General features: G+C 33.1%; 2 protein-coding genes across 3 annotated transcripts; one reads left to right on the top strand and one right to left on the bottom strand.

Moving 5' to 3' along the window:
- Positions 1-28,328: 28,328 nt before the first annotated feature.
- Positions 28,329-29,528, bottom strand: LOC119633968 (transmembrane protein 230). Its single transcript, XM_038027826.1, has 3 exons — positions 29,167-29,528; positions 28,913-29,075; positions 28,329-28,849 (listed from the first exon to the last, which is right to left on the bottom strand). The coding sequence occupies exons 1-3, from the start codon at positions 29,344-29,346 to the stop codon at positions 28,827-28,829; spliced, it is 366 nt and encodes a 121-aa protein (XP_037883754.1). The 5' UTR covers positions 29,347-29,528; the 3' UTR covers positions 28,329-28,826.
- A 15,954-nt stretch (positions 29,529-45,482) lies between these two features.
- On the top strand, positions 45,483-70,259 carry LOC119633074. Of its 2 annotated transcripts, XM_038026289.1 has the most exons (5): positions 45,483-45,522; positions 57,217-57,320; positions 69,018-69,134; positions 69,214-69,689; positions 69,807-70,161. In XM_038026289.1, the coding sequence occupies exons 2-5, from the start codon at positions 57,219-57,221 to the stop codon at positions 70,159-70,161; spliced, it is 1,050 nt and encodes a 349-aa protein (XP_037882217.1). In that variant the 5' UTR covers positions 45,483-45,522; positions 57,217-57,218. The 2 variants fall into 2 exon arrangements, with proteins under 2 accessions (XP_037882217.1, XP_037882218.1); XM_038026290.1 differs by lacking the exon at positions 45,483-45,522 and having other exon boundaries at positions 57,219-57,320; positions 69,807-70,259.
- Positions 70,260-72,089: the final 1,830 nt, after the last annotated feature.

The raw sequence follows: 72,089 nt of genomic DNA, 5'->3' as shown, positions 1-72,089 counted from the left end.
ACTCGTTACGGGCTATATTCACTACCGTTCCAACGGCCACAAAAATGCCAATGAAAACTCTTAAATCGTTTCAGAAAATGAATTTGTATCAGATTCGTAATTGGAAAATGATTCTGATGAATCGGTTCGTATGAGAAAAGGTGAATCGAGTACTCTTGATGATTGCATACTATTGCACGAACCACTTACCGCAGGTGGTGTAATGTACAAAAAATTTCAAAGAGAATGTACTTTAAAATAGTTAACAATGCAAACAATTGAGAAACTCAACATGTCTCCCGTAATGCTTTACAAAATGGAATTCAATTATTGAAATTTCGTGAAAAGTGAATCTCTTGCATTAGTTAAAAAACTTCCATTTTCGTTGTAACTGTTTTGCTTATAATCGAAACAAGCCAAAGAAAGACATCACCGTTTATTTAAACTATAACCTCTCACATATTCAAACACAATTTGTATGTAACAACATGTTTATAACCTATTCATTAAGGTCCCTAATTAAGCCGTATTTACCCGGATAAACTTAGCGCCCGCACATACACAGAAGACCATTACTTACACATATATATATATATATACACACACACACACACACAGACAGACAGACAAACACATACACACGCCCACTAAACATTATTGTACATATGCCTGTACTTTCGGTTTCCTTAAGCTTTCATTGCTTTCATATATACGTATATGCATAAATAGATACATATCCATATATAAACACACACACACACACACACACACACATATATATATATATATATATATATTTGAAAGTTTAGTGTGTTTATTTACTAACAAAACACTCACTCTCGCTCGCTCGCTCGCTCACTCACTTGTACACTCCCTGGGGCTATTTAATGCATTCGAACCATTAGCGATTTTGTAGCACTACAGTGCTTACATATACATAACATTTGTTTTCGGTGTATTCGTTATCTTAATGCTGCGGTCAAAGGTCTTTGCATTCTGTAATTTAATGCCGCGCGTGGTTTAAATAATAGAATAAATTTCATTGTATTTTACCGAATGGGGGAATTTTTTCTCTTTATTTCAACGTTTTACGTGAATGTTGTGGTTTTTGGAGATTTTTTCCCAATTTTTTCTTTATCGAATTTGTTGACATTTTGCACTACGACTACAAGAAATATATGATTATTTCTATGTGCATACAATGTAATCATGTTCGAATTGTCTTTTATCTAAATGTAAATTTTAACGAAATAATTAATCAAAAATTCATTAATACGCCGACTAATGGCAATTAATATTCCAATCTTCATAGCAAAAATTCAAAGGCAGAGACTATATGTGTTACATAAATGCATATTGCACGAGAATACTATATATATAGAAGATCATGAATTGCGACCTTTTTCTGCAATAGCTCAACTGTTATATGTTATATGTTAGCAAGGTTAGGTTATAGTTGCAGTCCACTTATCATCAGGATTCATTTACCACGCCATCATCTACTTAATCTTCTTTTTGTGAGTTTTCTGATGCTTGTAAAATGAATAGCGAAAAGTCCCTTTAAATCATCAAGCTGCTCCAAGAAGCCTACATCATCGCACCGTAAAAGCAAAACAATGATATACTAATCATCAAATTTTGAAAGTCTTATTAGATATTTGAGTATAGTCTGCCATCATAATAAATGAGAGACAGCGACTATCATCTAAAATAAAAAAATTGTATATACGAAAGCGTACTATGCTATCCAAATGCGCTAATTGAAGCGACTGCGCAGCAAGGTGTGTACTACGAAAACTAATTGTGCGGATTAGTCTTGTTACAGGATTTTATGCTTCAAACGAAACTTATTATGAGTATCATTAAGATTTCTTAGATGATAGCAAAGACAACGTTGGCGTTTTTGAGGACGTTCACACCACCAACGCAATGCAATGTTCATTAACAGGCTGCTAACTGTGAGATCTTATCTGATGCTAAGCTCGCAAACTCATTCCCCCTCGTTCATCTCAAAACCTTTATGTAATTCACTAAGTATCGAGCAACATCGTATGCAGTTTGTCTGCTGGGAAACCTATTGCAACAAACAGACACGCTTATGGTTCTTTTTCTTAAATTATATCATATCACTGTATGTATGATTTAGCAACGACATAATGCGATTGGCTCTCTTGGGAGCAATAAAATATCTATGTGTATGTGTATGAGTCACCCGCGCCTGCGTATTGTGTTGCAATATCCAGAATACCATTTAGACGGTAATCAGTTAGTAATTCGTTTAAATATTTATTTAACGACTAATGGACGTGATGTTAGAACACTTCACTCTTCTTCTCTATGGTAACTGTTGGCTTTTTGGTCACTTCTTCTAAGGAAATATTTCTTCTACGCAAAAGACTTTAGTAGACCCGATCGAGTATTTATCAAACTTCTGTCATTACGTTTTAAAGAAGAATTTTGTTCTGTGCAAAAATTCTTTTCATTGAAGAAGTCCTATGCCGAAACTGAACGTAAAAAAATATTTTGTTGTAGTTAAAGTCAAGTTAAAGTCACACGTTCTTCATAGAGAAAGATGAGTTTTCAATTACTGGACAGAAGCTCTAAACAAAAATGAGGAACCTTTACACGTACGGTCATGTGCTTGAGAGACTCCTGCTTCATCTAAGCCGAAGAAAAATAGAAAAAACGAAAAAAACGAAACTATTTTTCATATGAAAGTGATATGCTTTACGCGTGCAGCACGTTTCTCCGAAAAGTGAGGCAGCACAAATGCCGCCAATACGTGTAAAACATAGATAGTCAGAAAGTACTCGGTACAGAGAAGAAGAGACAGATAGTGACCACAACTTAGTATATGCATGTCCAATGTGTAAGTGATTAAACATTCAGTATACTCAGCTACAACCAACTATGCTTTACCGTACATTTGCCTACAAGTTCTTTACTGATCAATTCTATCTTGTTTGGATATAAATATATTTTTCCAGATTGCTTTGTTACTTTCTGAACTGGTAAGGCTGACAGCAAAGATTTTCTAATTAAGTCATAATACTCTTGAGCGGTGTCCACAAAAATAAATAATAGAATATTAAATTATGATCTTTATAATAAATAAAAGTAATTAATATATACGCTTGTATTATTGATTAATGTCCATGCATTATAAATGAACCATAGCGAGTATTATTTTTGTAAAAAAGAAAAAAACAAACCGAAAGGAAAAAAACCAAAAAAAAAACCTTTGTTCAGAAAAAAACAACTATCAAATATATCAATATCTGTCAATATAAATATAAATTTTATTAAAAAATAAATTAAAAAAATAAATAAATAAATAAAAAAAAAAAAAAACAATATTTACATGACATTCATCTATATACACGTACACATGATACCTACATTTATAATAATATTTAATATACAATAGTTGAAAACAAAGGCCATTAAAACAACAGGTGGGATCAAATATAATTAAAATAGCTACAAAAGCATCTACAATAAAAATGAAATTTATAATATCCTGCCTGCGTGCAGTTGTCTGTCTGGCTGGCTGACTGCCTGACTGCCTGTCTGGCAGGCAGGCAATGTAAAGCGGGGCGAAATCTCTTTGAGTATATTAAATTGAAACACACTTCATAATGAAAACTGAAAATGACAACTCGCGTTAAATGAAACTGAAAAAAAAGGGGTTTTCAAGATAGACGTGCGCGATAAGAGTACCTATGAGGGTTAGTCCAATAAAAGATACATGTGTATGGTGCTGAAAAACATATGTATCCGCGTATTTATCTTTGCCTTTACATTATACATAGATAAATTCATTTTTGTATGTATGTACATACATACATACATACATGTACATATATATATATATATATATATATATATATGAATGTTTGTATTTTAAATTTTTTCATCTTACAAATATTTTCATAAAAAATAAGAGTGGAAGTTATTTACGAGTTTTTATAATTAAAATTTTAACTTAAGGTTTAACATCTAAATATTTACAGGTATTTTTTTTTTTCTGATATACTTAAGCTGTTTAAAAAAAGTTAATAAAAATTGTTTAACAAATTTATGAACATAAAAAACCTTTAAAAATATTTTCCATAAAACTGAGAGCTAATATTAAAAAGCTTATTACTTACTTTACTTACTAAAAGCAAAAAATTTACTTTTGAAACACACTTAAAATTTCAAAAAAATAACCAAAAGAAAAGTGTTTTCAAACATTTTGAAACTCAAGCGTCGTAGAAGACAATTTAATAATCGGCTTAACCTGCCTGGGTGCCAGAAATACAGAGCTAATCTTAAAAAGTGAAAACTTTAATGTATGGGCAAGAAAGTTTAATAACTTACAGCTGTAGCTCTCGGCGACATCAATCCACCAGGAAAAATTCATCAAGAGTATCAGGAGTCTTCTACTTGCAAGTTTCTCTACTAGGCAATCAGCTGCTATGATGGGTGCTCTTGATTTATGATAGGTTTACAAGGAGGTTGACAAGGGGTTTCCGAAAAGCACTAGTATGATTGATTGCTTGGCAATACTGAGTTCTATGTATGAGAGAAAAATTGGACGAAAAGAAAGATAATGGCACCTCATATAGTGCAAACAACCCAGGAGCGTTGTAGTCCAAACTATGGAGATCATACGGGCCAGGATGACCATCACGTCATATTCACATACAACAAAGCAAGCCTTAGGATTTTTTTAAAGCGTAGGGAAATTCAACGTGGGAACGATAGCTGGGTGCACCCTTTGTGGATGGTAACACTAGCTGCGATTGTAGTGGGATACAAAGGCCTTAAATACTTAGAAATGAAGGTAAGCTTTCTCAGAAGCGAAGATTTGGACCATTCTTCAAACTTCTATACCTGCTACTTTAGCTTCGTATCGGCCCTCTAAGTGTCAGAATTGTATCGATATTCCAATCAAAGTGATGGAATGACTCTTCGATACCCATGTATCTACCTGAAATAATGCACTTTTTCTTAATTATGGATTTTGGTCGAAATGCTTTACATGTCAAATAAGTTATATATTTTTGGCACTTCATCACATATCCCCTAAACGGCTAAGTGGTTTGACATATGTTAAAACGTGTGAGACCCCTCCACTTCAAATACTTGTATTAAATACGTAATAAGGGCTTGCAAGTAAATTGATACCCAATAATAAGACGGCTTTGCATTTAATCGATCGATGAGACTTGGATCAATGTCTTCCTGGAAATTGGTATTGAGCATATTGTCTGAATTACAAGCGAATTCGTGTATATGGATATTATGAAGATACAATTGGCCAAAATACGTTTAAGCAAGCGAAGCTATTATTAATTTCTGTATTAAAAAAAAAAAAAAAAAACCTCAACAAAGCAAAGTCTTTTTATGCTGATCCAAGCACTTGTTATCCAATCTACATCATAAGTTTCTCATTTCATATCATTTTTAGACCTTATAACCAAACTGCTGTTGTGGACAAACTCTTACTATAAAGCACATTCTCTGCGACTGCCTCAACTTTGCCTTGGCTAGAAGTATTGCATTTGGAACGATCAACCCTTTGAACATTCTACAATCAACTTCAGAACAGAATATCAATTCAATATATTACTTTATTAATACTACTAAGCTCATTACCTAATGTACATTTATTTAAATTAAAGCCGATAGCCTGCTTTGCTAGTGCTCAATGTATTTTTTTAGTCTAAGAATTTATTTCATTAGCCTAAAATTAAAATAATAATAATAATAATAATAATAATAATAATAGACCTTATAAACAGTGGCTTTTAGCAAAAAAACTCAAGAGAATGCGGCTTATTATCAGCGTGAAAGCAGCCCACTGCAGTGCACTGCTTAAATTTCTATCTATGCTGAAGAAGATTCATTCACTCGCATCTTTGCTAAGTTAATTGATGATTGAGAGGCATTGAAAAATGAATGCATAAGTTGAACAGAAATGGAAAATGTAGCCATAAATAAAAACAAGGTCGTGCGTTGTGCTTAGAAAAAAATCATTGTTTTACTGTTTGCCATAAAGTTTGTTTGTATATTATTTGAATAAGAAAATTACAATAAAAATAAAGAATGTGAATAGAAATTTAAAGAAAATAAGCACTCAATGCATAAACTGTGCCTGTTGTGTAGAAACTCAAGCCGGATTGCGTTACCTATCTAAGGATCTAATAAAATGCATCAAGCAAATCATTTTTGAATGGAATGCAAAGGGAAAGTAGTATTTGAAATTGTTGAGTTTTTGGTTTAGTTTTATTTAAGATTACATTTAAATATCATTGCATATAGTTGTAGGTAGTAGACCTTTGCTCTTTTCAAAATAAATCTTTACATAGAATATACATAAGTTGAAGTCTTGCTATTTGTTTTTGAAATGCATTGTAACAAATCATTTAATTATGCATTTATCAATGCATGGATGCGTGCATGCGTACATACATATGTACATATTGACTTTTCAAGAATCTACAAAAACTTTGCATAAGTTCTACGAAAAAAAAAAAAAAAAAAAACGTTAATGTTTTGCAAACTTCAAAGGTTAAGTGCATTAGCTAATGAAATTTGACAAGTTCTTTTATTCGCTCTCTTGCAGAGTCCTAAAAATAAATTTCATAAGTAAATAAATTTGAAATTCGAAAAATTAGAAATTCCCTAAAACTGTTTCCAGTTTCCTACTATGCGCTACGAGTGCTTCGGCGAGAGTATTCAAATTAACTCTGTCATGATTTTAACTTAAACTTGTGAGCATTTGCTTTTTGCTTAGTTACTTTACCGTTATAATGCGATTTTCCTAAGATAAATTCGTTTCCTTTATTCCTTTATAATTAATTATCCATAATTAGAGTTAATTTGAATTTTAAATGAAAGCAAGAGAAGACTTATGTTTACTTACGGATCGAAGACAAAACAAACAAAAAAAAAAACGGTTTTGATAAGCAAAGTTTAAATCCGTCAAAGAGGCGCCAAGGAGAACGAAAATAATGTTACTCTATTTATCACTATTATTTAGAACATTAACTATTGTCATCGTTTTTATATAAGAAATACAGAGACAGATAAGATATAGGCATGATGTGTATGAAATGCGCTAACATATTATACTATATTGCGTTATTGCAAGACTGTGAACGATATGCACGGTGACGATGCCGCTTATGATGATGATGATGATGATGATAATGATGATGATAATGATGATAATGATAATAGAATAACATCTTATAACAGAATCATTTTAGGAACATGAACAATGATTACTTTAAATATCTACATGCATGCTTGCATAAGTGCATTTATAATGATATGAGATGTGTACATATATATTCATAATCATAATCATTGTTATAGGATAATATGTAGACTGTACATACACTGTACACACACATATATATATAGATAGCGTAGTTAGATGTGTACATCTTATGCACTTGTTCGTAGATTTGTTCAGATAAAAAGTTTACAAACTGTTGCTTACGGTACAGTATATTATTAAAAGAATATCCGCATATATACATATGTGTATATGTGCGGCTGTTTAATTTAGATATGTTTAGATATGCGTGTAAAATTCTAGTTAAGGTTTTATTTAATATTTACATATAGTATGCATTTCTTCTTCTTCTTGGTACTAGGAAATGCTTGCATTTCATCATTTATGCGAGTGATATGTTGCAGAGAGACATAGCTCTGCCCGTGCATATGCATATGTGCGTATGTCTGTACGTTGGCAGTGATATTTATGTAATTGTTGTAGCTTTTTTTCCCATATTTACGCCTACGGAAAGGATATATTAAGTTTTACATTAGATTCATAATATTTAGCTGCACTTATAAGATACCATGCGTTGAAGTTTGCCGCAATTCAGAATTGCAAATTGAGCTGGAAAGCCAACTGATTTATTTAGAAAGGATAGCTTAGGCTAAACTCATTCACACACCCTCTCGACATCTAAGTTTAGCACTAATGCTTCGTAGACGGATTGTTGTCATATTGAAAAACTGATTTATTTTATCTTTAATATGATATTATGTTGGCTTTGTTTTGATGGCTTTGTGCGATGGAAATTTCATCAAATAAAGAGCATATACTGGGCATCATAAACATTCGGACATGACATTTAAGTCATCGGTTCTTTTATTAAAAACGAAGCGTTTATATCACGAAAATAGTTTAAGGCATTATTACGGAAGCATTGTGCTTCACTTGAAGCGGCCTCTCTCATGTTTCATGCGGTGCATGAATTCCTTGCAAAAGAACGACTCGCCTTTTAAGGCTTTTCACTAGAGCTCTCTTTTTCGTCTTTTCGCCATCGCCATAAAAACAGAAGCGACGATCAGAAGGACAATAAGTACTCACTTGAAACGATTGTTAATCAAACCGACTAATGAGTAGTGAATAAATCAAGAAGACCGAAAGTCTCTCGGACGTGTTACATAATAAGTGACCGGAAGCCGTAACACTGAGAAATCATTATAGCATATTGCTTCCGTTTTTTAGTTCGATTGTATCAGTTGTCGTGGGTAGCGTTTACTAGCAATGATTTCAATTGATTTTCACCACAACAAGCAAATTCCTCCGGGATAGTTGCGCGTGCCATCGATGTTAATCGTTTTCGTGACTCGAGCGCCCCATCACATTGTGCCGGGCAACGAGAAAAGTAACGCTCCGCTTACTCAAGACCTTAAGAGAGATATTTTGTGCATATGTCGGCGAGACGAATATTTTGAAATAAAGAAGTCACACCTAGGAAACCGTAGTATTAGATGCAAAACTCCATTCAAAATGGCTCAAAATTTTATTTTAAACTTCATATAATGTAACACATTTTTTCTTACGGACAGACAAGACAGTCTTAAACTAAAAGCAACCAAAACCAGCACAGTCGAATAACGTCGCCTGTAAAGTACGCCACATCACGTTCCCTAAACACTTCTTTCAATCAGAAACTTCACACACACACTTCGTTACCATGTAAATGCTTACTTTTCATATGGAAAGAGAGCCGAAATCAGAACAAAAATGATCCCAATTTCGATAAAGTTCAACTTTTTCTCAAGAAGTTTTCGTTTTCAAACTTTTTTCGTCATGGACTACACAGAATTCAATTTTGCTACCAAAAAAATGCTTACCTCTCAGAAGGCCTTTGCATGGGAAGTGGTCCCGGAAACAGGTCTACATACTTAAGATATACAACAGTAAGTTTTAATACCAATTTCCATCATAAAATTCTAAAAACGCATTTCTGTCGTCATATAAAGGAGCGTTTATATGGAAGGGAGGCTAGAAAATAGTCCCATCCGATCCAAACGTTTTAGATGCAATTTGCATGCAGAAATACTATTTTCTACCAGTCTCTGTCACGAAATCTTACAAATTGCAATTGGTTTTCAAGTAAAAGACTTTTTTGAAGGGAGTGTTATATGGGGTAGGATCTAGAAATATTAAAGACGATTTCTCCAAAACGAACGTTATAACGGGGAAGGCTCAAGAAATATGAAAACTTGGAGTGTTTTTAACATAACCGCCTAACGCAATGTTTTTCATATAACGAGTTTTTTAAAGCAAGGCATCATGAAATACATGGGGATCAGTTGTAAAAATGATTTTCACGGACCTTCTTCAAAAGACGTCAGTGCATCATCTGCTTTTTTAAATTACGGCATGTAGATGAGGGCCAAAAATATGTAGACAGACATCAGACAGGCACACAAACCTAAATTCAGAACTTTTTCCTGAATCATTATAAAGAAGAAGCCGTTCCATCATGAGTCATTCCGGATATTACTAACTTAATGTATCCTGTACAATAACAATAGGGTGTAGTTTATGTGTATGCCTATTTATCTCCATATCGAATTTGTTGTTTTATTTCGTTGCATTTGCGTATAAGTTAAGTTTTTGTTGGAAACTTGACGTTGCGTTCGTATTTGTTGAAACTCACCTCAATCTTATTTTTTAGACACGCTACACTTAAGCTTTTTTGGAAATAATTTTACTTGTAGTTTCTGATAATACATTTTCGTATTCATCAAATTGATTTCGTTTCAAATTAAACCAAAAATAATTTTCAAGGTATCATAAAAGTGTTTACTGTAATGCTTTACATCGCTATGACAAGAGTATATTTAATATTCGCTTGAAAGTTTCTACAATGTATTTCTGTTGTTTTTTGCTTTTTTCTCTCCTTTTTTACGCATACAGTCCCCTTGTTATCGTTTTCAATGTTTTTGTTTGTTTTATTGTTTTTGTTTATATTTCACACGCTAATACTTAACAACAACAGCTGGTACTCATCTGCATAACTCCACTGGCACTCCGCAGCAAAGCAAAGTTGAAAAGAATATATATGCTTGTGTGTATGCACCAATTTGTCATGCAGATAAAAATGCATATATATATATATGCACACGCGTGTATATATATATATATATGCGTGTTATGTTTATGTGCTCATAATATAATCGCTCTGAAATACTTAAAATGTTGGTATATCTCTCTTACTCCTCGCTTGCTGAGAATAAATGTCAATGCAATATGACCCACAGATTTATGTGACATGTGTCAATACTTGTCACATATGAATTTATATTGAATGATGATACATTCTTTTGCATATCGACGTATATTTACCAATTTTTATAGATACATAAATAAATACATACATACATAAATATAGTTTTTCGTTTAGCTCTTTACTCATCACTAATGAAAATATCGAAGCGAACGTAAAGACTGCTTCCGAATGAATGCGGACAAGCTTAATTTCGCTCATATTTTATAATAACAAGCGAAACAGTTTGTCAACTATCATAATGCACATACAAACATATCCAAAGTAAGTATGTAAGTATGATTGCAGCTATTCATGTAAAATATGTTAACTGTTTAGCTTACTCTCCTTAAGCTGTTTTTTTGTTTTTTTTTTTTTTTGTTTTTCATAAATTTCATAATTTCGCTAATAACCCTCTTAAGAGCATTTTAGGTGTCTTGTCTACTTTAAATGGAAGCGACCCTCCTTACCTGCACATTATGATTCCTTTGACATATATAATTTTTACCCTCTCCTTATACACTTATTACATAAGTTCAACTTATGCATTCGTAAAGAAAGTCACCTTCAAATTCTTTTCTTTTTTTTTTTCTTTATACATTTTTATATGTAGTTTTCCTTCAATATATACTTGCAGGGCATATCTCTTATTCAACAGCTTGACTGCCTGTTTGCCTGCTTGCCTGCTTGCATGCATGCATGTTTTGTATGCATTAAATCTATCGTCGAGCTTAAAATCATCATTTCTTGACTTGCAAGTAAAAGAAAAAAAAAAAAAAACACACACACACATCGTGATAAGAAGAAAAATTTAACGCTTAAGCATTTCTTTCATAAAATATTTTCTATTTACAAAGGATGTAATGAAATACAAAAAGAGTTGAAAATAATTAATGCAACGATATGATGGTTTAGTTTTTTTGTCCCTATGAGCGGTAGAGTAAGATTATGCAAAATCAGCTACATCTGCTTGGCTGATAGCAATAATTTAAAACAATAAAGAATTTACCCGCGCATTAAAATAAATCTTTCAATAGTCATCACTTGCTCTTTCTGCTTTTCTCTCGCTTAAAAGCTTTTTAAAACTTGAGAAAAAAATGTTTTGTTAAGAAATTCATTATAATGCACGTAAAACGTAACATATATACATTTTACTAAGTATCCTATTGCGTAATACTAAAATAAGATAGCATGGCTTGCGAATGTAGAGGAAAAGATAAGAAAAACAGCATAAGAAAGGAGAAATTTGTTGTCTTTTTTTTCCTTTTTAATATGATGTCCTCTATAGAGGTAAGTAAGACGGAGATGGTGGATGAAGGAAGAAATAGAGAACGGGATGTAATTCTCTCTCTCTCTCTCTCTCTCTCTCTATGGTCGAGGAGTCCAATTAGAGAAATAGGTGGTAATTCGGTTTATGCTAGTAAGCTGATCAAAGCTATCGCCCCGATCGAGAATATATAAAGATTAGATACTTCGGATACATTCTTCTTAAAAAAATTTTATGTCTCCATTAAGAGAAGCATAAATAATAAAAAGTAGTGATAGCAGTGATAATGATTTCCTTTATAAGGCACTAATCCTGATTGCGATTTAGAGAAATAATTGTGGAAAACTGATTGATTGACAGTTTCGAAGAGCGTTTTGAACTAGCTGAGCGTTTTTACCGACAAATTACCCGTAAGCGCCTTTAGCTGCTCCAGTTCAGTTGCACCATTAGATCTTGTATTCACTCTTTGCTTTTTATTGAAAATTTTTAAAATGTGAAATAAAGCGGAAAATCTTTAATTTTTCTAAAAAGTCATTTATTTATACCCGCTTCATATTTACGTTGCGAATGTAACGAACAATCTAATAAGTCTGTGCATTCGCGCCGTATGTATGTAAAGATTTTGTTTTATATCAACATTTATGAAATACATAAAATATATACAACAGCATTAAAGCGGATTGACTCGAGCAGAAAATTAAGCTGAAAAGCTTACACCATAGAGATTTTTCTTTATACCACAACTAAATGCAAAAAAAAAAATAAGTTTTTTTTTTTTTTTTTTTTTTTACTGCAAAATTGGGTCAAAGATCAAGCAGAGAGTCATTAGAGCAAAGGCTAGCAAGTAAACTAGCAAACAAACAAACAGACAGACAGAGCAGCAAGCAGGCAGTAGGGCTGACTGTTTGCTTGCTTTAAAGGTTTGGCGGTTAACAGTCATGATTTCAGGCTGAATGCTTTGGCTGCTTGGTTGCCAGTTGCTGTGACAACGACCAAACTATTAATGTGCACAAATCGTAGCAGAGCAAAAATAAGACAGTGACACATAGGGTATGATGTGAATCCAACTATAATAATGTAGAATAACGTACGTCATATGTACCCATTAATGCAAGTCAAAAGCTAGAATCGTCAGGCATGCATGAATATGTACGAAATTGTACACAAAAAAAAAATGTGACAAACACAGTACAGTATAGTGACTGAATGTCAGACTCTTCGTTAGGTCAGTCTCCTAACGCAGACACAAACATATTTAAATATTTAAACAGTCAAAATATTTAAACCGTTCTCCTCTGCTTATAAGCAAAGTTGGCAAAGATGAACAAACAACATTGCATATGTGTGTGCAAATTGTAGACTCATGCAAAAAAGAAGGTAAAGAAACGGAAGAAAAATGGGGGGGAAAAAAAAACAAGGACACCGCAACTTATGGATAGGAGACGGTGTAAAGTTTACCAATACGTCAGTTAAATGTTAAACGTAAAAAAGGTATAAAGCGACCGAGAGGAAGTTGGCATAAATTTTCCTCCTCTTTAGCTCAACCAACATACATTTAAATATTAGTAAATATGGCTACCACATCAAAGAAATAAACAAAAAGAAAGAGAAAAATTCAAGGCTGTTGTGGGAGCTGGGGACACCGTGTTAGTTCTTTTGTGTTCATTGTGAAAATAAGAAAACTCGAGTATAAAGAAAAATAGGTGTGAATGTCAATAGGCGGCTTGAGGCGACTTTTTTTAACCCATCGTACAATTTTCTAAAATAAAACGGAGAAGCCATACGACTCTAAGTGTCGTAATGTTGTCGAGAAGAATCTCCATATATCCCATCATCGATGCCGTTTAGTTGTCCTGACTGCTCTGGAGATATAAAAGCAGTAAATCTTTGTGCCGAATATTTCCGAGGGTACTTTTCTGCTGCTTATGTCCACGTATCAAATAATTACTCATATGAAACCATAAATTCTATTCCGAATTTGATCATTGCTGATTTTTATGTGCAAGAATCTGAAGGCATTGCATCATGTATATTGAAATCATGCTTTGAACTAGTTTTTCTAATCGCTCCTACGTGGGTATTGTGTACACAAATTTCAGTAAAGCTTTCGATTTAATTACCCATAAATTATTGAACTTTAAACTCCAGGCCAGGATAGACTCTTATCTCTAACAGGCTCTAACAGATCCTTCAGAGTTCTTCGCAACTTCATCACATCTGATGAATTTTCCGTGAAGTTAGGTGCACCTCAAGCAAACCACTTAGAGTCCTTGTGATTAAGTCCAACCGAGTGCTGACGTATGCCGATAGTGCAAAATGTGTTCCTTTACCGCACTCTCACAGCTTTGGTAGATACTGCTCGGAAAGTTCTATGAATTTATATGTAAAAAAAAAAAAATGCAAGAAACTTTCCTTCTCTGGACGCAATTAATTTTTAGCTGAGTATTTCACCAATTCATACAAGTTGGAGAAATACTTCGTTTTAACCTGCATTCAGCTATCTGTAAATAAGCCAAGTTCTGTACTCGGCTTTATTAGAAGTTAGTCTAGACAGGTTGACGACCCATTTGTCTACGTATTAGCTTGGTTGAGGCTTGAAAAAGGCTCATTTGTATGGTTTCCTTCGTATAGGTGCTCAATTGAGTCAATCCTTCTCTTCTTTATTTATACATGAATTTTGTTTTTATTTTTCTTCATCTTTTTACCGTTTTATAAGGCGAAGGCTTCATAAATAAGTGAAATTCTTTCACAAGTAGAATTCGAAAATCCAGCGACTTTTTTTAGGTTAACTTTGTCATAATAACAATTAATAAATAAATAAATAATAAGGTATGCCAAGGACCTTGTCTGACTTTGGTCATTTCTCATTACTCCCTCGCCAATTGCGAAGAGCATCTAAAGCACAGAAATCACCAGAGCAAAAGCAGCGAAACCTCTTGCGCGATCCCTACCTGAGTAGTTGAGTAATGGATAACCGTGACTACCAAGGCTGTGATCGCGGATACTAAACTCACGTGCGGCAGAGTTTTCATTGGTCGCAGCTATAGTGAGTGCTCAGAGGCGTAACACTTATCCGTATTTCTTTCTCTTTCCTCTCTCCCTTCTGACAAGAGCCTTAATACACGAACAGAGGATGTATCCTGAGTGATGATTGGTCACATAAAAGAAAAAAAAAAGGCAAGAAAACTAATGTGAGAGTGATATGAATGTTTACTACAACAGAGATTATGTGGAATAACCTTCCGTGCCGCCATATCACTCCACAAGAATATGGATTTTTCTGCGTTAACAAATGTATTTGCCGAAATTGCTGTGCTTAGCCGAAAATCTCACGCTCTCATGCTCATATAAATAATAGCCGATGTTTCATGGCCCAAAGCTAATGTGAAATCTTATGAAGTAAAATTATAAGAAGTTGGAAATTTTACTCATAATCTCGGTACAAATATGTCTGAATACTAAGTTTAAACACCGGCTATTAAATAATGTTCGGCTTGAGTTGCTGCAAAGCAAAATAGATGAAAATTGACATTTGCAATACTAACGCTAGCTAGATTTTATTACTAGGCATAGAATTTTCCATATCGAGATCACTTTTAATAGGTTTCAATTCCGCCGTGCCACCTAACTTGTACGGGCTTCTCCTTTCGGCCTTTATTTACATACGAGCTGATATAATTATTCTTTGAATATTTCCATGACTTGACAAAGAATGCTCTACAATGTAATAAGAATTTTGAAAAGACCTGATATCTCTCTCTCCTTCTCGCTCCCTTTCTCTATCCATACCGTTTCTGCGCACATATATAAATAAATGTACCACAATTCAAAACGCTGTCTTGGTTACATATTCACTTTTTTTTTTTGCATTTTCCTTTTTCATGTTTGAGATATTGATACTTTATTTAAGATTTCAAACAGCAGCTCGCTCATCAGTGAGTTTTTATGAAGATTCCAAACTTTACAATCAACTGAATATATCTCCCAACGCAATGTGCATTACATTTTGAAAATAAAACTAAACCTGATGACGATGGCACCTTTGAGATTCAACCTATAGCTAACATCAGCAGAATTACAATGAGCACACACAAGCAACCGTACAAACACAAATAAGCGCACACATTATCAAACAATAGAACTAGAAGGCGATATTTGATGGCAACCAAGAGTTTATTCTCTTCTGCTTTTCCATTTTTATAGACACATACACACAAACACACACAGTAAATATATATGTATATATAGACAGCAGAGTTAAAAGGTGGCTTAACAAAACGAATTCAAAAGCTATCGAAGTTTGAAAAACGAAATGAGAATTAAAAGTTACGAAGCAGTCAGAGCATTCAGAAGCGTTACCAGTTAAGGTATTACTTGAACCATTTAACAGCAATTATATGCACAAATACTTATAAACAGAGACATGTTTTGTGGTTTTACATATATACATAAAGTAAATAAACACACAAGTGTAGGTGAATATAAAAAAATATCTTGCAAGTATCCTTAAAAAAGAAACAAAAATAAGCATTTGACCCGATTTAAAGATAATGCCGTGGTACACCAGTAAATAAAAAATCGACAACGAAATAGAATAAAAAGTGAAATCCGTTTAAGTGATTAGTGAGGCAGATGGGCGGGCGATATTATAGGCAGACAGATAAACGAACAGTCTGTCGCATGCACACTTAATAAAGCGAAGGTGTAAAAATATGAATAGTTAAGCTGATCTACTTACTTTGCTACTTCAGATTCTTTTCAACTATATCTTGTCTTCGTCGACTAACTGCTTGACAGTTTGTCTGGTTGGTTGGCTGATTGGCTGGCTGGCTGGCTGACTGGCTGACTGGCTGACTTACTGACGACCTATCTGACTGACTGATTGGCTGACTGCTTAACTAACCGCTCTTGCAAACAACTTTGGAGATTTCTCTTTGTATGCTTGTAGCATAGTGTGACAAAGTTAAACGCTATTTAGATACTTATCGTATGCGAAATGCGAAATACGTGCTATTGGCATCATAGCGTAAGCATACGTTTGCATACATCAGATTTAACACAGATACCATGCAAATGCTTACTTTTCCACACATACATACATACAGTATTTGCATGGCTACGTGTATGCTACTAACATAATTCTCTCTTGGTTACTATGAATACATGATTTTTTTTTTTTTTTTTTTTTTTTTTTTTTTTATTTCGCTTAGTTTTTCTTTCCAATTTTCACTCTTACTACCTCTTGGTGGCTTCGCCTACATATAGTTACTGTATAAAAAATTTTGAAATTCCACCATTGAGAGGTTTGTTGCTTCCGCATGTTTGTATGTACGGGAGGTTCAGTCAGACAAGAAAAAAAAAAAAGACATACACAAAACTTAAATACAAGCCCACACAAACACGCACTCAGCTATTTCAACAAAAACAGATGTATGTACGTTATGCATACAGTTGAGCATTGTTTAACATTGTTTTATGGGGCACACACGCACACATACACATAAACACATATATATACACACACACACACACGCATACATTGCTACAAAGCTTACAGTCAATTATATATATATATATATATGTAGTTATATATTTACATATAAATGTATATATATATGAATGTGTGTTTGTATATATCTAAGTTATATATATATATATATATATATATATATATATGTGTGTTAGTTTGCAATTGTATGCTTGCATTGTAATGATGACCTAAAATGTAATATAAAGTATTTTTATTGATTGCTGACTTAGACAATTTATTTTTATGTCATTGTAGTATATTTCTAGTTATTTATTCAAACAAACATATAGACAGGCAGGCACATACATATAATAGAAACGTGCACATATTTACAAATTTATAAACCTTGTTAGACATTGATTATGTATTTATAACAATTCAGTTTTAGACAACATGATATGCTGCCTGTTGGTTAATTAACAGTGTTTTACGAGTGTTTAATAAATGGTTCGGCAAACTATTTTGTCGACATGTGAAGCGTTTTAAGGTTAACGCTGCGGTTAAGGGTAATTTCTCGACACTTTCAAACCGATGACATAAAGAATGAAAAATACTATAAATTTACCTCTTCATTTGTTACATCCAGAAAGAAACATTACAACAACCGTCACGCAAGAGCAAGAATCTATATATAGTTAATTCTGAATCATGTGAACTTTTGGCTCATCTGTCTGAATGTATCTTATTGAAATTCTACCCTATTAGAGAATTGAAATTGTCTTCTAGAGTGACAAAAATATACAATCCCTCGTATTGTATTCTTAGTGAACTTTCGAAAATGAAATATAAAAAAAAAGAAAAAAACGATTTTCCTTAGAGCAATCTACGGAAATTTTGTTACCAGCTAATAATCACTGGGGATTAGATCTCAGGAATATGGTGGATGGGGCAGTAAGTTGAACTTTAATTAATGTAATTTTGTCATTCCATAGCCATCGAATGAAGATTCCATCTTTTCGTTCCATTGTGAGGTGCGGTGGTCAACTATATGTTAAATCAATATGTCACAAGCACGCTCTTCGGACAAACTTGTTGCGCTTGCAAGGTTCTCTAACCTTAACTCGACGGCCATTCTCGGACCATTTGGCTTGAACAATATTTTTTTGTCAGTGATTATAACTGTTGGCCATCCCGTATGCTTATCTTTGCCCCAACTGGAGAAACGCCTGTCTCAGACGACATATTGTTGCGCATACCTAATGATAATAGCCCGATACCCAACTTTTTCCATTTTCACAAAAATGCTGCTCATCAACTCAAAGTCAAACGATTGTCAAAGAACAATTGCGCATCCATAATGGCTAATATTGCATTTTATCATACTTATTAAAGCATGAGAAAAGTTATGGGAAAGTGCTATCATCTTCGTGTTTGGGTCGATAACTTTTAAAAAAATTGCTTAACTTGCATGTGTTTCTATATCTTCTCTGGCGAACAAATGCTTTTAAGGTGTATCTCTGTGGACTGCACGGACTTGAACACTTTCACTTATTAATGAAATGATAATATAATCGATCTGCTTTCATAAGGAGCCCCAACAACATAACAGATTCTTTCCAATTTTCCAAGATTGAAGCAAATATCTGCATTTTTATGGAAAGGAGAATGTTTACCATAGACGTTACATGGACAGATTGACATGCTTAGATCAATTGAGAATGTGATGCTGGTTAAGAAAACTTCCATCCTTCGGTGGTGGATGTAAAGCTTGACGAAACCCACAAGAGAAATGTTTTTATATAAGCCTCAGAAGAAAATATTTGTCTAATTTATTGTGACGGGTCCGAAAGAAGTATGTGCTTGACAACACCAGTGTAAGTGTAAAGGACAACACCATAGGTAAGCTTAAGAATGAATGATGCTTCAGCTTTCTCGTATTAAGTTAAAAAAAGACAACTAGACAGCTAAGGGTATGCTTTAGGTCCGTTCTTAGCAGACTCCCCGCAATATTGAGAACTACTGCAATGCATCTTTGCCCTGAATTTCGCAGGAGACTTGAGGCATTTGGTGTGGGACGATGAATGCAATACTTTTCTGAACGGGGAGGTGAACACAAGCTTTCACGGAAAAATGTCTGCAGTTATTTGAGGAGCCTAAAGTAGATTCGTAGAGCAAGCCGATGTACACTTAGCCTACGAAAAACATTTGAATGACTAAGCCAAGCGACATCAAGTTAAGGCGACAGCACAAAATTGGATAAACAAATCCCGAATTCTCTCCCCCACAAAATATATACCCATCCACAGATAGTAACCTTTGGTTTTTGGCATATAATACCGGACAACGTAACGTAAGGAATTTACTTATTTAAAAAACAAAACTTTAACATTGGATTATATCAACAAGTCAGAAAAAGCTAATAAATAATGGGTTGCTAAGAGAAAATTCTTCATTTCTCTTTCCTTTTCCTGTCCTTACCGCCTGTCATTGACAGAAAGAAAACTTCGAATATCTATTCAGGAAAAGGCTAAAGACCAGTTACGGATATATATCTAAAAATTGACATAAAAATAATTAATGTTACATATGATAAATGTTCCAAATGGATTTAGTAAAAAATATCGTTTCGATTTCCACAAGTTCACCTATATAACTATATTCACATGTGTAAGAAATACACATTTCCTATTTATTAGGGTAAACATAATGGTATGCAAATATAATTAGATATCTATTATTAACTTTTATTCAAATTGTACACTTTTGATATACGCATATACGCATATACGCATATATGTATGTATTTGCTTTTTCGTACTTTCTACATAACTGATATGATAACTGATGTCAATGACTCTTATGAACATTCCTTACTCTTATTATCAACTTTTATTTATTATTTCGATAGAGATAAAGCACAATGCGAAGAATTCAATGGAACTGAAAGCTGTCATAAGAAAACTGAAAAGAAACAAGTGAGAAAAATTATATTCGGCTGTGGGCGAATTTTTTATACCCTCCGTCTTTACCTTAAGATGATTTACGCAAACACTTACTTACTATTATTGCAGTTTATCGGTAGCATAGTTCTTTGTTTTTGAAGGCAGAGGTGTTCTCAGTTTATGTTGCAGTGTAGCCATGTCCTTTGACCGGCTAGACTCATTTTTAATACCAAGCTATGTTAATGTACTTCCAATATTTCTGCCAAATTTGAAACCAATCCATCTCCACTTTTGAGTTCAGGAAGGCGTTTCGGATGGAACGACCGAGAAATAGATGGATTCCAATAATTTATATATTTTATGGGATCTCTCAAGCTTTACTCCGAGTTTGTTGCAAACGTTTTGATAAACTGAATATATTTTCCTTCTCCAGTGTTGGAAATGCAAACATTATTTATTCTCATTGTTAGGCGTGTGTTTTTATCTGTCCATGTCTGTATTCATTACAAGTATAAACTTACTTATTATCTGACGATTATTGTGACTCATATTTTCGTATGTAATTTTTCGTTAATATTCACCACCGTTGAATCGGGCATTTTTATTTTGTCAACCCGATTGTAACATCGAGCAGGAAACTTGAAAGATTCCATAAAGAATACGCATTCTTCGATGAGTATCAAAATTTTTACTCATTGTAAACATGTCCATCCGTCCACCTACGTAATGTATCGGATATTGGAAGTTCTTGAACGTAGGTTAGCACTCAAAATGAGTCAGTCAGTCAGTCGAACGACGCACCTGCAGCCGAATATAAACTGAGACCACTTTTGCATACTTTTGGGTCTTTGTTCGATACCCATCAAGTAGTGTCCACGAAACTTATAAAACTGGCCAGGCATATCCAATGTTAAAAATGATGGGACTTTAGCTTTTCGCTTTTGTTCTTGTAGGCGTAAACGCGGGGTCTATGAAAGACTCTTGTTATACCTGTTCTATAGGTTTTATTTTTATTGCAATAAATACTCTTGGACTTCTCTATCAATAATTGAATGCAGTTAAAATTAATTGTTATTAAGCGTTTCAATAATTTTGCTATTTCATCTGCTTTTTCGCTCTTCGAGGCAAATGAACAATTGCTTCACTCTTTTTCAGTTAATGCAATGAACTTCTCTGCTCATTGCAGATCGTCGAGTGACTAGTAATTTGTTTATCACACGCGAAATAAACAAAGCAGCAAAAAATCTTATTTAAAAATTTCGTGTATAATTTAATGATGCGACATCTATGTGTATAGAATTCTCATATTTTTGGAATTATTCTTCAATTTTTTTTTGTCTAAAGCAGTTTAAATAAAAGCATATTTTTTTTTTATTTTTTTATTTTTTTTTGATTTTTTCATAAATCTTTCAATCCCTCTTAAACTCGTTCAATTTCATTAAACTATGCTATATTTAAGTGTCAATGACAGTACGTGTGAAAAGTCGGTGCAAGTAGTATGGGTCAAAAACATTCATTTTCAAATAAATGATAGGAACGGCAGAGAAGGCAAATCAAAGGTAAAACAAAAGATGTGTTGTAAAAATTATTTTGAATAAATCCCATTGTGACTATAAAATCTCGTTCGATATGGTTTATTAAAACTACAAATTAAAAACTAAGGAAATCGGATATGTTTGCGTTAGTGTGTAGCTTGTTTATCTACATGAACAACAAGTGAATTTCGGTGAAGCAAAGTTCAATGTTAGTCTTTCAGTGTTTCCTTCACAACCGCAAACTAAATTTAGAAAATAAAAAAAACATTTTTTTTTTTTTTTTTTTTAGATTAACTTTACAAAATCAGCTTAGTTCCCTCTATATGCTGTAAAAAGAGCGGAACAAGCGCATACATACATACATATTGCTTGCTGGCAAAGTTGAAAATGTCAGTGGTCTCTGCGGTATTATGTGTTTAAATAATGCCACTGCTCTGCTCTGCTATTGCTACTATTATACGCCATCGTTGTCATTGCATTGCGTTGTTCTATCGAGTATATATATATGTATGTATATGTGCATCGAATTCTATTCGTAGCGTTATCTCTTGTATTGCTTTTTTCAGTAGGAAGCAATTAGTTAAAAATAAAATAACAAACTCATTCAAATTGATAATATTAATGATTTCGAAAACATCTTGACTTCTCTTTTTATTACTCGACTCGGTTAATGTTGCATGCATTATTCATCATCTTATCAGTATGAAGTTTTTCTTTTTCTTTTACTTTTTTTATTTATTTATTTATTTTTATTTTTTTTTTTTGTTATGTTTGCGGTAAATTTTCTGTAGGTCGCTTTTTATGGTCACAGTTTTTTACGAAATGATAAACGTAGATGCATGCACAAGCACATATACATGCGCACGCACGCGTGTAGAAAGCATTTTGAATGATCGCTTTAAAAATTATGGCTTATCTGTAAAAAACTAAAACACTTAATGGCAAATTTAAGACTCATTTCTACCGAGAACTCTCATGAGAAAAGAAGAAAAATTAATAATAGATAAAAGTTAGATGCACTCAGGCTATATCCGCGCATTCCTTACGAGACCATTAAAATAAGCATTCAGACCACACATAAAGCACTTTTAATATTTCAAATGAATTGATTTTTAATTTACGTAATTTTTTCTTTTTTTTTTTTTTTTTATTTTACATGCGCCAAAGGCGAAACATTAGACTGGTTAGATGTCCATTACGAATGCAGATAGGTACTGATGATGCCGATGGTCGGAATAGTGTTCAGGACAGTTTGACTAACAAAATCGTTTAAGATCACAAGCATTATATCAAGCCTTATCTTTCTACTGGTTTGCGGTCAAGAGGAAAACATTACCTAAATCGAACCAAGATTTCATTTAATGTTTTTCGCTTAAAAAGATGTCTACAGCGTCACCGAAAAAAATTGAACTACATAACGGGCTCTGTAAACAGCTGCATCTATCCTAATTGCTTTGTTTGCAGTAGCTGGGAAGTGAACTGCCGTTGATGCCCAAATTGCTGTCTAATAAGCGAAACAAAAGAAAAGCAGATTATGCTGAATCTACTTTCCATGAATATAGCGCCAAGGCAACTGATTTCCTAGACAGATAGTCTCCATGTTTAACGTCTGCACCTACCTTGAAAGCTTCAGGAGAAAATATTATTAAAATACACATTTTTGCCGCTGGTCTGACAAGATGTGCTCTGTAGTAAGTTAATTTCTCATCAATGCAAACGAGTGATAATCGGAAACACTTGAGTTTGGAGAGTAAGTAGCGTGGCCTCTAAGTTAGGCGCTTCTAACCACGAATCGTTTTTCCTGCATCTATGAATGGGCGGATGTCAGGCACATTACCGACGTCTTTTTTTGATATCTTTCTCGTTTTCTGAACAGTAAGCAGCTATGGGTAGTGTTTAATATTAAAAGTTTCAGCAAACATTCACAGCTAATCCACAGACCACACACTAATGGTGCGGCGAAATACGAAATATCGTCTTCTTATCAAAGCCTTTCAGACTCGCTTGCGATATGTGTCGATGTTACTGCTTATTGTAACTGGATATGTCCACACTACAAAAAATAAGTGAACACAACTTCAGATGCGTGTGTCACTTACACGTAGTTCTAGCAATTATACAGTAGGTATTTTGCTCATAAAACCGTGCAAATTGAAAATGAATATTTTTATATGGAAAACTTTGTAAATGACCAAAACCATGGACGTACTTAATCGTTTACGTATATTGCACGTTTTATAAAAAAAAAGAAATTATAAAACATTTAACGCACTATACAATAACAAGTAAAGGAATTAAATTCGGTTTTTATAACCACTTGACCCCAAAAAAATGGAACCAAAAACAGAAACAATATTCCACATTGGGTAGGTTGAGAATAATTTTACCCTTTTTTGCAGTGCACGACAGGATCGTCCGTGGAAAAATGTTGTCTGCTGTAGTTTACAAAAACAAAAAAAAATTTCTTTTAGTTTTAAAAACAAAGGAATTCTTAGTTTACGTTATACCTTAAAGAGACCTTCGATCCATTTGAACAATTTTCAACAACAACTTGTATACGAAAACTTCGGATACGTTTTAAATATATCTTCATTTTTGTGACCGGGAATATGTTTATCACAGACAGCTGCATGCTCCGACAAGAAGACGGACCGACAGACCTCCTTCAGTACACTCGTCAGGAATGTGCGCACAGTATAATATCTCTGAAGCTGCTTTCTGCGTCTTGCAAGCATTTTGAAAATATGTTTACCATCGACGTTAAATACATCTATTAACCACGATCAAGTTTATCTATACTTTATAGAATCTCTGAGTTACAAAAACGTTTTAACAAAACGAATGTAACGTAGTTACGTCAAAAGCACTCTGTACACATATAAGACATGAAATTTTGTTAGCAACATTTCCGCAATAAGATTTCAATGAAAAAAATGTATATCAAATGTACACAGAGCGACTATGCTCAGTTGGTTACTATTCAAGGAATTGAAAAAGTATTTACTTAATTTAAAGCCAAGGTCCGCCTGAGTAGCCGAAGGCGAGGAATCTCGACTAGCAAGTCAGTGGTCATGGGTTCGAATCTAAAGTGCGGTAGAGTTTTTAATAAAAGCCGATAGCCTTAGATATGCTAGTGCTTTTAAGAGTTTAGTCTTAGAATTTATTTCTCTGGCGAAATTAATAATAATAATAATAATAATAATAATAAATCCAATGTCCATAATTATTATAAGCACTTGTCCGTTTTTCACCTATGGATGATGAGCACGAGTGCACAGTCGTAGATATTTCCGCGTAAATCATCAACAATGCATATGTTCGTCCTTCGTGAAGTTTTAACGAAATTCTTGCCCAACTCAGCAGAGAGAATGATAAAGTAAACAATGAAATGCCTATTAACTCCTGACACTCCTGCAACTGTCTTTCCTTAAAAAGTCTTTATGACGTATCTTCTTAAATAATCTCTACCCTGATTCAATCAACTGATTACCTTGTATGCGTATGTTTTGTAACGTAAAATATCTTTCTTCGTTTGAAGCAGTGTTGCAAACATTTCACGGCTAGGCTTGTAACGACTGTGCTTTGTAAATTTACAATACCGTAAGCATTATTTACGAAATTATAGCAACTTATTTACAGTTAATCATGCACGGGAATCTTTTTTTTAATAACCTTTCAACGCTTCCTCTCTTTCTTTCCTCGAACATCACAATTAACTCGGCCTGAGCAAATGCTTCGCTTATAAAACTTTTTTATTGGTATTCCTGTTAAGCCTTTAAGTCTCAGTGGATTTCCCGGTGTGTTTTTGTTAATTCGTTTCCATGCTGCATTTGTCGGGAATGTTCGTTAATCTCTCCGTTAATCAGTAGCCGGATGAAACGCTTTACACAACGAGTGCATTTGCATCCTGCATCAAGTTGGTGTCAGAAGATCGTTTAGTTGTACGTGTTTACGTACAGTAATGCAAATAATTGCGAAAATTTTACTTTTTCTGCGTCCATTTGTATTCCCAAGTCAAACAGTGATGCCTTTATGGAAACAAAATGAACCTGAAAGTCACATATGAGTTTAGAATGACCCTCTGCATGTTTATGAACACAATTTCGTTATGACAACGAGAAGCAGAAAGAAAAATACAAACTCAGTCGCTATCTACTTCTATATTTGGGAAAAAAATACTAATTGAGACGGTATATAGAAAAAAAGAGACGTATGCGTCAAGCGCGCTGCTGCCTATAGGAACAAGCTACCAAGCGGAAAAGCCCGAGACGCTATATTCAAAGAAGTGTGCCTGTGTAGTAAATATAACACAAACAGGTAAGAAAATTATATTCGGTTGTGACCGACTCTTTTACAACCATCACCGATAAACTAAAAAAAGGAAAAGAACTAAATTTTCATACCCTATAATATTAGGTGGACGTGATAGATATTTTCTATTTGCAAAATAAAAGTGGAAATTTATATAGTCTACGCCTTGGATCGTTTAAGGCAGGAACTATTTGAGGACAATAGGACTGCAGAACTGAGACATTAGACTGGAAGACAAACGGTCTAACTACGGGCAGGAAAAAGTTTAGAGGAACATTCCGCTATTCTCTAGAAAGCTTCACTAATTTGGTGGCCCGCATGGTTCATTAGGATTTATGTATTTAAGTGACATACTTAGATATCCTTTAGTTCATAAGAGCGATTTAGAACTTAATAAAGGTTACGGTTTTATACAATTTTATAAACGAGATGCACACGTTTTAATAATTTCTCGGTTTAAGATAAAATCGGGGAATAAGTTATATACTAATTCAAACGAATTTCGAATGCCTGGATCGTCCGACGATTTAAACCAACAGCACACAGCAACAAGATAAAGAAAATTGCCACAACGAAAGAATTTTCAATTACACATATGACCTATAACCCAAGTTAATACGAATAAGATAAAAGTTTTATACCAATGCATTTATTTTTTAAGTGGATAAATGGAAGAAAAACATTTTTTTTTTTTTTTCTTTTAAGATGAAGCGATAACTTGTAACATTGCAGTATTAACAATAAAATTTTGCTTTAACAAAATTAATTGTTTTTGCAGGTTCGTAATAATTATTAATATAATATTGATTTGATTTGTTTTGCAACAATATTAGGACTTTTCGCAGCCATCTTTATTGCTGCATTTATGCAAAGCAATCTGTTGTCGTTTTATTTTGTTATCTAAGTGATTTCCTTTAAAATCCGTTAGGTGTCCTATAATCCGCCGAAGGAGAATTCATATAAATCATATTTTATTTTAATACCTTCTGAGTCATTCTGTGCACACATTCAAAGTAAGCTAAACTGTTATGCGTAATTGATAGAGCTGCCAAGTGCCTCTTTCTAAAAACTGTGAATCAAATATGTTTTACAAAAAAAATGTATGTAAAATTTTTAAACTTATTTGAAGAATATTGCAAATGACCATCTACGTGAAACTTAAAGCTCTTTTAACAGATTACATGAAACTTAAAGCTCTTTTAACAGATTACGTGAAACAAATGCCGACGGCAATTCGCATTTTGCAATGAATTTTAACGAATACATGAAACTTAAAGCTGGCGGCTTTGCAAATTAAACGATCTGGCAATTTAAGTTGTTAGTTGGGCATTTTTGGCAGGTTTTTAATTTATTATAAGCGACTCTGTGCCTTGCCTTTCAACAGGGAATTTAGCGAGAGCGTTGTTTAAAAATTATGACGCTTTAATTCTAAGCTAACTTGTAAAATAAAATAAATTAAGAAATTTTATAATCGCGAATTTTATCAGACTTTGTAGAATCGAAAGGCAGTTTACGTTACAATTTAATATTTTGTTTACTAGCTTATATCTAAAGTTAATCAAAATACATTTGATGAAAGTAAACTGAATTAAATGTTCGAAAGAGTTAAAACACAGAGTCATCTGAGAGTAATTAAATGAGCAAGCCTGAAATCCACTTCGATTCACAGTCATTTGAGAGTAATTCTTTCCAAAGAAAGTCTAAATGCGCTTTAGAATATTTGAGAGTTGATAAAATTTAGACCGAAGACAAATGCTCAAAAGATCTCGAACTGTACAATAGCACATATGTTAATAATATATATAATATAATAATATAATAATTATATATATATATATATACATATTTGCTCTAATCATGAAGGAAGTAAATGCGGTTTATGTGATATCAATGAATCTGTAACCAACTTCATATCAATGTAGATAAATTCTAAGAAAATCCAGCTTGTAAAGCAAAGCAAAGTGATGAGGCTATATCTAACTTCCACAGTCGTCATGTGAAGATCGAAGTCGCCTAGTCTTGATTTGATTGATTTAGATAAAGACTGTCTGCCATAGGTCGGTATCGTTTGTGACAATAATTCGCCGAGCGCTTTTGCTTACTTGGCTTATACCCTACCTTCAATAATTTTCCTTTCCAACTCAGTGACAGAAGCATTAAAACGGTCCCATGATCTCGATTAGCAATACTTCGAAATATCAGCTTTTATTTTCAAATTTTGCCGCTCTATAGCGCGACATGTAATGAAGAGGATGACAAAATATGCAGAAATATTAAATGAATCTTTCCGTTTTCACAGAACAATAGTCTTTAAACAGATGGGAGATTATTCCCAATCAATTGACTTAGTTCTATTTAATTGAATGTACAATTTCAACATTGCGTAAAAAAAATTATCCAAATAAAGCATTATTTAGCAAAGATGATATAACTCAATAACACGCCCAAATTTGATTTAGGCATTTGTTTCTTCTTAAAGCAATAATTTAAAAATGGTTAGAACGAGTTTAAGTCATGTATGTATGCTACACACATTTGGTTGATACGCATGCGTACGTACATATATTTATACATATGTTTATATATATGTATATTTATACGTATGTGTATACTATATAATTAATATATGCTTAAATATATTTCATTTATATTATGTATAAACGTATATACTACTACAGTTATAAAAAGGGAGCTTAATTATAAAGAAACGTGGCAGTCACAATATTGAATATTACAAAACGACATTAGCTTTTACAACATTGGGATGTCTTCGACTGTTGAAATGAAAAGAAAGCATTATAAATAATCCCTTTTAATACGATATTACTTCAGCTTACCCGTAAAGCCGTCACGCTTAAGGCAAATGCATAATAAAATGTACCCATAATAACCACCGGGTATAAACATAAGGATGCCCAATATTAATAACGGCCACGCCCGGTCTGCGTACTTTTTATCGACATAATCCGTAGAAACTAAAATACCGCAAGTTAAACAAGTCTAAAATAGAATAAAGAAAAATGCACAAGACACACATTTTTAGATGTTATAATGAATCTTTACAGATGTGTAAATGAGGTAAATGACTCACCGCCCCAGCTATTAAAAAGAACAATATAAACAATATTGTTTTCCAAGGAAATTTTCTTTCCGGTTTGTCAAATTGATCTTCCATAAATCCATCCGGCCGATCGTATTCGTCTTCCCCAATGTCTTCCGTGGTTAGCGGAGTATAATCTGTTCGATTTGCAATATGTCTACGCCTTGACATCTTTGTTTTCTTCTTTTCTTCTTTTTTATCTTATTGTCAAACAATGAACCTATTACGCACTCTTTTGTTATATAGCACTTAACACTAAGCAAAATATTTGAACTATTTTTTATCTTTTATTGTCCTCGGTCTATTTGAAAGCCCATTCATTACACCTTAGGAAGAGTTTAAAAATCTTATAAATAAAAGTAAACAATCGACACAGCTGTTCTTCTTGTTTGCTTGTAAAGTATTATTTGCATAATATAGTGGAGGGTTACCAAGCTTTTCCGAAAATGTAATAAAGATTGCCATTGCAAACGGCTGCATTTGTTCAATGGGAATTATGTAGGGGACTGCCATCTTCAAGTTTTAAGAAGCAAAATAATATATTAGAACGAGTCATAAATAACTTCCGATGCAGATAGGTAGAATCTATTGTTCGTATTAATCCACTATAAGTCAGCGAAACAAACGAGTTTTTGTTAAATGAGAATTCACTTAGTCGTCTGCCAACTCTTTTATGTGATGCATGTTATATTCGACTGTTTTTTTTTTAATCTCTGAAATGGAGAGTCAAAAAGTGCATATTCGACATGTAATGCAAGGCAAGGCAAGAGCGTTAAGGCGACAGCTGAAAAAATATGCAGCGTATACGGTGAAGGACTGGAAATTAGTTGATCTACATATGCGACGTTAAATGACGAGACGTCCTTCCGACTTTGATGACAATCTTCTAAAGGCAATATTGGAGCAAGATCCACGCCTATCAACAAGAGCTATTGCAAAACGGTTGAATACCTCACAACCAACTGTTAAATTAATATAATTTTGTTATGCAATGACTTATGACTCGAGCTAATATTTCTACCAACCGTCGTAAAAACAAAATGTTTTAATTTCTTCTTTTACATTATGTAAGGTCCCTAATTTTCAACCGAAAAGTATGAATATGTATACGCTTATTACCAATTTATAAAGAAATTTCTTTAAAAAAATGTTCACCCAGAGAGGAGAATTTTTTAATTGAAAGAAATCTCAGCATTACTTTGATAAAATGATCAAGATATATATTTTTAAAATGTTTTAGTAAACTCAAATAGCTCAGCAACTAAAGCGCATTCTTCGAATGGTTAAAAAAATTATCGTCAAGATGGTTTTTAAGGCGATAAAAAATTTATTCTAAAATGTGATTATCTGGGAAAATAAAAAACCCACACTACGTTAAATTTGGCGCATTGAATAGCTCCTTGACTATATTTGAGATTTTTATCAAATATCAAAATGGAAATTTTATTTAAAACCTTTTTGAAAAAACGCAACAGTGAAACTTTCAAAAACGAGACATAAATATATATTAATTTTGTTTGAAAAATATTTCTTCTACAGAAACAAACCTTACGCGTTTACTAAAACACTTTTGACAATAGTTAAATATGCAAATTCTAATCAAATTTGCTAAAAATTCTGATTATTTTCTGGCGAAGCATGTGTTTTGAAAACATCGTGCAATGAACATGCGTCACGCAATTATAAGAGAATAACACAAAAAAAAATTAGCTAAACTAATGTGTTGAAAGTTTTATCAAACAACAACAACAACAACAGTTGTTACTTTATATGTACATATATATCAAACAACAAAAAAGAAAATATATATATATTTATGTAAATGTGTTCATAATTGTCATGCGTCCAATTTCTCTTTTGTTTTCACATTAGATATAACGTTATTAGTATCCGGCAACAATTAAAATGTATAAAAAAATATAACACCATTAAAACGATGAAAGAACCTTCACATTGGAGCACATGTACGCATGTGGGGTGTGTATTACTCACTCAAGGACATAATATATGAATAACTCTAAAAAGAGATAGAGATAAGCATTATATTCGCTACCCGTCACGTTATATTGTTAATTCTAATCAACCAGTCATCAGCTTGCATATATATAGTCTGAAGAACCTTGACTTTGTATGAAAAAGAACAGAAAAGAGTCCGTTGATTGCATGTGAATTTTTCGACATATTTAATGTTATTTACACATAACATACAATCACGTAACTTATAACCTATAACCTTAGTCCTGTCGGTCTCGTCCGTTCGTTTTTAACTTACCAATCAGTCCTTCACTTACGCGGAAAATTGCTTCTACAACTACCGCCTATTAACTATTTCCGGTGACCTAAAGGCTACCGAAGAAAACTATGGAATGCGCACGGGCCAACTATGTCCTTATGAGCGACCGAGTAAGTAAGAATCGCGACTACCAAGTCAGTGTTCGCTGGGTTAAATCTCAATCCGACAGATTTACATTGGTCGTAGCTATAGTGAGTGCTCGAGTGAGTCGATGAAGGCGCTAGACTTGTCGACTGGGCACATATCTACTAGATTCCTATTTCTTTTTTTCTCTTTCCTCAATTCTTCGTGACCGTCAGCTTAATAAACTCCCTTAAGTGATTGGTCGCATCGCACAAAAAAGGGATTGGGGACTATAATGTATAAATATTGCCGATTGGCCGTCAGGTCTGTCCATTCTTCTTGTACTTCTCTCAACGGCAAGGGCCGTTGTTGTAGAGCTTATTCTTGGCCATCAGGATGTTAGCAAAGTTTGCTTGTCTCTTACTTTTTGAATTAGTTCGGTAAAGGATTTTATTCGCCCATGCATTTGCATATTAAACCTACAAAGATATTATTCTGAGTAAATTAAAAGCGAGGTGCATTAGGTTCATCAATGGGTTAAGTACTACATATTCACTTTTAGGTACAAACTACGTAAAATGGTAAAGTGAAGCTTGTGCTGAACGAAATCTTTGCATGGTGCAATCTATACAGATTGTTCAAGGCGTTATGGGTGGTAACTTGAGCTATTTCGCCCTATAGAACTTTTAACATATATCTAAATTTGTATGGTAATGTTTCAACTTTGACTTCCCTTTATCGAATTCAAAGCAATCACGCAATGTTTCACATTCAAAATCTAGCACAAAAACCAATTTGACGCCAAGGAACAAATACCAAACATGCGCCGCAGTCCACGATTAGTTTGTTATTTAGTAAGTGTTGTTTGGGTTTCGCTCATAGGATAAGACAATGTCTCATTTGCATGCTATATGTTATAGGCAAAATTTAAATATGGTATTCTTGTATCTTATAAATGTGCATTAGTCAGCCGTAATACATTTGTTTAATGCCAGAACAGTTATAATTACTTTTACACGTGCACGTACAGGTTGTTGTCAGATCAGGCTTTAGTATAGTTAGTATAGCTTTTTTTTTTTTTTTTTTTTTTTTTTTTTTTTTTTTTTTAAGAATTTTACACTTTGGCGGTCATCAGGTTTTCTATTTTGATATACGACAACTGCATAACACTTTATATTTTCATCAAAAGTTATTCGATATATATGTATGAATGTATTCAACAACTAATATTCGCACATATCCGTGTAACTAAAACAACGCCGATGTATTATTCATTTATTTAAGGTAAATATCAACTATTTACTACCAAACTACGAGACCTTGTCCTTTTTAATACGTTTGCCAATTTTCTCTTTCATAGTAATTTTATATAAAAAATATTCTTCTTCGTTTAGTAAATTCGAAAGGAAAGGTTCATTGAAAATTTAAATGTCACATGAATACAATAATTGCATTGGATTGTAGCTGCCCAGAGAGAGAGAAAGAGAGAGAGAGAGAGAGAGAGAGGAGAGAGAGATTGGCTTTGTGGTCAATGCAGCAGCACTTAAAGCATGGAAATTGGGTAAGTTTTTTACAAGGTCCGGTTTCCGGCCGTGAAAGTCTCTCTTGTGTTATTGCGGGCAAAGAAATTTCTTTCGCTTTTCCTTCTCCTTTCCCATTCAATTGCATTGACGTATCCTGCTTATGAATACACAAAAAATTGCGAAGACAGAAAACCGCAGTGAAGTCGGCCGAAAGTTGTTTTTTGCGAACCTATTGATCCTCCACTTGGGTTATCAAAATGTTGCATTGGCATGGGTAGTGCCTTCAATTACCCATCAATCACTAAGCGACGCAAGACCCGCAACATTATTAGCTATATACATTTTCCCATGGTGTTGGTTAAATAGCTGGAATTCAGAGATTTCTTATTGTATTATTAATCAGTTAAATGCTTTCAACTTGTGTACATGTCGCGTAAAGTGAAAAATTATTTTTCGATATAAAAACTCAAAATTTCATCAAAATTAATGCAAATCTCATTTATGTATGTTTCCTTTTTCTCGTCTTTGTAATACCAGTGAGTGCTATAAATAGAAAGAACGTGCAATGTATAGTAAGGAAACTGGATATAGTTGTTCACTTCAACAGGAGCAAAGTGGAAATGTTGCGTCAACCAAATACAGCCACTAAACCTAAGCATACCTTCGCAAAGTGTTTGCACTTGTAAACACCAGCTAGATTAGACCGGCGAGATCAGGCTAGCACGGCGAAACTTTTCAACCGAGGGTGCAAGCAAGGAAATGGTACAACGACGGTTCAAAATTGGGAAATGGCGAAGCTAGGTGTGGGCTATGTTTTCGTAAGGCAACTTAATTTAGTTCCAAAATTTTTTTTTAGTTTTCAGTTTTCGTCATAAAAAAGCGGAAATTAGACTTTCTTTCCATATAAGGGCTTGCTTTTCATGATAACTTCTACACATGTTGAGGCGTAAGAAATGGATCTATCTGATCAAAATTTTTTACAGCTATTTTCTTTTTGTAAATTGCTGCCATGGACCAATCTACGTCATAAAATATTAAAAATTAAACCTTTTTTAAAGGCCTTACAATTCATGAGTATTCTTAAATGGAGTAGACTTAAGGAGAAATAGACCTATGTGGTTTAAATTTGGTTCCCTTAATTTTTATGTTAAATTACCGTGAAGAACAAATTTTCATCATAAAATCTTAACAATTAAGTTTTTTTAATATACAAGGCTTCACATTTTCCGAGAATCCTTCTACGCTATGGTATCTAAAAAATAGACCCACGTTGTTCAAAAGCGGTAAAGTTGACTTCTTTGCCAATATACTATTACGAACTAATTTTCAGGATGAAAATGATTGAAAATTAGATCTTTTTCAACCGTTCGTAGGAACGGTTTCTTGAGAGGAAGTTCAAAAAATTGCCATAGCCGAACCAAATTTTTTATATCAATTTAGAATGGCAAAGCATTCTCGAATAATTTTGAAAATTGCAATTTTCTGATGGAAAAAATGTAACGATCCGACCTATTTTGAATAGCGTACTTAGGTCAAAACGCGCCGAAATATGTCTCAAATATTGCGAACTATAGTTTGAACATAAAAACACACATCAGATGGACAGATAGACAAAGGGACAGAAAACGACTCTTCATCGATCGGTATAACAGCGGGTGAGTCGGTCTAAAGTCTTTCTGGCACAAACTTAACATGCCCTGTACTACAGGCGATGTAGAGTATAAGAAAGAAAAAAAAAAACACATAAAAGGCAATGATCGCACCTATATAGATTAAATGTTGCTATAGATTAAAATGTTCCCGGACCGACGGACATCTGATTTTTTGCAAAATTGCCCATTTTATCCCGAGACAGTTTGAAGCTATTAAAATCCTCGATCTGGTGAGTAGAAAGGCGTCGCACACAACACACAAAAGGAGTCGGATTTTATAAAAACATGTTAACGGATTTTCATTAACGGAAAACAAATGTGTGTTAGATAATAAAAGAATCCTTTTACAGAATATTTACGATACGATTAATGGATATTAGAAATACGAAAATTACAAACGTAGAAATAGACAGCTGCATGAAATAACCAAGGGGCTTGTACACCATTATTCAACTATAAGAAGATTTGCTTCAATAAATATTTGCAGACATGAAACAAAAGTACGAAAATCATCGATGGTTAAGTGAACAGGCAACATAAGTAAGTTGAATGCCGATATTAATAAAATCCACATTCACATTCCTCGTACCTAATGTTGCCTGGGGGAACAGCTGTTTAGAAATCAATAGGTACCGTTACAGACATCAAGATGAAATAGTAAATTATCCAACTGAATGCTGAATTCCGGGAAACCATCACAAATTGTATTTTGCTGCTGTTAAAAGAGCCAACGAAACGGAAAATATTTTGGTCATTGTGCAAACGCAACCAAAGGACAAAACAGCAAAATTGAAAAGAAAAGGAAAAAGTACAATGAAGTTATAGCAAAATAGGTTACATCTGTTATGGTCACGTGCTGTTGGATCATGTCAACGAAATGAAGCAAGTCGACTAAAAATTATGAAATTAATAATTTCTTATAATAATAATTGAAATAAATAATCCTAGCAATAACTCAATAGATTTGCTCTTGGTATAGAAAATTAAATGTAAAATAGACTATGCGAATAGAGATGAAGTGCGTAGATATAACGAAAGTGACGGTGATAATAGCTATCACCATTCAAACGAAAAAGTGTGCAACAACTTAGCGGAAACAAGGATCACGTTTACTGAGAAATTAAGAATACCGTCCCGTAAAAGGAATCCTGTGCAAACTAAGAGGAAGATGAGGACGAACCAAAGACTGTAAGGTACAAATCAACTGAATGTGGAGCAAAGGAAGTAGAAGTAGAAAGTAGAAGTGGAAAGTAGAAGTGAAGACATTTCCACAACCCAAACGAAGAAGTGTGCGACAACGCAACAGAAACAAGGTTCACGTCTAGAAATGAATTGACGCGTAAAAGGAATTCAGTGCAAAGATGTGGGTATACGTGCGAACATCTAAGACGAATAAAAGCCTGTAAGGACCAAATTAGATTGGTATGGAGCGAAGCAAATTCAGCAAAGTCTATTGCTATAGGAAATTGAATACGAAGTAGGCCTTGGGATATATATGCGTAGGCATATATCAAATAAATTTTAATTATTATTACTGCGCCAATAGGTTATGGGCGCTATTAGTACCTAACGATGACTTGGTGGCGGATAGAATGGCCAAAATCGCTGCCATTAGAAACATCAAAAATATTGACAATTATTAATCCAATTTGGTGGGCGTGTTAGTGTAAACAATTCAAGGTAAAGTGGACTATCAAATATATTATTATATATATATATATAATAATATATATATATATATATAATAAATATTCATTGTTATTACTGCGCCAATAATTGTTGGCTTTGGTACTTTTGTATTATCATATTTTGAAGGAAATTAGTTACATACAATACCTGGCATACAACTAATTTAGAATGAATAAGATAGGGTGCCTATCATTTGCAAATAAAGAATCTCTTGAATGTGCCTTATGTACCATATTAATCTTTATTTAGTTGATCCGTGGCTGGATTGTATAGATGTTATCAAGGATGCCGTTTCCCCTTGCTGGTAACACAAGTATTCCTTTGTTCTGTTTACCGAAATATTTCTATATAGAGTGTTACAATACGGAAATCTACATTGATTCCTATTTATTTATTTATTTTTTTTTTTTTTTTTTGAGATCTGTAGCAATATGACTATGAAGTTCTCTTTGTAAGGGCTGATAATTTTTATATGTAATTAAATAAATAAAAAGTCCTTGTTATTCTAACTACACCATATATACAAATTCAGTTTGTTTCATTGCTTGCTTATTCAATTCCCTAAGTACAAGACATTTGCTAGTGTTTCTTTTATAACCTACACCACTTTTGGTACAGGCTATGTTAAGTTAGTTAATGCGGACGAATGTGCTTAGAAGGGCTTAAGGTAGACCCGATCGATTCAGAATCACTGTCGAATGCGGTCTCACAATTACAAATTATAAAACTACAACAAACGAAGATACGCCATAAGCAGAAGTAGAGATCATTGATTGCACAGAGTCCCAGAAAATAACTACCATCTACTACGGCCATGTAAATGACGCTTATATGATGATTATATATACATCTATATATTTTTTTTTTTTTCTTTTTCTGTATAGTTTATATTTCTTCCTCTTGCTCATAGAATTTACAATTATTCCTCTTGCTCATATATTTTACAATTCTTGTGGGAGGACCCTGCTAACCGGCGAACGTACGTCGGCCTGCTGCTTATTTTTCACGATAACCATAGCTTTCGTATGAGTAATTTCTCTGCCAAAGTTCTCTGATGGATCAGTTCTTATTATAATATATTAAAAATGAAATTTTTGCTAAACCGCTTACTATTCATGAGCATCGTTATATGCAAATAGGTTCGAATGGACGAATTTCCCTCATAAAATATTAAAACGTCGATATTTTTGGTATATAAGGATTTATTTCTTATGAGAGACCTTATACGAGATTGGATGCAAAATAGGCATGCATTGTCTGTTGGAAGACCAATTTAAGTCACTTATCCACGTGGAACTTATTTCGCTGGTAACACCAATAATTTTGATGAGTTAACTCATTGAGAGTTTTTGGATTATTGGAGACAGTTTAGACTCCAAAATAAATCCAAAGTAAAAAGTACAATGGAGTTACATCGGATGATCTTCGTGGCAAATTGGTGTAAGAGTTTTTGAAGATTACACACCTCATATTTGTCTATTTTCTAAAATCTAAAAGAACTAAAGTCCTTGGAAAGCTTAAGACGTTCAAACAACTGCACACTTTCAAGTAATAATGGTGGAGAATACGTCAATAAATAATTTGAGGGATATTTGCAAAGCTATAGCAACTTCAGATAATATACTACTTCCTACACTCTACAACAAAATCGTAGTGCACATCGCACTTTAGTGAAAATGATGAGACCAATAATGACTCATTTCAATATATGTAAGAGGATTTATGGGCAGAGGTTATAAGTATTGCGCCTTACTTACGAGATATATCCCTCTACTATAAGGTTTGGGATGACGGGGAATCAAATGTACATCATTTGAATTTGACTTTCTGCTCCAATGTTGTACAACTGAATATAAAAACCAAAATGAAATGCGAACCAAGAGGATAACAATATATAAACCAAAGCATATCCATTGTATGACAAAGTGGCAAATAGAGTAATCGAACGATGGGACGTAATATTCAATGAAAGCGTATGCAACAAAAACAAAAGTAAATGCGCAGTTATTGATAAGCAACCCATACTTGCAACCCATACATATATGCTTCGATGCTTCGATGGAATGGAAAACCTTGCAAATACCAATAATAATGTTCAAAAGAGCAATTAAAATATATGCGAACCTAATAAGTATGGAAGTAATAACAACGTTTAACCATTTAACACAGCATACTCCGAATTAGAACTAAAGACGGAGATAATAATAGGCCCTGATAGGCAGAAAAGATTTTAATAAATTAAAAAGTGTTTTTGAAGAACCCATGCTTCAGGGAATTGAAAAAGTGGGAACTATGAAGAGTGACTACAATTCACTTAAGAAAAACAAAACATGGTCGCTAATTAATCTTCCTAAAGGAAGACCGGCAATCGGTTCTGAATAGATGTTTGCTGTAAGACAAAATAGAAAGATTGAAGGCACGGTAACTGGCTAAAGGTTGTTATTAATACTCTGATGTAAATTATTAAGGTAGAACGAACTTCATGATATAGCCTACCTGACACAAGCTGGCAGAATCGTAGATGATAAATACAAGATTTGTTAATGTCCTCAAGAAACTGACACATACATATGCAATGTGAAAATAAACCATTTTTGTGCAAAACAAGAATTTTATTGTAATCGTTACCTATGTAGACAATATTTTAATTGCCTGCAAGGACAAAGGGTTGCCCACAGAAATGAAGATTGCCAAAGAGTTCGTAGTAAAGGACAAACGGGGTCCAATCACTCAGGGGATGCCCGCCACTCTTGTAACTCGGTGACGGTGAGAAAGGAGTAAAGAAAGAAATAGACAGACGGTGTCAGCAAGCGGCAGGCATGTACCCTTGCCGACTGACGTCTCACGATAGCGATAGATCAAGGCAAACTCTACCACACTTGAGGTTTTTTAACTCGGTAGCACTAACTCTGTAGCCGCTATTGTTACTTGCTCAACTATCCATCCAGCCTGGAAATAGTTTGCGTGCAAACTTCCATAAGCCAGAAGAGAAACTTTGTACAAGAAAGAAACTCTCGATCATTTTGGGACAGAGCAGTGTAAACTAAATTTAGCTTAGCGTCTTTTAAATTAACTGTTCGGGTGAATGGAAAAGTATATCTCAAAACGAATGCCATTTTGTAATAGAAGATCTAAAAACAAGATCAGACAACTTGCACAATGAACTGCAAATCCACCCACCTATCGAACAAATGTCGGCGATAAGGCACATTCCATGTTTTCTGATTGATATCAAAGATAGGAAATTGAATTATGTGTCGAAAGATGAACGGATCAAGGAATATTATGATGCGGATTGGGTCAGAGATGTTGCAGATCGTTAATTACTTGCTATACTGTGAACAGGAAATGATCCGATGTACATTATCACCGACAATCAAAGGACGCAAAAATCTGTAACAAATCCAATGAGAAAGTAAACGCATCAACATCCGAGAAATCATCTTAACGTATTGCCCGACGAACGGAAAATTAGCTGAAATCGACACATTTTCCATTTTCTCAATTATTGAATTTATATATAAAATCCAACATAAGGAACATCTAGGAGCAGGAGAAGGTTTGGTTAGGAAGTCTTTGCAAAGATCGTCACACAACAATAAGACGATTTTTCCTTTGTTATATAAATATGATCCGGAATAAGTAAATATTTATTACTCAATGCTAATTTGTTCAACAAATATTGGAAATATATCCTTGCAAAATAAATGTTCATAGTTTTCGTTCTCATTAAACATATATATATAGCTATTGTCATCAGAGAGAAAAAACAATTGCTACTGAAGTCAGTATTTAAGATAAGTTCGCAGTTAGTTGCAAGCAAAAGCCAAATCAAAAGTTGACCGTGATCTTTAAAAATAAAAAAAGAAAATAAAAAATTGCATTTTTTAACATTTAATCTAATCAGGCAGTGACAATGTAAAATGTACATTTACATATATACATACATACATAAAATAGTTAAATTTCTTTGGTTTTTTCTTTTATGTGACAATCACGGCAATGAATGTTTTTCGCCTTTAGGTAAGTTTATGCTCATATGTAGTTCAACTGTACACATAACGTCATACATTATAAAATTAGAGCATATTCAACCACCCAAAGAAGCAAATAAACCCAAACTAAATTTAGAAAAACATATGCAATGATAAAAATTAAAAACAAGTGGGTTACAGTTGGGTACGGTTTAAACCGAATTCGAAGTAACTAACAATTACGTTACGCATCTTTTGTATCAAAGAGTTTTGAATCGCTGCAAGTTATTTGAATGTTGTTTTATTTTTTTTTTTTTTTTTTTTGGTTTTTTCATTTCAGTTGGAGTTGTTGAAGCAAAACTTAAACGGACTCGAAATGTACGAAGGAGTTAGTTTTTTCTTACTTTTGCAAAGAAGTCGATAATTTTAGTATACCTTATATTATTGCTTGTTCTTAGTTTTAAGATGTCTACCACGCACATATACATACATATTTGCAGAATCATCCATGCAGAAACATGATTTATACATGATTTACAAGAAATCAGCCGACACTCATACAAAATGAACGAAACACGTGCAAACTATCAATTGCATTATCCGCAAGACAGAGCATGCTCTAAGAGCAAATGATTGATGGGAGAGTATGATATTTAGTTTTCCCTTTTTTTTTTTGGTTTTTTTTTTTTTTTTTTTTGATTCCTCCTTTATAAGGCGAGGAACCACCCTTAACTAGAGTTTTATACGCAAGTGCGAAATTAAATTACATTTTAATTTTGAATCAATTTCTCACGCGAGATATTTTGTCTGCATTCTTTTACATTAAATGCACTAAAACACAACTGTATTTGCTATAAAATTTTATATACGTGGAAATAATAACATTCACACGAGCATACATTTTGTTGAATATTAATGTAGATATGTAGAGAGACACTTATGTCGATATATGGACATCTGCTATAAGTACATGTACGTGCCGGAGAATATAGTTCCGATGGACTTTTCTGAAGAGCGTATTTGCAATTAAGATAGTAATCGGTTTACTTAACCCGCTAAACGAGAAAATTAAAATATTTAACAAAATTGTAAAAAAATGAAATAAAATTTTTAAAATTTATTTACTATACATGGAAAAATTTTCAAAAAAAAACATTTATAATAATGCAAGAAAATATTGTAAAATCATTTTATAGAAATTAGAAGGAAACTAGTAAGTCGGGCAAGCCGACCATTCAACGCCCTACACCACTTGGCCTAGTACAAATTTTCACTTGTTTTGGTAACAATTGCACATTGTTTCCATGCAAAGGCTTTTGATAGAAGCCCGCACATTGGAGGACGCACGAAGTATCACATGAGGCGATCCAAATTTTGTAAAGTTAATTAAGTTCCTAAAAATTGTATTATTTTTCAGTTTTCGTCATAAAAAACTATAAATTAGACTTTCTCGCCATATAAGGACTTGCTTGTCATGATAACGCCTGTATATGTCAGGGTCAATTCACAGTCCCCAATTTTTGAGATATTTTGATGAAATTTGGTACACCGACGGGCTTTCGCCCAATAACGAACGCTATTGAGAATAGTACGGATTGGACCACTTTTTCCCTTCGGCCTTATTTTGAAAAAGCGATATATAGACAACTGTAGGGTGGTGTAGAGCATATAATAACGAGCTGTGTCCCAGCTGTTTCCCAGTGTTTTCATAAACAAATTATGCTTTCTTTTCTCAATGGAGTTGACAGGCAGAAGTAATTCAAACGACTTGGATTTTACGGTTCCTGCATTAGTTTGGGGGTAGCAACGCTTGGAAAGCTGAAGATTAGTTAATTTTTTTCTCCCTTTTACCTTGCGTTTCTTTACTTACAGACGCTTTTACACTCGCTCAGGGGAAAATCTTAATAATACTCCCTGTTTAATTCCCTTATCAGATCTTTTGCAAAATGTTAAGATTAATGTTAATCCGATCCGTTAAGCCATGTTGGTAGTCATTTCAAAAGCTAAACTCGATCAGCCGCTGAAGGAAATTACCAAAGATGTCAAATATTGTAATCAGTGTTGGCGCAGCATGAAAACTCAATATTTTCTTGCTGATTTCAAGGCAGCGATGCCGCGAGATAATGGCACAGTATAATATATCAATAAATCTTTACTTTCTTTCATGCGCGCAGCTACTCCATCAACTAAGAATGTAATCATTAAATTCAAGTTTATTAGTAATTTTTGGTAAAGTAAAATGCAATGGACAGATGGTCGGACCTCTAGACTACGCTTAATGTAAACAAAGTATTTATTGCATATATATGTCAAGTACAAAATATGCGAAATTGATATCCAAATAAATTAAATTATTAATTTACTTTAATAACAATTTTGCATTAATTTAAAAACATTAATCTATAATAAATTTTTGTATTCCAACCATTAACTAAAGGGTTAGGGATATGGATGATGCAATTCAAAAGGGCTACAAATACCGGCTCTATAACGAATGATTTGCTATACAGCAAATCAAAGAGCATTGAATAATAAACGCAACTACTCTTCGAAAGCAGAGAGTCAGTGCTATAACTAAAGACGTATAAGTAAATTATAAATTAAGTATAAGAGAAAACAAAAAAAAAAAATAAACAAATGGAGAATAATTTGTATTAATGAATGTGTAGGAAGAGAGCAAGAGCCAAATATCTATAAAGTGAGTGAATGGTATAAACAAAAGGAAAAGTCGGCTTTTACTGTGTTTACTTTTTCTCTATTTTTCCTATAAAAAAATTTTTTTTTTCGCAAAAATATAGAGAAAGAAGTAAATGCTACACTTTGTGTGCAAAATAACGCAAAAAGAAAAAGCCGCCCCTTTAACAAATACAAAAAGCCCACAATAAACAGCAACAGCAACAATGACAAGCACTGTAAGAGCAATACGTGTAAGCAGCAGAAGTCGTGCTCGTGCATAAACAGTACAAACAAACAAAAATGTAATGGTCACGAGACACAATAAGGAAAATAAGGCAAAAAAGAATATATATACAAATATATATATATATATATATATATTTGAGCATATTAAAGCACTAGTTATAGAGCAACGGTTGCTCCTTGGCAAACAATCAGTACGTTGCCAGTCAGTATTCGAAGAAGAACACAACGAAAATTTGGAATAATAAATAAAAAAAAAAAGAATATAATTCAAATCGTTGATATATATATGTATATATACATATATATATATATATATATATATATACAATTTCATCAATAGAAAAAAAGAAAAAAAATTAAACGCAAAGGAAATCAAAGAAATCTATCTGTATATGCAGAGAAAAATAAGAAAAATTAAAAAATTTATTGAGCACTAAAAATACATAAAGGATATATTAATTAATGTAAAGTTGTAAAAAGGAAATCCAAAAAAAAAAAAAAAACACTAAAGTGAAATTTGAACTTCTATCGAGAGAGTACGTAACTTACAGGAAAAGTGGGAAACAAGTCGTTGTAGTAATAATTAAAGGGTAGAATTATAAAAACATATGTAAAAGTTTTCTGTTTTTTTCCTTAAGAAACACCTACAAAATATTAAAAAAGCATCCTTTACAAGTGAAATCACGCCTCACTTAAGTGTGAGCTTCAAAGAGTAGTTCTAACGATTGCGTTTTTTGGTTTCTTGTTTATTTTCCTTCTCCTTTTTTTTTTTCGTAAAATTAAGTCAACAAGAAAATTACCGCAACACCAAAGAAAAATCCTTGAACAGTCGTCAACTACTACTACGTACACAAATTCATATACTTTATATATATATATATATATATATATATATATATGTACATATATATATATCTATATGTGTATGTATGTATAAATACATGTATATGTATAAACACACATATACATATATACAAATATTTTTGTATGTAAATGAGAAATACGGCTCCATGTGTTAAGCACAAACAAAAAAAAAAAACAAAAAAAAACAAAAAATTAATGGTATATAGAAGAGGAGTTAGTAACGGTATGGCTCCTTAAAACAGACATTCTCTATAGAATTGAAAACAAATATTTTACCATAAATTGCAATAAATTTTTCTCCACAAAATATCAACGCACACAAACGCAAGCACTTAGTCAAGGCATAACTCTATAACTGCTTCAAATCAAGGACATACCGCATGTACAAGATACGTACGTCAAACTACGCCATTTAAATATAATGCAAAAACAAATCCGTGCCGAGTGAGTCACTTTACTTAGTCAAAACCTAAAGACAACCAGTCATTCATTCAGTTAGACGTCGTCGCTTTGGAGATCGGTAAAAAAATAAAAATAAAAATAAAAAAAAAGAAGTACAGAAACAGTTACCATAACATCTTGAGAAATTATTTTCATAAATAAAGAAAACCATAAAGTTTCTTATGTAAAAAAAAATAAAAAAAAAAAATAAAGAAAAAAAAAGAATAGAAAGTTTAACAAAAGGAATCCACAACAGAACTTAGACTATTATTTGTGGGTCAGGCCAGGTTGGAGGTGCTCCGGGGGGTGTTTAAGAATAATCAGCAACAACTACTCGACACGTTAAAAGCAAAAAACAAGCAAAATCGGAATCAACAAAAAAAAAAAAAAAGAAGCGCAGATACAAAAATTTCGTAAAAATTATCACAAATAATTGAATTTTATTTAAAAAATTTCCAAGCCGTGTAGACAGAAAAATTAAAAAAAAAAAAAAAAAAAAAAAGAAAGAGATAAAACTAAATTCAGCCTCCCGTCATCTCCAGTTACGTAGGCCTACCCGTTGAATACATATTGCAATCAATGAAAAAATATACGTATTTAAATAATTTAAAATCATTTGCATAAAATATTTAAAGAAAAGTTTTTCAAAAACAAAAAAAAAAAAAAAACAAGCATACTGTGATTAATTATCATTATTATTTTTTTTTTTTTTTTATAAAATATAATTGCACTTCTTTAAAATAAAAAAAAATAATAATAATTATAAACAAAACATAAATATTCCATTTTCTCTTGTGCACCAACCACAACTAAATAAATTAATTTATAAATATTTACGAAAAACCAAAAAAAAAAAAAAAAAAACAAATTAAATCTTAAATAAATTTTCTTTTGTTTCCTCGGATATAATAAAGAAAAAGTCTTTTGTAAGTGTTTTAATAAATATTTTTATTTATTTTATTATACGCACCATCCAAGTGTAGCGATGTGTTAGTTCTATCATTTCATACATAAGTAAGCCAGCGATTAAGCCAGCCATTAATATCATCCCGTTGTCTTATGTCTGTATGCAAGTCCGACAGAACCAGCTTGCAAAAGATTAACTAACAAAATAAGCAAATTGAAGTCAGCGCGAATATCCGTCCCCTCGTCCTTGAAACTAAATGCAATGAATGTCCAATAATAAAAAAACAAATAGATATAAACCGTAAGCACAAATCCAAGATAAAACTTAGCTTTGTTTGTTGGGTAATGGCTTGAGTTGAGGGGCATCCTAAGTTTGCTATAAAGCAAATTCAATTTTACGTGTGGTAGGTTTCTAATCATTTTACGGGCAATAGGTATTAAAGGTCACGTAAAACCTAGATTGTTGATCGGGATCCTTAACCAATCCATGATGCGCCAAACCTTCAGGTAAAACTGTCAGTTCATTCTAATTGACTTGTGTGGAAGAATAAAAACTTAATTCCAATTAATTTCAACTAAAATGCCTGATGGACTCGCCCTCTATAGCAAATAAAAAGCAGGAGATGCACACATGCAGTGCTGCTTGCAAAATAATCTGAAATTCTGAAATTGAACCTATTGTCGATTCTACCATTACTTTATACATATGTTATGTTATATTCTGGGTTAGAGGGAATTGCGAAATAGATCTAACGCTGTCTGTCTGTTTAATGGTTAAAATTACTTTCACTTACGTAGGTTATTCTTAAGGTGCACTCTTACCTTATTGTTTGTATTAAAGATGCGTACGTCCACTACAGATATATTTGATGATAAGTGTGAAGAAAAAAGTTGCCTATCTGTCTGTTCGTTACAAATCCTCAAACTTTGTCTCGAATCACGTATTTTTTATTGCCATTTTATTCGACTACGTTAGCTTAATCGATTAAACCCCATAATTATCAGAAGAAATTTGTTAAGCAAGAAGACTACATCTAAATATTGCTTGAATAAGAAGCTCAGTTTTAAGTCTATCTTCATTTTTGCATTAAATCTAAGCATAATTTCGTGTAAAAATGTTTACCAATGTCATATATGAGATTCTAGAATTTTAATTAAAATTAATATTTAAAAAAAAAATTCCATTAAAAGATCTCTCTCTTCGGTATAGAGTTTAGCTACGTTCTGAATCTGTTCGATTTCGCTTTTTACTTTTCGAATGAGCAAACACGGTTGTTTTGAATACAAAAGAGATCTCCACGCGTTTCACGAATAAAATAACATAAGCAGAAGTATAAGCACTTGGAGGAAGCGCGCGAAATTTCCTGCACAAAATATATTAGGAGTTCCTCATCTAGGTCAAGTGTCCAATAAATTAAGGTTTTCATCACGCACTTGGGCGGTATTTAGCAAACAAATATATCTTTTCGACGTTGGTCCACGAATTGCTTTGAGAAAATACAAGAAAGAACCCAAACTTTCGCTTTTATGTTAGGGAATTAGGTATATATCCAAGATGGGTGTTAAATTTAGATAAAGCCATTAATTATAAAAAACTTAAAGCCTACTGCAAATCAATAGCATATTTATACCCTACATCGCTTACAGCATATGTCCAAGTTTGCATAGACACATGCAACACCCAGAGTGACTTAAGATAGATTCTTCTTTTTATTACACCAACCGGCTCAAAGCTATTTGCTAGATTATTTAAGCATATCTGTCCTATAATGTCTTCCAATATTCTTCGGTCCTGAAGATATACATTGCGATTTTCAATCTGACTTTTTCTTTCATCACTGTTGCCAATCACTCAGGAAACGTTTTTCTTACCCGCGGAACAAAATGACGGTCATAAAGAAGTTAGGAAAGATAAACAGGTAGGAAGTGGCAGTAGCCTAGTGGATGTGTGCCCAATCGACTTTTATTGACTGAGCCACACAACGATTTGAACACGTGAATACTGACTAAGTAATCTTTACGTAGTTATGTTATACCTTGGGGATATTAACATATACTATTAGACTTTAGGTGTAAATTTACTGGGGTAAGTCTGGACTATACAAGACGAATTTTCGTATCTTCCCGCACACCGATAAGGATGGTCATGGAGAGCAAGCCATGGTTATGAAGGATCGGTGGAGAATTGTATTTGACAAAGCGGCGTAGAGTATTCAACTATCGACTGTAATCGATCGGAAAATTTTAACTTGTGTTTGTCCGATTTATGCAAAGTATATAAACTTTTTTGCTACGGCATAGAATATAAATCCGTCATTTATAATACGTCCATGGCTTGAGTGATTAGTGTACTGACCTTAGATATGACCGTTTTTCTTTCGCTTTGCTCGCATATGTGACCGATTATCTTAGTACTTTATCCAGGAAAACTGAAAATCGATCGATTATTAAACTCAAAATCTTTAACTTCCCTTTGCCTCCGTTTTTTAGCTTTCAAAGATCTCAAAATAGGATATAAGGAAGTAGATGCCTTTCTGTCCGTTTACGAAATCAGAGAAATCAAATTTGATCTCTCTTGATATTCTCATGTTTTGCGAAACTATTCCATGACTTCACATGAGATTCATGAGGTTCCACAAAAAGCAGCGGGAAAGTACTAAATAACTAAAGCATAATGTAAGAGAGTTAACAGTGGGGAGGTAAAAATTTTATATGATAGACGCATCTAACGGGTTTGGACACTACGCTTTTGAGAATTTAAGATTCGGTTTAAAACGAAAGTGTTTTGTGTTTTTTTTTTTTTTTTTATTTGCTTTTAAAGAAAATTTCTTAAATTTTATGTTTTAGTTTTTGTTTGCATTGAAAACTATGCACTTGTGCATGCCATTTATTATTATTATAATAATGCCGTACAAAAGCTATTATTATTATACGTACGCTATTCTCAGCACTATTCAAGGCATATCAAGATGATTTAATGCTTTTCTTTAGTTGCTTTGATTGAATCTAGTTTATAATTCATCTCTCACATCCAATCAATGTAATTTTGATATCAACGAAAAATCTTAAAGCTATAGTAGGCATTATCCTCAACTGTTGAACTCAGAGAACAACTTATTAGGCAATAGTACAAACTAACACTTTGTATTGTTCACCTAGTTAATGTGAAAGTTTTACATTAAAATTTGATGGGAATTGAGAATAATAGAACATGCACTTAGCTGCGAAAAGCAATATCAAGGTTAATAAATTTCTCATTGAATAAATGAGCGATGAGTTATTGAATTTCAAAAGAAAATAAATAAATGCCATGATACCATGATAGAGTTAAGCCTGGATGAATATGTCAATAGGTGTTTGACAAATGAATGACATTTGGCTTAAGATGAACAATTTATTCACAAAACATTGAAGGGTGAGTTAGAATAACAGCCGCTAAATATCTCTTTTCCCATTCTCTCAAAAATTCTTTCTACTGAAGACAAGTACAAAGTGACGGCGATATAGCTCCAAAAGAATTCTTGCAACGACCATAGAACAATGAAAAAGAACGCTTTTTTAAAAAGGTTAGATACTGTTTGTATTATCATCGTTTAAACCTTCAGAAAATTGGAGGCTCTGGAGATAACATCACTTCCACATGCCATAGTATAATTATCATCATATTATTCGCGCAATCCAGAAAGCCAATCGAAGATCATCTCTTTGCCACTTATAAGCCGAATGGAAAATAACAATCTGCTAAAGCCGTTCTTTAAAACAATGGCCCAAGCGTCTTAATCTATTGAATGTGGCTTTCTCTTTAAATCCCTTGATTCATTTATATATTTACCATCTATAATCTTTACCGAAGTTTAGCTTTAGAAAAGGACATACGATCCGATTGCATATAATGTCTTATGTCGTTGAACCTGAAAGAGCCGATATTTTTGCACTTAATGTATGTGCGTGTGTGTGTGTGTGTGTGTTGCGAGAAGAAAAAAATTCGAGTTTTTAGCGAAAAATCAAAGTCTCAAAATATTATCTTAAAATCGTAAAGGAACCATCCTGAGATAAGATAGAGAAGAGATAGAGTCCAATTCCTTCTTGAAAGCCCTATAAGTAATTTGAAGCTTTATCTTATTCTAGAGACGGAAAGGGAAAACTAAGATCATCATATATGGAAATTTCTTTCACGTTAAAGAAGGAGCAGACGTGTGCCAGCATTAGGATGAATTTAGATAAACAAATATATTTTGGCCGCTAAACTGACCATAGCAACTACTTGCACTTTTATAAGATGAAGATCGAAATCTCTACAAAATTTACTTAACTTGTAAATTCCAAATTGCAAATAAATCTTATTTCAATTGAAAATCAAATCAAATATAATCTTGATTACCATCGGAATTCATTAATTCATTAGTGCATTTTTTGTTTTTTTACATTATATACTATAAAATTTTCTAATCGGAAGATTGTTTATTTGCAAAAATTTGCCGAAATTAAAAATAATACCAACAAGCAAGAAAAATGCACTAATATATGAATATTTTCATGAAGTATGTCTGCCAACAATCTATGCATTTCTTACACGTTTTCTTGTCGTCTCGTGCACTGCTTGTGTTTCTTGTGGGGATTTAATAGAAAAAAAAAAAAAACGTGCGATATCAACCTTTATGCTACATTTCAATTTGAAAACAACAAAATTGTGTGTGCGCTGCGTTGCAATTCATTTTTTCTTTTTATTTTTTATTTTATTTTAAATCATTCGAGGCGCAATATAATGTTTTCTTTTCAATAACGTACAGTCAAACCCTCGCAGCAACACGGCAGGGAATCTTTGACTCCTACAATTCCTTTGCTTGCAAAAGATTATGATCTAAGGATTAAGAAGTAAGAATTTATGCATCTGCATATTATGTATTCATCTTTTTTTAGAATTCAATCGGAACAAATTCGTAAATCGCGTGAAAATATATTTTATGGAAACTATCCGTTCATTGTGCAGTTAAACAATTCGCACTCACCTATTCTACAACGATAAGTGAAAAATGTTGTTAAATATCTAGAAGTGTGGAACTAAGGTTTGGTACGCACGCACCTATTCCACAACGATAAATGAAAAATGTTGTTAAATGTCTAGAAGTGTGGAACTGAGATATGGGACCTTTTTCGTAGTGAATTCTCCCCAGGCCATATAAATATTTGTAACGAGTTCCACACCAGATTTAGATAGATTATAGTTTTTACCTCCGGTCGTAAATCACGCTTCATCGCAGTTACGAAACTTTTTTGTATCTCAAAGTTTTTCATCACTAGGAAGAATTATAAAGGCAATCGATAAGAACAGACAATCGGATAAGCTGGGAAACCTGTGAACAGATAAACGGACTAACGAGCGAGCGGATGGTGAAATGAACTTGGAGTCTTCCTGTATTGAGAACATATCTACTTTATGAGGTCTCTCGTTAATATGTTTGGTTGATGCAAAGAGAAGGACAAATTTAGTATATCCGCATTCCTCGATAGTAGCGATTAAATGAATATATTTTTGACATTCATTTGTTTACAAATTTGATGGCTCCGTCTTAAACGAAACGCATTATTCAAGACTTCAATTTGGATGAGGAACATGATTATGATTCATTTTACGTATAGAAGAACAAAAGGGCACCCTCCCTTACCACCTAATTATAAATGTTTTGCACACTGCATTTTGGACCGCGAATATATTAATGCAGAGCTAAGAGGAGAGAAAATCAGAGACTTTGTGTAGATTGAAGAAAGAACACATACCAGAGACTGTGTATAAATTGACAAATAATATATTCTACACTGATCAGGATAAGATGTCGACATTTATCTGTCCGTCTAGTAGAATAAAAAAATTTTCAAAGTTTAACCATAAATACTTGACCGGGTGCCGAAGACCAAGAACAAGTTTAAAGAGAAACAGTAATTCGTTTACAAGATCCACAATAACTAAAAATTGTAACTCAAACTCCACTTCATATAAATATTTATGATTTACATTGTAACAATTCAGCTTAAGAATAAATTGGCTGCTAACGTGCCCCGATTAAAGAAACAACTATTGCTAACAACAGAAAATACATAAAGAATATTGTAAACCGTAAGCTTAATGTATGTAACGCTAGTTTCACACTACTACTATACCTGAAAGTCATGAGTGAAAAGTTATATTCCTGCTTGTAGTCTAATTAAAAGTTTAATGTCCAAGATCTGAATATTGTTTAGACTGCGTCTCATTGCTACGCGAACAAACTGTTTCAATGCCGTTCGACCGTTTCGATCATACCTTTAAGGAGGACACTCTCTAGTCTACTATTCACATATGTATAACTGGATTTATACCAAATTTTTGTTATATATTCTAGCAATTCGCGAAATTTAAATGATTTACTACATGGAGGGAGGGAGAATGTCGTCATTTAAAGATTCAAAAGGGGACAAGGTGTCACTCATAATTTAATCCTCTCAGAAAACTAAAATAGATAAAATTTTTTCTCTTGCAATCGCAAATATCTGCAGGGTATTAAATGTATTATATTATAAAACAATTTATGTTAAGGAAGACAGTAAACGCTGTTGGTTTAGCAAATGCAAGTCAGCCTTACATTGAAATAGGGTTTCCCAACAGTCAAAATAAAATGAAATTTTTGCAAAAAAGTTTAAAAAAAAAACTTTAAAAAGAGAAAAAAATAAATGAAAAGAAAGTATGAGAGATATGTTATTAGATAACATAACATACATTTCAAGGATATTATTACTTAAGCTGGGCTTCATATACAAGTCAAAAAAAAAATATATATATAAATAAAAGAAAAAAGGGTACCCTATTGGCACTGTATAAGACCCTCTGTATGAATATGTAGTAATTGGATATACTTTCGTTTTAAATTTTAAATGACTTATGAAAAACTAGACGCACATATACTGTTTTACGGGTTCACGCAGAGGGTAGAAGTATTTTATATACTTCAGTGATGACCTAATGAACATTTTTGTAATAGAAAATTTAATTTTAATTGCCTGGATAATGATTTCATTGCAGAATATCATGCATGCGCACATGTTCGCATTTACTTATGGACGAACGGAAGCTCAGTAAATGCTGAAAAACTATTGTTGTTATATTTCTATGAGCATGCTCTTGATTAAGAAGACATTGGAAAGCAATTAATAAGCAAAATAATTGATTTGTCAGAATTTATAAATCTCGTTTAAGAGGACTTTTATCGCAAGCAAAAAAAATAAAAAAATATATATATATATATATAAGTTTAAATGTGCGGACATGAACGATGGATGCATAAGCAATTAATAAAAGTTCCTATCGATTTTCACTGTAGGCATTGTGTACAAAAGCCTTTCACTTTGACTTTTTTAGTTATTTGTTGCTCGTCACGAACTTTCTAAAGCAATTGATTAACACTTTCAAGCATTTGTTCATGTGCTTAAATTCAATTAGCTTTTCTTAAAGTTCCGAAATAAGAGACAGGAAATTGAATATCGTTCGATGTATCTTTCATTTGATACGTTAGGTTTAGATCTGTAAATAGACTCAAGTCGTACACATACTTTTGAGCATGAAATGACGTCGTCGTCGATGGCCACTTTATTTAGATTAGATCAAGTAACAGAGCTGGACGCCGCTTTAGACGCACGTGTCACTTAGCACGTAGTGGGCTGTTAGGTAACGTGGTGGTGATGATGGAAGCTCCCTACTAGTGAATCTTCTGAATTTTTTACGATATCGTTTTGATCTGATCTAACGTCGGAAAGAGGTTGGTATCATACGGATCCTATCAAGAATTCGCTAATGTCTTTTAAGAATTAAATTTATTGAAATTAGAAGAAATTCTTCAAAGGAACACAATACCAATTTCAGATTTCGCGCTAAAATATCTATTTTGCGGGAAGTCTTCCACATAAGAGTTCTTAGGAAAAGCTAAATTTTTACTGACAATGATATCCAATTTTTGGTTGTCTATGACGATAATATATGTTTCGGCAACGTGAACAATATCTATTTATGTTTTGGGACTTCCTCCTTTATGAGAATTCTGCGGAAATGCATTCCGTTTAAACACTGACGATCTCTAATTTTTGGTATTTGATGACGAAACCGGGTGAAATATTGTATTATGCGAGGTTAGCCCAGCCCGAATCTAATCTTTTACCATATTGTATATATATGCATGTAAATGTGGTAATCAATACGAAGATTCACTACAAGTCCAAGTGGGCAAACTTTGTTTTTTCCTTTATAATAGTGCGAATATCAGTCCAAAGATGCTGATTCAATTTGAAAATTATCGCCCATTATCCGTCCACTTTTCGTATATCCTGAATGTTAAGTTTTGAAGTTACTAAGATTAAGACAACAGGCCTAGCGCAACAGGCACTCATAGTTGTTGTTAAAAACCTGGACGACTTTTGCCAGGCATGCGATAAAATTTCAATCTACGAAAGCCAATAATTAAAAAAACCTACAAACCGCTTTATGGTTTAACTATCCCGCCTTTATGTAACAAACGGGTCTCGCGATTTTTCTTTGAATTGCACTTAATCAAGTCAGTATTTAATGTTCGATACAAGGCGAATGCAAACCAACTTTCTCACGCATTTTCTAACGCATTCTTTTTTTAATGCTTTTTTCTTTTCTTTTTTTTTTTTGTTTATTGTTATTTAAAATAAAAATGTTTTGTAATAGGAGAACTATTATGACTACAATGTAAATTGTTGTTTAACCTTTAAAAACCTATTTATAGAGTCTGCCATTTTCTACTTATTCTCTACTGGTTATGTAGTTTCGTTTGCTAGAGAATATATTTTTTTTTTTTTTTTTTGTAAAACAATAGACTGAGCTGATGATAGCTAAAGAAGCCTATCAAAATCACGCATAAAATTTTATACGGTTCTGCATGTGCACAAGCAAATTAATAAATACAAAAGAGTCAATATCAACATAACCGTCCTCCTTATCATCATCATAATCATCGTTCTCATCATCATCATCATCATCATCATCATTACCATCATCATGAATTTCAAGGACATTTTTATTATAGCCGTTGCTGGGGTTCCTTATAAATTTTTTGAAAAATTTAAACCAATATCGTAAGTGATGTTCCAAAAAAAAATTTATTAAATTTTTTTTTTATGTTTTTCATTTCAATAAAACATGTCCTTGAACGGCTTCCATTGTAACGTAAATTTTAAGTCGCAGTGATTTATGTTATATGAATGAAAGGAAATAAAACGAATAACGGAATGCGGCTAAAAAGTTAAAAAGAAAAATAACTTTGAACAAAAGTTTTTTTCTTCGAATAGGAAGTAATTTGAGTGAATAATGGCCAACACACAGTAGTTGTTATAAAACTAATTGAACTTTTTCGTTTCCTTAAAAAATACTTTTTGGATGGATTCATTCAAATATTTGCATTAAAGTTTAATTAAATTGTTTTTATTTAAAGGATGATTTTCGCCTTGCATTGTTGAAAGCGTGCTGCAGGTTTTACATTTTAGTTTCTCAATATTGGAGCTCTCGCGATGGTCGGTTGGAAGGATATTCTCATATATATATATACCAACATCTTATTTCCCGATCGAGAATTTATCATATATACATTATGAGATGACTTTCTGAGCTTTGCAATCAAGAAGATAAAATTATTCTTTGCTGCTTAGACCGCAAAGTACAACGGATATGAGTTGACAACGTCATTAAAGATAGAGACTGCAATTGGAGTAGATCAAGTATCAGTGTAGTGTCCATCAAAAGATGGACTCGTTTATTATATAGTAAGCTAGTTTGTGAAATATTCTCCCCCTTTGAAATATAAGAACGGAAGTACCTCGGAATGGAGGATCTCTCGGAGAGCGGAGACCTCTAATGCGTCTATTGTTATATTTCGTAATGTCGTCGTCGTCGTGTGGGGTAGCATGAGAAGACGGATGATATCGCCGGGATTTTGTAATGAACTTGCTAATGTCATTATCATTATTGCTTTCTTTTGACGTGTTTTTCCTTGTAATATCCTTGCAGTTATCATTAGAATATGACTGCATTAAATATAGCGCAGGACTAGAAAAACTATTTGCAGTAAAATTATTTACAAAGTGAAAATAAGCTTAACCACAGTTTCAAATTATCGAATTACGATACTTCACTCTGCGTGCACAAACCCACCCTTTTCTTCTCCCCTTAGAAGATAGAATCCATCTCTATCGGTGCGAGCAAATCGTTTGTTCATAAACCTTCAAAACTCATGCCAAATACAACGTTTTTTCTCCAGCGAATTTTTCTTAATCCTTTCACACGCTGGATTTCATCCTGTTATCAATTAACTTTTGTTAATCTTTTCATTAATTGTCAATTGCATAAAGCGCCAGATAATCTTACTTTTCCTACATTTTGACAGATTTCGTTTATTAATGGAATTCAACAAGGTTTATATAGATTAACTTTTTAACATATCTTCAGCTATCTGTCCACTGAGCGTTGATAGATATGGAAAAGATTAACTGGTTAACATTTCTCTTCCTCTTTTTTGCTATGTGAACTATAGGTCGAAATTTTCCAAAAATGATAGTGATTTGCAGCAATAACGTGCACAATCCAACGAGCCACACGCCAAGTCTACCCGTATATGGACTTCCCCTACTGCTCTAGTGTGCACAAGCAAAAGTTCCTTATCAGTACATAAATTACTTTGGAAGTGGAATCTGCCGACGCCCGATGGCACAACGAGTTAATTGGATAAACCATACCAGCTGCCCCGCTCTCCCCCAAAGGAGCAGAAAAATACCCACAGAAAACGGTAGTAGAATGGGAAGGAAATGGATGCGAGGTATGTGTGATGCAACTCTCGTCGGCATTGGGGACTATCTGACACTGCAAGCAAAATTTCCGGGTGTAAGAGAAGAATCTGCGGAACCACGGCACGGCATTAGTTTGCGAAGACTTATTACCATTACTCTGCTTTTTTTTGGCGGAACCTGAGTAGATTGCGTTAAATATTTCTACTGTCATTCTCAAAGTGCATGCGTCACAAAATTTCACACATTCCACACCAAACTGCGGGATATTTGCCATTGCTAAGTGATTGCGTTCGCTCGGACCTCTCCGAAGAGGTTGTCATCCATTATTCCAAAATGTTGAATATAGGAAAATCAAAGCATTACATCTTTCCTCACAAACTATAGGGTTGATTTTTTTAGTGCACGGTATACTCGTCGATTACATTGAGACGTTATGATTTGCAAATGTAAATACTATAGAGTGTGTGAAATAACTGTATTCGCTATTTCGATCGCCGTGAAAGACAAATTCAGCTCAACCGTATCTATGTATGCGACGTTTTAAATTCCGAAACCGATTACTTTACGCGCACTTGGAAAAGTATTAAAAATTCCCGTAGAACAGAGTCTGTTTTTACTCTTCGTATACCTTATGCTTTTATTCTTCGTACAGGTTATGTTATATTTCAAGCTTATGTCATGGATAGTTAGGATGGGGGATAGGAGTAGTCCTTTAAACCGTATAAAATGTTATATTACAAGTATGCATTAACTCTTACCTTTCATATTCTATGTGCGATTGATTATGTTTGCAAAACAGCATAAAAAACTGTAGGAAAACGTTAAGTTTAGTTAAATTGTCTTTTTGTTAAAAAAACTTGTTGAATTTTCAATTTCAATTACAGAAATGGAAATCATTCCTGAAGGCCGACACTTCCGTTTGGTGCAAGAATCAGAGCTTCCAGAAATATTGGAATATTTAGAGCGGTTTCTACCGGAAGCACTTAAGGTAATTTTTTTTTTTTTTTTGCAATAAAAATTTCATTACATATTTTCTTTTTTTGTTTTCTTGTACTAGAAAATAAAGAAATAAGAAAGTAAAGAGAATTTTATATGAAACATTATCTGTTAAGACACCCACTATAAACCTATCAATTCGAAAAATTGAATTTCTATGGATATTACGTCAAGGTCAACGCAAATTTAACTAACAACTAGATTAGTTTGTCTTTTACATTCAAACTTTTACACATTAAAGCGTTCTGCCACTTATGGCCATTTTTTCTTCTTTTTTTTTTTTTTTGATAATTTTGTTTATTTTCCCCCATTATGTTTGCATCTTGCATTGCGACATTAACTCAAGTGTAAAGGGAGCCCAAACACATTTGCTCCCATGCGTAAATAAATGAGTCATTGGAGACAACTAAGGCGTGTAGCAAACAGTTTAAATACAATTGTAACTTCGAAAAAAGTAACCCATCACTTCCAATAAAAGAAATAAGAAAGCTAACTAGCAAGCTTACCTTGAAACTTTTATTGCATACTCTCGACTGTAAAGAAATATAAATTGAATGAAAAGTTCTCCGTCCAGCACGTGCAAGCGGATAAAACAACGGTAAGCAAAATGGAAGCTTATGTAAGTGCCTGATAAACGCGCAATGAAAAAGTGTTTTTGATCCATATTAGACGAGTATAGCGCTGAGTGAGACCAACATTTGTCACATAATACCCTAAACGTGGAGGTTTACTCCTGGAATTCGTCCGAGAATACCAAAATTACATTAAAATTCATATTAAGACTACGGGGGCAACTAAACACATGCTTATCTTTGTTTGGCGTATAAACGGCATAAATAAGAATTAAATGTAATAGATTCTTGCATGTATTCTGATCATTTTTTCACTTCAAACGGGCATTTATTGAGAAAAGTTGGTGCAATATATTTTAGCCAAAACAGTTTCCATCATTTTCTGTATATTTACATGTTGTTCACATACAAAAATAATCCAAAGCAATTTTCATTTTCATAAATAAAATTGAGTTCGACTTATCAATAAAAGATGTAAAAGACTTAATGATGACATTTTTCTTCTCCCTTTATATGATGCAAGCAAGTGGTTCGATAAATTTATGATAAATGCGAAAATATTATCGTCTTAGGGTTTTTACTCCTTTACTTCATAATTAATAAAAATTTTAGGATAATAGAGACGAAACCGACATTTATTTATTACACCCTTTGCATTGTAGCCGAAAATCTAACTAAACACGCCAAAAAAAAAAGAGAGAAATAAATAAAACGAAAGTTCAAAGGAGACTTGACCTTTCCTTTTATGTATATTTATGGGTTAGGTGCTTCCATGTATTTCGATCATTTTTCGATTATGGCTTGAGAAAGCCATTTATTGAGTAAAATTGGTACACTGCATATTTAACCAAAATATTTTCCATCATTTTCTATAACTTTTTCCCATCTTTGTGGCAACATGGCGATCCCGTGTCGAAAGAACGATGTTGGTTTGCCAGCGATCAATCAATCGACACATTTTTGCATTTCTTCGGCATTTTAAGGCAGTGTGCCAGCCAAGCGATGCTTAATCGATTTAAGCAAGTGGTAATCAGAAGGCAGTATATCTGGTGCGTACTCTAGATGCGGCAGAACTTTCCATTCGAACTGCAACAGTGTATCCTTGCCAAGTCTTTCAACGTTTGGCCGAGCATAATCATGTAAGAGAATGATTTTGTGACTGTTACACGCGATTGCTGATCTTTCTTGCAACAATATATCATTCAATGTGTTCAATTAACGTGGATAGATATCTCCAGCAACAGTTTCATTCAGTTGTAGCAATTCGTAATTCACTACAACTTGTTAATCTCACCGTATGCATCCGTAATGTGCTGCACGTTCTCACCATATGCACAGCAAAACTTTATTTGCTTTACTTTTATGTTGGACTAATCAATGACTTTTTGCGCTTGGGATCGTCGTGGAACACCCACTTTCCATCATCAGTCTCAATTCACCAAACAAATCTTTTCTTTTTTCCTGGCAAGCCGCGATAAAACCGCTATCTTGAAATGGTTCGAATTATCATTTTCAGTCAATCCGTATGGTAGCTACTTTTCCCTTCCCTTCTATCTTTCCCATGTAAACATCTAGAAATAGTTGATTTTTCCACTACGAACGCGTTCAAAAGTTTGGGATTTCGTCTAAAAAATCTTGCAATTCCTTGTCTTCGAACTTCGTTCGTCCTCCAGGCGATTCTTTGTCATTGACATCAAAATCATCGCTTTCAAACCGTTGAAATCAAAACCGACAATTAAAATAACGCAAATGGCAGCATCACCTTTTAAGCAGCAAACTTTTAAGAATATGTGGTGGGCATCAGCAACACTTTTCTTCAAACCAAATAACAAAAGTAACGAACGTCGAAAATGAAATTTTAAGCGTTTCCCGATTAGCGTCTGTATATGCTGAATAACTCAATAATACTAAGTGGAAAAATGTTATTTCGCATTACCTTATAGGTACCGCTGCTCAAAATACATGCAAGCGCCTAACAAAGCAAGTTTACGTTATGAAAATCATTCGCTTAATGGAATAAATTTGCATGAAAATCACCTAATTTTGTGGAAAAGGAATTTTGAAATTTCTGATGAAACGAATAAAAGCTAATTCAGTTTTATGTGTCACGTGTTTGTATCGTGATAAAAAAAACACCTAACAATAATTCCCAAGAAATCCAACATCGGATAAACGTCTTTTGCATTTTAAGAAAACACATAAGATAGAGACGGGATTTTACGCAACAGCATTATTAACGATATTCTATATCGCCTACGGTGCCAGCTCATATCAATTTGGTGCAGAAGACTAACCCATCTTTTATTATGTCGACCGAGGAAGAACGCTATTGAAAATGCTGCGGATCGAAACGCTTTTCCAATAATTTCCCACATAAAATCTTATTTTAAAAAAATCTTTACCTGAATAACTATATTAAGTGAAGTGGTGTGGGCCGTGTACCACAAAACAAAATTTGAGAAAATAGTTGCTACTCAACCTGCATATAGCAATGATGAAATTTTCAGTTTTAAGCGAACGTGATATGAGAAGCAAGCAAAGACGCTTTCACCGCATATTTCGATTTTCGAACTTTTTTCGGTAAAATTTTAATTTTTCTCTCGTTTCAGTCACGCGTGCAACCAATTAGTAATTGAATGTTAAGGACAAACGAAACATGCATGACTCGAGTTTCTGGTTTCTACCAAACATTTCCTTAGTTGTACAATTTCCAAAAAAAAAAAAAAAAATAGTGTGGTTAAATGGGCAGAGAAACTCACACTGACCAAAAGAGCATACATTATGAAATGTTCTATTGGTTCTATTGGTTTTACATATTCAAATCGTTTGATACTCAGGCAGTGCTTCTAACAAGTAAGAAGTCTGCATTTACCGTGTTCACTTTAGGCGTTTATAAAGTGTGTGCATGTGTTTTTTTTTTTTGTTTTGCTCTGTGAGCTGGAGGTAGAAAATCTTCGAAAGATACTGCTGGGTCTTAGTAGCAGCATGCACGATTCGCCATCCCTGGCGCATACGTACTAAAAACTACCCCCCACACACACTTCGTGTACCACTCTCCCCCGCGGAACCACCGTTAGGTATTACTTTGCGGGGCCTGGTTGTCGCTAGTTATGTGTGTGTGTGTGTGTGTGTATGTGTGTGTGTAGGTGGGGGATTTACAAGTTTATTGTATTTAAAAGACCCGCACATGAAGGAAATAGCTTACTTCATTAATGTAAGCTGCGGTTTCGATTTCGCTATGTCCTTACCGTTCCTTACGGTAAGTAGCAATAAAAGGAATTCGTAAAACCGCAACTTTTTAGAAGAACAGAGAAAACTGATTTATATGCTTTGGAAAAAAGTAAGGTCTAAAGTAATTGTACTAATAATTTACCGTATACGCCAGTATATGACTCAGTCAAAGCTATATACAAATTTTGTGAAAAAAATCCTTTTCTTTAGGTTGAGTCAGCAAAATGTGGAAAACCACATTCTTTATGTGGCAGAGTCAAAAATAACTCCTCCAATCTTCGCAGTTACAAACCAAGGTTCCTTAAGATCTCTAAATTATTTGCAAAACAAATCTTCCAGCAAAAAATAGCTATCAGGTAGTGACATAAACACTTTATCATACTAAATCGAAATGTCAACAGACGAATAAAAAGCTTATTAGCACAAATTTTGTAAATGCGGGCAAGTTTCGAAGTGTAATCGTAAGTGTTTCGTAAGCTGCTTTAAAAAGCAATTACGAACTAATGTAGAATTGAAAAACTCCCTTAAATATTTTGATATTTTTTATGCTTCAAAATTAGTTTTAAATTTGTTTTTATTTTTGAAATAGTTTCACTTCTTTGTCTATTAACAATCATGATCTCATTTTTTTAAGATTATGCATAAAAAAAAAAAACATTGTCATAATTTATTAACAATTTGCTAAAACCAATAATAATCATATTTCATGTTTAGTTACCGTACGTAAATGACTTTCATCCGAAAGCTAAAAGAGTGGAAAAAATAGTTAATTTTCTCTATTAAATATTTGTATCGCAATCAACCCTGTGGCGTATGCGATATATATGCATTGTAAAATTGATTAAATTACTCATACGTTTATGTACGTAATTAATAAGAGAAAAAAAAAAAAATACAAGTTAGACGCAAACAATACTCAGCGTGTGTGAGAGCGCCAATCACTTTGTTGTTAAAAAGTGCAAGTGTATGCAGGAGTTAGCATACATATATATATTAATATGTATTTAGCAAACACGTGAAGATGCCTATTAAAATAAATAATCAATGCGAGTATATATATATATATATATATGTATCCAATAAGTTTTCTTCGTTCTCTTTGGCATAGGATATCCAATAAACAACTGATTTTTGGTAAAAAAAAAAATCATATCATATCTTAGAATTATAAAAGAAAGAATTTATGATTTATATATATATATATATATATATATACATAGATGGATCCACATAAACGATTCTATCACCCAATATAGATATTAAAGGTCCCCAAAATCTGTTTTACCAAAAATTTCGTCGTGTCTACATAACAGCAAGTGGCATCCCTTAAAAAGGAAAAGAAAAAGCATTCTCCTTAGAAAACATTTCTTAAACATTTGAACGGTAGTGGACTCATAAAGAAGGGAAGAGTAACCTTTAAAAAAATGTGGAAGCGAATCAAAAGCCTAGCAGAAAGAAGCAATGGAAAGTACATTAACCATAGAAGTATTATGAATTATTAAAGAAAATACGATTTATTCACCAAAGAGTATCTTGTTTTTTTTCCCCAACATTTGATTCTCATCTTTATAATTTATGCAGCTATCCAGAATTAAAGCATTGCATATGTACTGATAATTCTATATAGAGGACGACAAAAACCCAAGTGTCATATACGATAATGATATTTAGTTGTAAAAAGTTCTACACCGCGATGTTTGCACATTTCTTATATGGTTTGTAATAAGTAAACCAGTATTTTCATCCTTTAAACGATCCGTACTGTTGCAACTTTTTCGTTTACTTTTTCTTTGTTAAAAAAAAAAAAAAAAAAGAAATATATAAAAATCTTCAAAATAGTCATAAAGTCTTACAAATGATAAAAAAAAAGCATTATAGATGAAACGATTATGCATAGAGGCAACATAAGCCTAGCTTTTCAGCTCGGTATTATTTGCATTTTGCATTACTGTTGAAGAAAACGAAGAAGAAGAATGTGGACGGTAGATAAATTGAACAACTTCTTATCATCCATCGTCTATCAATGTATTTTCCTGTTATTCCGGCTGAAATTTAGAATTTGCCCTCTGGGACAATTAAGGAGACGAATATAACGAAAAACAAACTCCATACAACTACCATAAGTGTTCCTTAACAGAAAAAATATATATTTGCACATAGTTTACTGCAATTGCTAAGCTTAGTGCTTTAAACGGTAAAAAAAGGTAACACTTCGTCGCTGTATATTGTGTTTACCTCAATTAGAAGTGAAGGATGACGAGTGAAGCGTTTTCAATTATAGTATCAGCTAAGCCATAATCATATAAATTGGAATTTTACATAACAGTAAATTTATTTAGGTCAGTCCGTTAATTCAATAAAGCTTTAATGGAAATAGTTTATAAAACTCGCGAAAAACGTGGATGCTATCAAATTCTTGCCAATTTTTTTATTTTTTTTTTGCTTTTATACAAAGTTGTGGCGAAAAGAAAGAGCATAAAGCATTTGAAAACGTTTGGAAATAGGAAAGGGTGGAAATTAATGTCAAAACACATAAAAACTTTTCTCGCTTTTCAAACTTGAAATCAATGGCTGCGGACAAATAAAATTTTTATGCATTTCAAGCTTGAAATAAATGTGGCTCGACTATCAACTTTTTGCTGGATTTCACAAGTTATCGCAACTAGTCATATCGTTTTTTTTTTTTTGTTTTTTGTGCAAACAAACAAGCAAACACATACACATATGGATTAAAACATGGGTGGGCAGCTTTTTTCATCATCAACGAATCAATTCGCATGTCAAGGCGGGGACCAGAACAATGGCCGGCTATTATTAAAAGTATGGCAGTCTACATTTATTTTCCTTCTTTTTCAATCGTTCATTTTATGGCTTAATAAACAAAAACGAACAAATTTCACGTTTGATAGTTGCACAGCTGAGACGTTGAGTGAAAACAGATGTAAACCATTCGTAGCATTGCTGTGTGCGAGAAAATTGAATTATTTAAAATTTTCAACGTAGTGAACCGAGCTTGATAATATCATCGACCGATGGTTGCCCATACCTGGATTTGAAGATAAAACGGTTTTGATCCAATGTTGGGGTTGCTTGGATTTAAAAAACAATTTTGTTATTATTTTCATGTTATTTTAAATCGTTTTAATCACTTGTTTAATTCCTTATTTCTAAACTAAACGTTTCAAATGTTTATTTATATTCAAATCAACTTTCTACCTTAACACTGCAATGTAAAACTTTGTAGGTGTCAATCATCGTCAGCTAAAGAAGTGAAGCGAGAAAAGATTTTATAAAAGCTTTTAAGACTTAGTTCCAATGAAGTGCTTTGCTTGCACGTGCAAAAAAAGTGCTTTCAAAAAGAATCCAGCTAATGCTAATGCACGATTGATTTGCGCGCATAAAATCTAAACGCCACAGCCTACAGAGATAGCAACAAATAAAATAATAGATGCAATATGATAGTCAAGGCAAACACCGCGTATTCTCGCTAAGCAATATGCCTTGGCAAAAGTAAAACTACTATAGGCATTTGTAGAACATGCAGCCTATTTATCCGATTTTGATCTGTTCCATCTATTCTTATATCCAAGAATGTGTCGCATCCACTTATTAAAATGATAAGATCTGCCAATGAGTGCTGTTAACTGAGGACTTGAGCAGAGATATCAAATAAAAATTTTTAAATATCCTTTATAGGATATAGAAAACTTTAAAAACTTTCGGTATACCGCATACTTTCGTTTACCGCATTCACTTCTACACTGACTTGCAACTGCTTTATATAGAAAAATTTAATAAAGATAATTGCATGTATATCGATCAGGACGTATATTGATCAAAATGATAAAGTAATGCAAAGTATCAATGTACACAGCGGTTGGTTTTAATCTGTCTCTACATAAACAATAACAATTTTCCATTTATTATTATTGCTGACATATTCCAATGCCGTTTCGAGCCGTTTTAATATCGCGGTTTCATTGCTTCGCCAGAAAAAAAAAAAATTTTTTTTCTGCGGCGTACTATGATTGGCGCTGGAAAATGGATCTGCTACGACAATACCAAGTGCAAAAAGTCATGAGTTAGTCCAGCCGAGTCATCCACATCGATTTCGAAACGGAGTATTCCTGGCCATAAAGTTTTGCTATGCATACAGTGGGACTAGTAAGTTATAGTGAATTACGAGCTGCTACAACCAAATGAAACTGTTGCTGCAGTTGTCTACTGACCTCAATTGAACAAATGGAATCATTTATTATTAGAAAAATACTAGCGACTAACATGCGGAAAGTCATCCTCTTGCATGATAACGCCCGGCCAAACGTTGAAAGACTTGGCAAGGACACACTGTTGCAGTTCGAATGGAAAGTTTTGCGGCATCTAGAGTACGCACCAGATATACTGCCTTCTGATTACTACTTGCTTAAATCGATTAAGTATCGCTTGGCTGGCACACGCTCTTAAAATGCCGAAGAAGTGCAAAAATGTGTCGATTGATTGATCGCTGGCAAACCAACATCGTTCTTTCGACACGGGATCGCCATGTTGCCACAAAGATGGGAAAAAGTTATAGAAAATGATGGAAAATATTTTGGTTAAATATGCAGTGTACCAATTTTACTCAATCGTAAAATGATCGAAATACATGCAAGCACCTAACACATAAATATACATAAAAGGAAAGGTAAAGCCTCCTTTGAACTTTCGTTTTATTTATTTCTCTCTTTTTTTTTTTGGCGTGTTTAGTTAGATTTTCGGCTACAATGCAAAGGGTGTAATAAATAAATGTCGGTTTTGTCTCTATTGTCCTAAAATTTTCATTAATTATGAAGTAAAGGAGTAAAAACCCTAAGACGATAATATTTTCGTATTTATCATAAATTTATCGAACCACTTGCTTGCATCATATAAAGGGAGAAGAAAAATGTCATCATTAAGTCTTTTACATCTTTTATTGATAAGTCGAACTCAATTTTATTTATGAAAATGAAAATTGCTTTGGAATATTTTTTTATATATGTACAACATGTAAATAGATATAAGCTTATGTGCAAACATTTATATAATAACTGTACGAATTTAAATTCCCATAATACCTGAACGAGCACAATGAAAATTTCTTTTCCTTTTCTTCGTACTTTCTATTATTTATCTAAAGAATGTTTGCTGTATTTATACGCTTCGTTAAGTCTGAAAATTATTTGCTTACTTAAACAATAGCACTGCATGTGATATATGTTTACAGTCAAGCTCAAGGTTTTCTGGTTATATCATCTACAACAATTAAAAGACCAATTCCTGCGGGCAAATTAATGCATTAACATTTTGATTTGGAATTCCTTTTGCAATCTGCTTTCTTCTTCTTCTTCTTTTTACCTCGAGAAATAGGAATATATTATGCTTATGTTACGCTAATCGTAATAAATGAAATTTTTGTTTAAAATACTAAGAACTTTAAAGTAGTTTTATAAAAGAGAGCGAGAGAGAGAGAGAAAGAGAGAGAGTTATAAAGTACTTTTAAAGTGTTTCTTTAATTTTCAATATCGGCTTCTTTTAATATGGCCGCCTCCTGGCAAGATTTTAATTTAGCTTTGATCACTTTCTTATATCTTCTGGTGGCATTGTAATCAATCAACTGAAGTGGACTAGAAGAAAGAACGAAGAAGGGCAACGATTGAAAGAAAAAGATCAACAATTATTGGAAAACAACGACAAAGTGAATCTTTTAGAAACCGAAATCTTTGAACAAAGAGAAAAAATGTTGCCGTTGAATGGCGTCAGGGCGAAGAATGATCTTCGCATTCTACTTTTTTACCAGCTATCGAAACTACCCGAATTTTAACTGTTTGGAAATTGAATCCAAAATTTACCTATCATTTTGTGACGATTCCGTGTCACTCCGAATTCGACAACATAGCAATATTCGATCACAACGGTTATCCTCGCTTATCTATAATATATTTAGGCGAAATTGGTTTTTAGAATCCAATATAATCTTCGCTTAGCTCGATATATGGAATCGGATGATTTTCCAATTTTTATAACTCCTTCAAATAATGCAAATGCAAATAACGCATTGTTCCCCTTTAATGCAAATCACTTACCAGGCAGCTATCTTTAGAGATTTACTAGCAATTAATACTCGCCAATAGCTAAATCTGTGGGACACTGGAGGAAACAATTCCTATTCGAATTCATGCAATTTTATCGGCACAATGTTAGATAAGTGAACAAATGCCCTCTTGAAATGAAAGAGTCTTCTTTTCCTTCTTGAAATGAATAATTTGTGCTTGTTACTGTTTTACTTTTCTCAAGGAATTTGATTCTCGATTATAACATGTGCAGCCGATCAAAGATTCACCGAAAACTTTTCCTAACAGCGTTTGCGTACTTTCTCACTTTGATTCAAAAGACATTCCGTCGATTATTGAAATGATTCTGGTGTGCAGTGGTCAATTCATTGTCCATTCACAGATGCTTAACGAGATAGAAACTCTAAGCGAATACTCAGACAATACTTTTCATGTGCTGAGTTTTTATGTTTCAAATTTTTCGTACGAGATGTCAAGCACGGGACTGTATGGAATGTTTACAGCAGGCATTAGCTCAAGTATTCGCAAATTTTCGTGCGATAACATTTCTTCGCTTTCTAGAACAGCTAGTGAGTGCCCTAAATGGAGCGTATAATTTTTACTTCTACTACAATTATTATATCATTTACCCTTTCTCTGACGTCTTTTAGTAATATTCTAATAGTCTTCAGGAAATAGTTTCCAATCAACATATATAGAACTTGCCTTTTTCCGCATTCAAAACAAAATCAAACTGAATTACTTTCTACGATTGTCAAGCTATATTATTAATCAACTAAATATCTTGATGCCTTAAATATCGTTTACACTAAAGGCAGCTGTTGCGCTTTCAACGATTTGCTGAATTCCATCAGTGATGTTTGCTTTGGTTTCGAATAGCGCATAACAAGCTGTAACCAAATGAGAGCATAAGCTTGGCGAGTAATCGACAAGTTCAAGTTTTTGTGAGTGATATCTTTTTGTATACCTTCTTCATTCGGCACGATTAAGCAACGCTTTCAAACTGTTCGAATGTTAAAATGATGACGGTACTATCATAGTATTGTTCAATATTCTTTAATTCTCTCTTTTAAATTTGCCAAAATTCATGCACGGACGCTATAAAAGTCTTCGAAAATCTGCGATAAGACTTTTTAAGGCTTCCAAACAGAAAAATGTAAGAGGCTTTGCATATTTTACTAGAAGGCAAAAGATTACGTGTCTTATGTCTGATTCAATATGGATTCTCATCTTTTTATCTTGTCCGAAATTTTGATATACATTTGCAATATTGATTACAGATTTGCTAAAAAAGTAAAAAAATTTCATTTGCGATATAAATGATCGGCGAGAAAATCTCGTGGTAATATACTCTTCACTTATCTCTCACGTTAATAGGAATATATCTATCCACCGCCCCCTTTTTGAATGAATGAATGAAAAGAAAAGAATGAAAAACTCTATCGAGCATATCATGACTGGCTGACAAACTGACTAAACGTTTTTTGCTTTGTTTAAAAACTGTTCCTTTTAAGTCAATACAAGTTTTATATAAGAATAGTGGGTGGGTATCTTTTCAACTTGCCCCGATTACAAAAACGCCTATTTAATGCAATTATTAGATGCCTGGGAGCCTTTTGTTAAGAAATAAAATAAAGACAAAAACGAATAAACGATACTTCAATTAATTGCAAATCCTGCGTCAAATGTTAATCACATTTCCGAATAGAAAGAATACCTAATAGAATATAAATATAAAGTATAATTATAAAAAAAAATTCATGCATAGTATACTTTTGTTTAACCTCGTTACAGTTTCATCAAACAATACGTACGTACCTGAATGATCGTGTTTGGGATTTTAAATTTTATGTCTCTAAAGAATGGCCCAAAAAACCCATAATCTTACATTTCCCAGGATGCACGCTAACGGTACAAAAAAAAATATTTATTTAATTTTTATTCAACTTTGTTATAACAAAAAAAATAAAAAAAAATTCTTTTTGCACAGCCCAACAACAATATTTATCAAAGCTTTGGCATCTTTTGTCCATCAGAGCAGATTGAACATGTGGATTTAATGAGCACCGAGGATGTATTAATCGATTGGCAGCAGCCATTGTACCTGAATTTTACGCACATTGCTATAATGAATCGTTTGGATGATTTTTATAAAAAAATTGGCTTAATGGAGAGACTAGAAGGCGATATTTATGTGTGCAATAAACTAAATACGGATCTAGAATTTGATGAGTTATCTGCAGAAGCGGAGATGCGTCAGCTAACTGTCGATGATGTAAAACGCATACATGATCTGTATCCGGCCAATGAAATTGAATGCGTCGATGTTTTCGAAATATTGGTAAAAGTATTGCCCGGTTTGGGTATATTTCGTAAGGATACTAATGAATTGGCCGCATGGATGGTGCATTCATATTATGGGGCAATGTTCTCAATGCAAACACGTCCTCATTATCGAAGATTAGGGTAAGTAAGAGCTTAATGAGCGAACGAAAAAAAAAATTAATAAATATATGAGATTTACTTCTTCTTCTTCTTCTTATTCTTTTTTTTTTTTTCTCTTTCAATTCCTTAACATTTTAGTTATGGGATACGTTTGGCTACTGCTCTAACTAAATTGGTAATTGAACGCGGTTATCAGCCCTTTGTTGTGATACGTCCTCAAAATGAAGCTTCACGCTGTCTTTACACTAAGCTAGGTTTTGAGAAAGTCTATGAGACATGTCGTGTTAAAATGACACCGAATTGCTTGCAAACAAACGGTGCTCATGAACCGTCAGCACCCGAATTCGAAGTCGATGATAATAAAGAAAATAAACCGATAGATGAAGGCATTGAGGACATGTTGGCTGAGAAATGCGATATAAGCAAAGGTAATGAAGCAGCGGGCCAAGAAAAATTTTCAACTACAGATGAAGGCATTGAAGATGATAAATAGATAGGTTACCAGATACTGTTTAAAACTATAAACACAAACACACATAAACACACGTACACATACCAAATAAAAATAATAATAATAATAATAAAAGCAAAAGCAAAAAAAAAAAAAAAAAAAATAAGATACCATTTGGTGGTGAGAACAAATAAATAATTATTAATATTTTAAAATGATAACGAGATAAGAGAGAGAGAAAACGATATGAAAAACACAATAAGCATATAGTGATGATTAGCTGAATCATTTTACTACTATTATTATACAGATAGCCATACATAGAAATACACAGAAATACACACACACACACACACACAAACTTTAGAAGCAGGTATAGAAAAAAGGGATATTAAGTTGAAAACAAAAATTGGAATGAGCGAATTATCTAGATTTTTAATATAAGGTAAACTAAATTTAATGCAAGTCAACAAAACAAAAAAAAACAAAAATATGGAAAAAGGCAAAAAGGGAAACAAACCATATAGTTTTAAATGCAAAAGGAAATAACAAACATTTTATAGAAATATATAAAATATTTCCAAATAATTTAATTAAACTCGCTTCCAAACATGATTACATTGCTTACCGAAATTTAACTTGAAACTTGCTTAAAAGGAAATTTTCTCTTTTTAATTTCTTTTTAAATTATAATATTGAATATATTTAGCAATGATTTTAATAAATTTTTTTTTTCTTTTTTTTTTTTTTGAATTCATTTCAATTACAGATGTAAAACACAATGAAACAAAGAAAGAGAGTTTTAAGTAAGAGTTTGAATGTGTGAGCTTATTAAGCAGTTATGTTAGACTTGGAAATACTTTATTATTGAAGCGAAAATTCGAATAATGCAGACAATTATATTCGACTTGAAGCGATAGTTTTAATATTTATTGCTTGCCTTAGCAGCAATCAGTGCGGGTCAATGTTGAATTGAATCAAGAAATGTAACATTTTTAGTAATAGCCAGCCATCTTTAAGTTATGGTCTTTCCTAATAGCTATTATTATGATCTCTCAGCATTGATACACAGCATTGATTATGTTATAAACTTTCTCAGTAGCTTAAGTCTCTAGCTGCTTGGCGATAATACTCATCAAGAATATGTTCATCAATACTATATACCTTTGCAAAGAATTTTCTTTCTTTTCCTTTAATTCTCTAAAAAGTGCAAACTGACCTCTGTTTAATACGAAATGTCTCGAAAGATATTACTCGGACAATGGTTAAGAGTACGTACTGGTCACAAGTATATATTTTTATTGGAGGGGTAGCTGAATGCAATTATACTGTACAAGTCCATTCAATTCCAAGTTTCTAATACTCCTTTTGCTTCTTTTACTTTATACGTTCTATCTTTGTAATCATCATCAAAAGTATTTGCTTATCAATAGTTGTACTTTCGATTCCTTCTCTGAATATAATTGTATCAATTTGAATCGCTTTCGATATCAAAATTTTCGAAATTTTTTACAAACAATGTTTAATTTTTATTCCCCTTATTGCGATCGAGACTGTAACTATAATGATGGACATAAAATTTTTGAAAGAAAGTCTTCACATTTCTGGAAGAAGACTCTCAATTTTATATCCATATAATGAAAAACGGTTCAAATGTGTATATCAAATTTTCTTTTTCGCCCTTTTTTTTTTTTTAGAATTATACATATATCATCCGCCCGCCTATCAAATTTTTCTCGTCGGCTGATTTTTCCTTTCTTCTTCGCCCTTCTTTTCCTAGGAATTATAAATATATCATCCGCCCGCCTATCAAATTTTTCTCTTCGGCTGGTTTTTCCTTGCAATTTTAAATATATCGTCCGGCCGCCTAAAGTATTAAATGTCAACTTCTTGAAGTGAGCAAACAACTTTCTGTTGATGACACAGAAAAGACAATGATCGACGAAATAACTTCATTTTCTCCCTAATCG

The sequence above is a fragment of the Glossina fuscipes genome, unplaced genomic scaffold (genome assembly GCF_014805625.2).
Source record: "Glossina fuscipes isolate IAEA_lab_2018 unplaced genomic scaffold, Yale_Gfus_2 2, whole genome shotgun sequence".
Lineage (NCBI taxonomy): Eukaryota > Metazoa > Arthropoda > Insecta > Diptera > Glossinidae > Glossina > Glossina fuscipes.
Note: the sequence above shows the minus strand (reverse complement) of the source record. Positions and strands in the feature narration are given on the sequence as shown.

What these genes read in the sequence shown, in the direction of transcription:
- LOC119633968 (XM_038027826.1), bottom strand. Translation starts at nt 29,346, where the DNA reads ATGTCAAGGCGTAGACATATTGCAAATCGAACAGATTATACTCCGCTA. An exon ending in TCTTTTTAATAGCTGGGGCG is followed by an intron (nt 29,076 to 29,166) that starts GTGAGTCATTTA and finishes ATTCTATTTTAG; the next exon opens with ACTTGTTTAACTTGCGGTAT. An exon ending in TAAGCGTGACGGCTTTACGG is followed by an intron (nt 28,850 to 28,912) that starts GTAAGCTGAAGT and finishes TCATTTCAACAG; the next exon opens with TCGAAGACATCCCAATGTTG.
- LOC119633074 (XM_038026290.1), top strand. Translation starts at nt 57,219, where the DNA reads ATGGAAATCATTCCTGAAGGCCGACACTTCCGTTTGGTGCAAGAATCA. An exon ending in TCCCAGGATGCACGCTAACG is followed by an intron (nt 69,135 to 69,213) that starts GTACAAAAAAAA and finishes CTTTTTGCACAG; the next exon opens with CCCAACAACAATATTTATCA. An exon ending in CCTCATTATCGAAGATTAGG is followed by an intron (nt 69,690 to 69,806) that starts GTAAGTAAGAGC and finishes TTAACATTTTAG; the next exon opens with TTATGGGATACGTTTGGCTA.